The sequence below is a fragment of the Populus euphratica genome, unplaced genomic scaffold (genome assembly GCF_000495115.2).
Source record: "Populus euphratica unplaced genomic scaffold, PopEup_1.0 scaffold20.1, whole genome shotgun sequence".
Classification (NCBI taxonomy): domain Eukaryota; kingdom Viridiplantae; phylum Streptophyta; class Magnoliopsida; order Malpighiales; family Salicaceae; genus Populus; species Populus euphratica.
The window spans coordinates 212,190-284,278 of NW_011499854.1; the positions used below are offsets into that span (position 1 = coordinate 212,190).

Consider the following 72,089-nt stretch of genomic DNA (forward strand, 5'->3'; position numbering starts at 1 on the left):
TGATGGATGGTCAAACAAGAAGGCAGATTTTGGAATATTACTTTTTTAATGAAAATTAATTTGTGAATGATTGTTTAAGAAAAGAAAAACTTGACGATGTTAATATGGAAGATGGTGTTAGAGAAAACTGCATGCGTAGATTTCATACATATGCATTGCTACTAACTTAAGTGCTTGGATGCTTGGTCATATGGCCAGCCTAATCGATGGAAGATTTGGCATGTGGTTGTTCAATCTTAGAGGAGGCAAAATCTAAGAATTTTATGCATCTTGACGATGAACTGTTTAAGGTGATGGAAACAAAGATTCTATGGTTTGGTCAAGAGACTTGGTCATGGGCCAAACAGCCAGCCTAATCGATGGAAGATTTGGCATATGGTTGTTCAATCTTAATGGAGGCAAAATCTAAGAATTTTGTGCATCTTGACGATGAACTATTTAAGGTGATGGAAACAAAGATTTTATGGCTTGGTCAAGAGACTTGGTCATGGGCCAAACTACCTAGGATAAAGGCAAAATTGATGTCTTTGAAAGGAACCTTGGCTATTTGGAAGGATTTGCTTAGCCAAACTGGATAAAGGAAAAATTGATGTCTTTGAAAGGAACCTTGGCAATGGACAGTACGATGTAAAGAAGACAGAACTAAGGACTATATCGCATAAGATTTGGTCAAAAAGGGCAAACCTTGTGGTGGTGGAGATGGCTTGGCCGACTGCTTTGGGTGGGGCTGGTTTGGGGACTATTTTGTACATTTTGTTAATGGACAAATCAGGGTGATGGAAGCAAGATAGTTATGCTAAAATTATAGCTAATAGACAAGCCATACAATGATGAAAGATCGAGAATTCAAGACACCTTGGCAATGGGCATGAATTAGGGTGAAGAATTTCGTAACTAATCATGCAAATATTTAGTTTAGGAACCATACTAAATGGATTTGGTTTAGTGTATTTTCTTGGTAGGGAGGTAGTCCAATAGTGGTATGGTATTGGGAGTCTACACTTTGACAATGTAAAGTTTGGGTTAGAGATTCAATAGCCAAGTTAGTGAGTTCGGTTGAGGAGTTAAAATCATCAATAAAGATGATTTGGTATGTTGTCTTTGAAAAGAGGTAGTATGAGTGGTTGTTATGTGCATTATAATGGCAGATGATTCATGGTGATGAAAGTAGAATGGTATATGTCTTTGTTGGGTAATATGTTAGGAATTCTCGATAGCCAAAACATGTGACAAAGGTTGGATAGCAGAGTTGTTGTGTCAACGAAATTTTATAGCCAATAAGAAAGTGTCTTGGGGTGCAATTGTAGCATATGGAAGACTAGGTTAGATAGATTTGATGTTGAGATGTTTTGTATGTGCTTGGGCAGAATTAGGACTTGTTAAAAGAATTTTGACACAAGATATGTTGATCTCCAAAACTGGGTTGTTTATTTTTATACTTGCAAGTTACATTTGGGATAGCTAAGAGAGTTGGGTGAATTTATGGGTTTATTTAATTCTTCAAGATGGTTCTATATTGTGTTTTTTATGGAGAGAACAAGATCTCTATGATACTGTAAGAAGCGTCTGGATTCATGAAGATAACTTATAGGTGAATGAACTTGGCATGTGGGATTACCAAGAAGATAAGTATTATTGCGTATATGACTTGTGAGAGTTGCATACAAAATTCAAAAGACATGGCAGCTTGTTATAATGTGATGTTGCAGCTTTATCATTTTCTAAACGAGACTAATGCGATTGATCTTGATAGTTTTGGGTGGGACCGAAAGTTTATTTGACTATGTTGGGAAAAAAGCAAGATCTTAAAGAAAAGTATAATCATGGATTAGTTCAGAAATTAGTTGATGATGGACTATTAAGGCTTTCTAGGCATTGAAGATTCAATAGATGTCAACTTTTTTTTATGAAGGAGATTTGTAAAGGGGTTAAATTTATCAGGGGTACACTGACAAAAACAATGTTGGAACGATATAGTGGGGCAGTGTCAAAATCAGCAGCACTAATTAGATTGACAACGTCGATAAAATCAAAAGTAGAGGATAATGATAAGTCTAAATGATGGACAGTTCCAGACTTGACAAAAAGATTTCTAGCATGAATGACAGCATGTATCGGTAATAGCAACATGCATGGGCATTGGCAGATTTGGAAGCAGTATATATCTAGCAATTCGATAATATCGGTTTATTGGCAAAGTAGGGACTTGGATGACAAACAGTTCAAGACATGAAGAGGCATAATAGAAATGGCTACAAAGGTGTTAATAGTGGGAGTTGGTTTATGGGAGGCAAGCCAAGAGAGTTATGGTAGTTTGGGACAATTAGTGATAGATTTTTGTAATTTCTTATATAAGTAAAAATGACCAAAACAGAGAAACATATGTCTTGAATTATGCTGGAACTTTAGGATTGTAACTTCTAATATGTTGTTGTAATATATAGGCTATAAATTTATTGTGTAGCAGGCAATGCAAGTTCTATGGGTCGGCAAAATCATTGTGCATAATGCACACACGGACAAACTTGTGTATATTTTAAGTTAATGAAAGGTTGGATTCCTGTAATAACTTATGTGTTTATATACATTACATCATTTCTACTTGTATGTTCTGCTTATCTCGTAACAGGGAAAAGTGTGGGGAAACCTCTTGGTGAGGGAAAACACTTGGATGTAATAACTTGTGTGTTTGTATACATTACATCATTTCTACTTATATGTTCTGCTTATCTTGTAACAGGGAAAAGTGTGAGGAAACCTCTTGGTGAGGGAAAACACTTGGTTGTTAGATAAATACGAGTGGATTGATAGAGGGAAGGTTAAGTCTGGTTGTTGTATAGGGGCTGAAAAATTTTAATGAGAAAAATCCAACCCTGTAACATATATATATATATAAAGGGTGTTGATGTAGAGACTTTGCACTATGAATTATGATGAAATAATGACAATTTTATCCTTTAAAAAGAATTTTGGTTGCCCTAAGTTTTTAAGATAATTTTATCTTTTCAAAAAAATCAATTGGTTATTAAAGGATTACTAAGGGTTACTTTTATCTTTTTAATTTTCTCAAAATAGTATAATTATTTATTTTCCTTCAAGCTTGAAAAAAAAGTTGAAAAATAATTGTTGGGCAAAAGTGTTTATGTCTTTATATTTATATTTTTTGTAAGGTCGCGAAAGGATCTTTCTACTTTTATATTAGAAGAAAATTAAAAAAAGAAAAGTCTAGAGACAACTTTGTCTTTTTATGTTGGTTTTTTTTATGAATGAAGGAATCATAAGAGATGCTTTGTACTTTTTCTTTTATTAATTAATTTTTAAATCAAAGAACAATTGTTTTGTATTAAAAAAAATAACATTCAAAAAACTTTTATTGGTTTATCCCATTATTTTAAAAAAAAAATTGTTTTGTATTTAACTTTTGAATTTTTTTTACTTTTTTTATGCGCTTTATTTTATAAAAAATAATTATTTTAAAATAATATTTATAGTATGTCTAGCCTTGCTTTTTTTTTCTTTTTTTTTGTTCACTTAATTTCATGTATTCCTATTTTGATTATCTTTTATTGATTTTAATAACAAGTTTTGTTGGCACAATTTGAGAAATGTCTCATTTTATAATATTAAATATCTTAATCTACATCTATTTTATTTTTTGTAGTTTTTCTTTTAGTTGTTATTAATATTTTTATTTATTTATATTGATAATTATTGATTTATTTTATTAAATGCTTAGATAAACTTTTTAATTTACATTTTAAATTTTATATATAAAATAACATATCAAAATAATATGTTTGTCAGAGGTTTTTTAAAAGAAAAATATCAAATATTTAGTGTGCGTGCGTGCAAGGGTGATTTCTTCTACATGTTTGGGAGAAAAAAGCTTATGGTGCTATGAAAAAAAAAATTATTGTGGTCGGCAAAATAAATAAATAAGATTATAATAAAAATATGTATTAAATATGCTGTACAGGAAAAAAATGAGATTGGTTACTGAATAAAAAAGGGAAAAAATATAGAAAACATGGTATAAACAAGTTAAAACTCCGATATTGCTAAGCATTGTGTGAATCACGGCCATGATTTACCTACATGTGTTGCTAGAATCACTGACTTTACATGAACAACCACAACTATCCTTGGGAAAATTTATTAGATTACACTTGAGGTTCTAGATCTGTGGTCCGCTGCCAGGCTTGCTTTGCAGCAGACCCAAGTTCAATCCTCTATATGCATCTGTCTGTCACCCCCACGGTGCCTTACTTATCTATTGGGCTTGCAGAATGTTCAGTTGAACCGTGAGATTAGTCGTGGTACGCGCAAGCTGTACTTGAGGTTCTAGCTCTATGGTCCACTGGCAGGCTTGCTTTGCAGCAGACCCGAGTTCAATCCTATGTATGCACCCGCTTACCACCCCCACGGTGCCTGGTCATCCTATATTATATCATTAGATTATAATGCTAGATGTGCGTTACTTGAAGGCAATGAAGCTACGTATCCTGGTCATCCTATATTTTTCTTCAAAGCTGTCGTGGAAATTTCTTCCCTGGTCGTGATAAAGAACACCGCACCCCCCACCCCCAAAAAAAAATAAAAAAAAATAGATAGATAAATAAATAAATACTCTGATCCTTCATATCTTGAGGAAAAAGATACTTCAAACTTGTCTCGGAAAAAGGAACAAATAGTAAGATATGAATAGTGAAAACTGCAAGTCAAATTTGGAATGTCGTCAAGAACATTAAAAACTACAATACCGAACAACCAAATAATTGAAAAAAATATGATACAGGTAACTTCATCTCAGCAAAGCTCATTCAGCTGCCAAATTTTGAAACTGCCATGGGTTGAATTCCATAGATCGAATGTCAGTCTCTTCAATGCTACCTGAACTATCTATAGCAGCCCGGTGTTCAGAATACTTGCCATTGTACTGGTACACTTCTAAGTCACCCCAAGGTGTAGGGTGAATCTCATCAGTTTGGTCAAACCATCTTGGAGTAAACTGGTGACCCTTGACCTCTCTGTTTCGCTTCTCGGCTCTCTGTCTCTCCTCCAGACTAAAAACAAGGTAAAACACAATAATAGTATTAATTCCCCTTTTCAGCGACCAGAATGAACTCAATAACAAGCATGATCCATGTAACCATGAATTTTCCTGGGGAGGAGCCTTTCCAGATTCAATTTAGCATGCCAAACTGTTGGCATTTTCTAGTGTTTAAGACAAGTGCATGCATGCATAAAAGGGTGAGATGGTACCTGCTCTTCTCATAGGCAGCCTTGGATATATCACCGTGTTCAAGAGCATATCTATCAGGGCGTAAACGGGAATCTGATACTAGCAACTTCTTTGGAGCAGTGTCAAAGCTGTTGATCTTGTGAGCAAAATGTGTATACTGGAATTTATCGTTCTTTGGAGCTTCTGCAACCCTCCATACCTGAACAATGGCAATAATAGAATGATGAGCTATGCGCCCAGTTAACAAATAAGTCTTGCCATCACTCAACCCAGAAATAGTGAAACCCTTTAATTACAATTCAATAACCATATAGCATATTCAAGTGATTTAAATATTTAAATAGAAGTCACAAATCCTTTCAGCTCCCGAAAAAATTACAAATTAATTAATACGCAATTTCTTGGAGAAAACAAATACACAAACTATTGTCCAAGAAAATCCAGGTTATCAACAAGTACAAAAACTTGAACAAGGATCAATGAACATCTTCCTATGTCAAGAGCTTCCCTTGTCATTAAATATGGTACTAAGAGAACACAGGTAGCTGCTAACTTCCAAAAAAAGGTTTTTTGGGCAAAGCAAGCAACATGACAGTTTTCGGCAAAAAATTCCCTTACACTACTATCTTTGGATTTATTTTTTTATGAATAAAATACATGAACTTTTATGTCTTCTATCAATTCTCTTGTTTCATAACAGAAAAATCTGTCTTTTCTTTTGCCCAGAACAAAAAATAAAAAGGCAAAATCAATTGATTCCACAGTATTAAAGTTGTTCAGAAATGGATGAGGTCTTTAGGTAGTCTAAACACATTGCACCTTTCTATTACTTGCAGGAAGTCCAAAAAAGAAGAAAAGGGAAGGATTATGAGAGATGTAAAAGAGTGAGTGGAATAGGACCATGTTCTACCTAAATCAAGCAGATTCAAGACTAAAGAGTACCTATAATAAAATTTGAAATTCAAAATTCTCAAATTATTACAGCAATTAACTACCACTTAACTACAAAACCAACTCCTTAATGAGTGCCCTGAGAGCACCCACTAGCTATTCCCTTTTAATATTAGAATCAAGCGGTATGACATGTACATCCTCAAATCATTTTATAACATGTGACAACAGATGTTTAAAATAGGCATAATGCTAACTTGGCCAAAGGTGGGTAACTTTGCGCCAAAATATACTAGTTAAGGACCCTTGCATTTCTTCATGGCACTATAATTTTGCTTTTTTTTCTCAATTGAGTACTTTTCTATTCCTTAAAACTGGTATAACTCAATTCTTTGTATAAATTACAGCAAACTTTGATAATTAGAGTAGATGGACCTTTTTTGGTGATATTTTTTTTACTTTTCATGATATTTTTTTGTTGTTAATATCACAGAGGCGGAATATCAAATTTGAGAAAAAAAACCATTTTTTAAAACTATAATCATGTAATAATTGTTAGCAAACACTAATTAAACAATTCTGAGAACTCGGTGAGAAATCCAACAAGAAAACATTATTAATCAAAGCATAATTTAATACTGATATGAGGAGTCAAGACTAGCTAAAAATTTGTTTCATTTGTCCCTGTTAAACCCAAATGACATACTATTTGATAAAAAAATTCTTATTCCTAACTATAAAACTTTAAGCCAATAATAGACTACGTCAAATATGTGATTGTATACTCTTAAATAAAAATTAACAAAATTTAACATGGTGTTGTGTTTGAAATGTGCAGGTCTTTTTTTCTTTTATTATGATATGTAGATCTATATTGATTAATTTGTCAAAATGATAATGAGATTTCATACACACTTAAAATGTAAAAAATAAAAGTTGAAGAGGCAGGTAATTCAAGCACTTGAAGTGTTAGCATAGAGCAACTACATGAAAGGTCAATAACTTGAGGAAAAAATCACCTATAAGATATCATAAATTGGTAGGAACCTAACTAATTGAAGAAGATAACTTTCAATGGGGAAAAACAATAGCAATATGCAGACACCTTAAGCGAATTGACACATCCAGTGATTTACTAGAATCTCCATTGGATTCAATTATTAACTTTTATGTGTTGATGATGTCCTATTTTATCCAGATCTTTGTAAGATAAATAGTAAAGTCTCATTCTTTTTTATTTTGATATTAAACTCAATTATTGTTTAATAATAAAGAGAGGGAGGGAGAAATCATTAAAATTTGCAGACAGTCTGTAAAACTTAAAAGATTCAATTTCATAAACAAGAATACATATCAAACCAAAGACAATTTTGGATTTGCCTAAGCAAAGATAAACCATTTCCATAAGAATTAAAAACATTCTGTATATTAAATACTCAACCACCAAGAAACATTAGACAGCTTTAAGCAAACCTAACTACGAGATAACAATAAAGAAAGATATGGTCTAAAGACAATCAACCAGCTACCCATGGTCTTACACCAAATATAAACAAGACATAAGTAAAAAGGTTGTCATACATGGGAACAGCAAGGGTGTACAATAACCAATAGAAATTTCTAATTAGAAAATCAGAAGAAGACAGAAACCACACTAACCTCCTTCATTTCAGTGCCTGCACGTGGCTCTCCTTCCATGTCACAGGGTTGATAACTCATTGATCCATTCCATTTCCCTGTCATCAATATCTGGGGCTCCTCAGCAGCATTGTATACATATCCATCCACCTCATAGCGACCAGCTCTGCAAAAGTCTCTTAAGAGTTAAAAATAATTTATAGAAAGATTGAGATTATTAAAATATGCAAGTGATGATCTCATTAAATGTGAAATTGAACTTTTAGACAAGATTCATCAACCTAAAACTACACTGTACAGTTTAAAGGCCTTTTAGTTTGTTGATACATGATCATGTAATAAAATAATGAATTTCCATGGTAGCATTTACACACAAAATTCAACAAAGGAATACCACAACAAGATGAAGATTTCAACCATACTAAATGGATTTAATAAGAACCATATATAAATGCTGCCTCAAAAAGGCACCTCCGCCCATGGTGGAGGTAAACTAAGTGGGGGACATAGGATTTGCTAGATGGATCAGCAACCTTTTATGAAAAGAGCTTTCCCCAGTCTAGCATGCAAACAAATCATAAATGTTCCAGCAGAAGCATCCAACACTATCTAAAAGGTGAAGTAACCATACCCAAACCAGCCACATGGTTGAAAATACAGTACAGCTTTGTCCCCTGTTGTCATGTTTGTCACGACCATCTCCCCTGGTGAATCAATCCAAGTTCGTCCAAAGATTAAGTTACTCACTTTCGTTGGAGGAGGCACCAAATCAAGAATTACACCATCTCTTTTGAGCATCACACGTGTTCTGCATGCACATTGCACTGTTAGATATACATTTGTATATTTTTCTACAGAAGTAAATTCTTGGTAAAACTAGTTGTAGACAATAATCACACTGAAAGCATCTCAGAAGGACTGTCCCAAATGAGAAGTGGTAAGGAAAACAACACAACCTTACTAGGAAAAAATCTCATGTGGCATTATGATACATGGATAGAGTTCCAAGCCAAGTGATATTTGAGGTTAGAGTTCTACAGAAGTAAATTCTTGGTAAAACTAGTAATAGACAATAATCACACTGAAAGCATCCCAAAAGGACTGTCCCAAATGAAAAAAGGTAAGGAAAAATACACAGCTTTACTAGGAAAACATGGCATTATGATACATGGTTAGAGTTCCATGCCAAGTGATAGCTGACGTTAGAGTCCCCGCCCACTTTCCGTGAAAAGGTGGTTCAAAAGAAAACAAAAGGAATCATCTAGTATAAGTTTCCTTAGGAAAATATTTATAATTAAAAAAAAAATCAAGGAGAAATATTATTTTAAAAAATTCAAGGAGAGAAACCAGAAAAGATGGTTACTGGTTGGTACACTAGTTCGTACTATTGTTATGTAATTTGAATTAAAGCTATTGTTAGGAGGAGGAGGAGGAGGAGGAGGGGCCATTGTTTTCTAGTTTGAAAAAATTGATATTACAGTTTTATAACCAAAAACTAAATATAATAAAGCCATTGTTTTTATTTAAGAAAATTAATGGAGCCGTTCTTTTTTATTTAGAAAGATTAAAAATACATAAGCAAAATTTAATTTTTTTATGAAATACACGAATAAAAAGAGAAGAAAACTGAAATTTATTTCCGGAAGAGGAAACACATCCCTGGACATCATCATCAACCAAATGATTTTCCAGCAATCCAATGATATTAAATGTCGCCCTCATGCCAGCACACAGCAAGAAGAGGACACAAGGGGGGAAGTTCACCAGTTCAGGATACATACCTCCGGTCAAAGGAGGTTAAATACACAGGTAACTGTATTACTTTAAAAAAAATTATTTGTGATAGAGATTTCTGCATGTTGCCCCTTCACCCTTCAGCTTACATTCAAAATCGCAACAAATAAATAAAAATATAGATATCCACTAAACTGATTCCAAAGTTCTAGAATAGCATATCAAAGGAGACTACAAAACCACGGATGTTTTTACCTCCCAAGAGGATAGATCTCGATTGAGTTCCCTAAAAATTTAGTTTTGACCTTGGAAGTGATATCATAAGTAAAATGCTCATTTTCAGCATGTCCGGCGCTTATTGGCGGATGATGACTAACCTGTGAGAAAAGATGTATCACAATGAGTTGAAAATTTGCTACCATATATGTAAATCCAACTTAAAGACCAAAGAAATGAAGGACAGGAAAGCAGTAGAGCTTGAAAACTATCATTCAAAGAAAAGGTTAAAAGATAAATCTCTAACTGCTAACATTTCACATGTATCTCACCTGTTCTGCTATAAAATTAAGGTCTCCATGATTTGTCAATTCATAAGTCTCTCCAAGAATCGGATTAAACGGCTTCCATGTGCGTTGAAAGGCATAGTATACAGATATGAAAAATGACGCTGCAATCACCACATCATCAGCCTCATACCACAAATGCATGGACAGAGTAAGTGAGTGTGAGGGGGAGAGGGAGAGGGAGAGTGGTCATACCACCATACACCAAACGCATGTAGGGATCCTCGCATTCATCTGCAAGATCTAACAGGTGCGAGTACTCCATCAACTGTGACCATACAGTGCCATCAGTCTCTTCATAAAATTACATAGGATGAACGTTCTAAAAAGTAATAGCCTAATAAAGCAAACCTCTGCCATTTTCTGGAGCATTGACATTGGCTCGAAAATAAGTACAGGAAGTGTAACCATAGATGTAACATCAGATCCTACATAATTTTGCATCATCTTCCAATAACTGTCCCGATCCTGGAGAAAAGCGAGAAAACAACAAATGAATATAATCACATGCACATGTCTCTGATTTATTGTATGAGAATACTAAATCATTTTATTCCACCAAATACAAAAGGCATCTTCTTGCTACAGGAGGGCTCATTTAAGCATCAATGAAACTAGAAATTGGGTTTCTAAAAGAATATCATTTCTTACTATGTCAGACATGCACTGCATATAACTTTGCATGAGAAGCCATAGGATATAGCCAATAGAGCTTTGACTACATGCAAGCTAAACTGATCTAATATATTGTAGGCGGACTACAGTTCAAAATTATATTCAATTTTAAAACATCAAAGCCTTGCCCCTGATGGAAGCATGTAGAGTTTCAGTTGGTGCCGCTGATATTTAAGATAATATTTAATATGAACATGCGCCCCTGTAAAGCTATTCAAGAATTGTAAACTATGCTAAACAGGTCTTGAGCTGATGTGTCTTTTATTCTTTCCTTGCCAGCATCATGATGTCCCAAACTAATCTGAAGTCAGAACTCATCCTACAGATGCACAGAATTGCATGAACATATGCACTACAAAGCTGATTAGATGCACTGCTGTCCGGAACATGTTCCGGAAAGACCCAGTATCGTGTTTCAAATCCAACAACCGTATTCATTCGATTGAACCAGCTTCCTGCACTAACTTTAGCTCGTCACCACACACAAAACACAGAAGAACAGCAGTGTACCTCTTGTTTCCATCTTCCTTTACTTGCTTCCTCTTCAGCATCTTCTGTGCCTCCTTCAGGATTGACAACTTCCAGTCCTTCATATGGCACTAAACTGCAGAAAAGAAGAACGACGCAGCTTGTCAACAACCAATCAAAACCACGAAACTGTTAAAATTGTCAAAAATATCCTCCGCCTGGCTTACCAAACATATTGACAAATGCAAAAAAGTGTGATTCCCAGAACCTATTCAATATTAATTCTGCCAGCTTGAGCATGACAGGTGCTTAACACAACTAAAATTAACCCAAGCCCGCTCATCATTTCACGATCAAAATTCGAAACGCATCTCAAAGATATAAATCACGCTGATATGGATCATTCATGAAGCTATATTATAATAAAATCATTGATAAATACTAGTAAAAAAATTGATTTCAATTCGAACAAAACAAATAAGGAAACAAACAGATCATCAACAAATCCTATTTACATCCAAGGCACTAAACTAGAACATAATTACATCGGGCGATGAATCGTTTGTAACCAAATCCAAATCCATGAGCAAAATATATCAAGAACTGGAGAAAAAAGAAGAAGAAGAAGAAGAGAAGAAGAAGAAACCGATCTGGATACCCGTTGACTGATCTGGTCATGGCGGTACCAAAATTGGACAAACTGGAAGCGATCGAAGCGAAGAAGCCACCACCGCTACCGCTACCGCTTTCGCTTTGTTTGGGATCATTAGGAGGAGCCATTTCTTTGGAAACCCTAGGAAACAGATGCCAAGCGACAACTAGAGAAAGAGAGAATTGATGATGCAACGGTGTTCGTTTGAGATTTGTTTTTATAAATTAAGAAATGATAAAGGAGGGGTAATAATAATTATAATAATAATAATGATGCACTACGGCTATTTGAATATTAATTATTATTGATACTGGAAGGGAACAGCGATGAAGAGCACAGATGGAAAAGGATGCTTTGGCTGGCTAGTTGGCGCTTAATTGGTTTCAAGTCTAAAGAGATGAGAGATTTTTCCGTGCTGGAACGGAAAAAATATCTTTCATCATTTATTATAATTGAATCCTCTTGGTAACACACTCGTTTATTCAGCGCGTGGGTTCTCTAACACCAACTGATAACCAAAACCCCAAGAAAGTCCCCTGCTAGTTATCTCGATTAAGCTACAAAACCAACTTTTATCTCAATTAGATCCCTATTAAACCTTATTTAACATGAAAGCAGCTATATCGAATAGATCCTTAATACTTTAAGGTCCAATGGACACAAAAACATATATTAAGGACTTAATCTAGATAAGATTCCTGGTTGGAGGACTTTCTTGAGGTTTTCCCTAAGGTTAGAAAATCCAATTTCCAAATAGGCGGCTTTAACAGTGGACTCAATGAACAGGTTGCGTGCCGGCTTGCGAGCACGGTTCCACGGTCCCTGCACCCTTCACCGTGTTTAAAAACTTTTCCTGAGTACGTGGGCCTCACTTTTCCCTCAGCTTTTGGTGGTGTTGTGGGGTGTGGACACGGAAATGCACATGGTAGGCACGTGGACAGATTTTTTCAAGTCCAGCATTTGTACTCTTGATTGGAAGGGATGATTGCTGCGGGAATATTCATTTAGCGTGACAAGATATGGATTCAAAAATACAGTTGTGTTGTCCATAATCTGTAAATTAACATCTTACGTGTTTTTTAAATTTTTTAATTTTTTTCTTGAAATAAATGCCCTTAATATTTTATATAATTACATCCGCACTATTCTATTTTATTTGTGAAAAAAATCATGATATTTATTATTTTACCCGTTGGAGACCCATGATAAGTGGGTTTAAATCAATAACATATAACGAGACTTGATTTAGGGAGGGATTGGATTGGGCTTCAATAATAAGCCCAAAATGGTTTTATTGGTCTTTTCCCGCGCGCAATAACATTAATGATCCAGCCTATAATTTATGCTTGTCATGCTAGGCTTTAAGTAGGTAAAATGACGATGAGAGAGTGTTTGTTTACAGAGAAGGGACTCTAGATCAAACAGCATGTATAGAATATTTCCATTTTCGTTATGCTTGGATTCTACGTGTCAAGTCCAATTTGTTGTTATGGTAGTCTTATTCCACAAATTCAACACCTATATTTGACCATGACCTGGTTTGCTAAACTTTGAATTGTCTAACCAATGGTAAAAGTTTGCCCCCGGTGTTGGTCATTTAAAATAGACCTGACAGTTTGAAAGATGAACTGAGAATATTAAGATTAGAAAAGATAATTCAATCCAAATAAGATGGATATCAACTCTTCTTGAATTCAAATAAATAATATATTTTGAACCTGATAAATAATAAATAGAGTATAAATATTATAAAACTTGATTTAAAATTCACTCGAACTAAACATAAAATATATATTTATATTCTATGAATCTATTTATAAAATATTTAATTTTTTAGTATAATATGGTATATACATAACTTAAACGGTTTGGAATTGATTAACCATTTAAAGGTTGCCCTCAATAATGGTCCCTTGAAATAGTTACATCTTAAATGTATCTGCTAAATAGGTTTACAAGTACATCTCCCTTTTATTGGTCATTTTTCTTCCAAAGAAAAAAGGTGAGTGATGAGAAACTTGGTATAAGAAAAAAGATACCTAAACAAAAACATTTTTCGTATAAAAATTCTTTTGACAAATTGGTTTCGATTTCCAAAGGTTTGCACATAAACCTTTCTAGAAAAAAAAAATTCTCTTAAAAACAATTCTTGAAAGATGTCAGTTAAAATATATTTTTCTTATTAGAAGGTGAATTGAGCATTGAAATATATGTCCAAGAAAATTTGTCCCTTTTTTATGGATTTTTTTAGTTTTTATTTTATTTTCTTTTAGATTTTTAAATTTAAAAATAGTAATTACATGTATTTTTTAAATAATTTTTCATATTAAAATATATAGTAATAATTTTTTTATTTTTTTAAAAAAATATTAATATCAGTACATTACAATGATCCGAAAACACTAAAAATATATTAATTTAAAATAAATAAAAAATTTAATTTTTTTTTTAAAAATAAAATATAAAAAGAAAAACAAATATATCAAAAGGCTTGGGTTTAATGTGTGTGCATACGTGTCACGAGATATCTAGGTTATAAAGAGATACCTCTGCATGTTAGGATTAAAGGGCTGCGAGATAGGTTCACAAGGAACGTGAACAGGCCTTGATGAAAACCATGGAGAAATACAAACTTCGAAGGCAATATAAATAAATAACTTGTGAATAAAAGAGCAATACAATAATTTAAAGAAATTATGGATGGAGAATAAAGTACAATAATTTATCCTATTCCAATCATATCTTGGTTTATATTCGATCCATAAGCTCCATTTAATATTTAGAATCCACTATCAATCAAAATTTGTGAGTACTCTCTCTCTCTCTCTTTCTCGGATTCAAGAGAAACCTAATACTTTTATTTTATTATTTATAATGAAATAATACCAAACACTCTATTAAAAAAGTAGATTATACAAGTCAAGCTCACGCGTTCACGGTATCTTTCTTTGAACTATGATGTTTATTGTATGAAAACTAAAATCAATTAAAATAAATATCTATTTTTTAACAATTTAAAATAAGAATAAAAAATGTATCTCTTTAATGAAAAACCCCTTTGTTTATAAACAATTCTAAGAGAAAGTTTTGATCAAAAAAAGAATGAATGGGTAATTTTTATATTAATATATTAAAAAATATAAGAATAACAAATTTATAATATATATATATAATAATTTATAATAAAAAAACTAAAAACAAAAATGTTTGATACGCATCTGATATTCAAGGTTGACATACAATTATTTGGAAATAGTTATTAATATTATGATAAAAGATACAAACATTATTTCAAAAATTGGATAATTGAATAATTATTTAAAAATCATTTTAATAAATTTATTTAAAAAAATCTAATTGTAAAATGCAAGAGATAAAAAAATAAATGCTTGAAATTCCAAATTTGCGCGCCTAGGTTTTAGTTTTTTTTTTTAAAAAAAGAAAAGAAAACAACACATTACCCATTATTTATTTATTTATTTAAAGTGAACGAACAATGCATCATTAATTTACAGCCTTTCTCGTTATTGGAGATGGCTATTGATTAAAAAATCAAAACTCAAGTTTATTAGTCACTTACAACCTAAATTTTCTCTCTTCGTAAATCTCTAAAAACCTTATTATTAACAACAAAATATATTTTGATTAATCTAAAAATTATAAATCAATAAAATAAAATAAACTTATTAAATTTTGATTTATTTTTTTATATCATTAAATGTGAAAAACCACCTCCATTGAGTCCTTTTTTAAAGACAAATATACAAAACATCAAAATTAAAGTGATTGGTTGTTTGGTTGTCAAGATTAGGACATCCAAGAGCTTTCTCTCTTCTAAATTCTTACAATAATTTTATTTCTCAAAAGATCTAATGACTTAAACGTGAAAAAATAATATTTGATGTGAAAATGAAAAATCCAAAACAAAAGGAACCATATATAAAAACTAAACATGTAGGGACTAAAGTATAGTTTTATGCATCCCTTGAGCAATATTTATGAGAAAAAAGGTATTAAATTTTTATTAATATCAATTTTAATTCTTGTTATCTTGATTTTATTTTTTTACTACAATTAGAAAATAAGTTATATGAAATTGACCTGTCATTTCTCCAATCCAGGAACAAAGAAAACATAACACGTGGGGGAACAGATTGAAAAGAAAAGTTTGATGAATAAATTGAAACAGATCGAAAATGACTTGTCATTTAAATCTAGTATGATCTGTGACCCACTGGACACAAGAAAAAAATGATTCGAGTGTAGTGAAAATAAAACTTGTGAGGACTAAATTGAAAGAAAAAAAAGTTTGATGATCACATTGGAACATTTAAAAAATACGAGGGGCCTGGAATGGAAATCTGCCTTGCGAACATTGCTATTAATAAAAAATAGCAAAAGAGAATAAAAAATCCAAGAATAACAAAAACACACTAAGGAGCTAGATGGCCAAATAACAAATTTGAAGGACTTAAGGATACAATCTGCCTAGTAAACAATGCCGTAAATAATGATACGTGAAAGTATGAATAGAGAGAGTACAGTAAACAACCAATCCTTTTTTAGTTTATTTGTTAATGTCAATTTTAATAATTAATTAATTTTATTGTTAATGTTAATGTTGGATTTTTTTTCAACTTAATTACGAGTGGATTAGGTAATTGATGGATTTTAAATACTAACTTGTTGCAATGAGGTGGGCAAAAAAATGACATGTTGACACGCAAGGTGCCGTCTCGTTCAAAATATAGGAGGAGCTGGTGAAACCGCTGACTAACCCTGCTCTTTTTTTCTTTTTTTTCAGAAATATTTTTGAAAAAATTTGTAATTTGTAATTTTTAATTAATATTTTTTAAATATTTTGAAATTATTTTGATATAGTGTTATAAAAATAATTTTTTAAAATATAAAAATATTATTTTAATATATTTTCAAATAAAAAAAATACTTTAGAAAACATAAAAAAAGACTCGGCAGCGCCCTCATTTAATGACCGTAATCGCTCCCTCCCTTTTCAATTCACACTCTCTTAAATCCTGCTTGCATTTATTCGCTTGTCATTTAGGCTGATTATCATCTCTTGTTTCTCCTACGACTTTTTCTTCTTCTTCTTTTTTCAATGGAGAAAAAGCAATATCCAGTTCCTCCATCAGAGATCCAAACCAGGGTGAATTCAAGAAGAGGAGGAAACAACTCTACTATACACCCAGCAGAGATAGAAACACCTAATCATCAAGTGTCGCTGGCAATGGCATCGTCATCATCTCCAAGTCCAGTGGTGTATGGAAAAGCTAGGCCTTCCAAGAAATGGTGGCCTTGGTTAATACCTGCTTTTGTGATTGCCAATGTTGTTATGTTTATTATCACTATGTATGTCAACAACTGTCCCAAGAACTATGTCTCTTGTATTGCTCGGTTCTTGGGTAGGTTCTCTTTTCAGCCCTTCAAAGAGAACCCTCTTCTTGGTCCTTCATCCATCTCGTAAGTTCCTTTTTTTTTTGGGCGTGTGTGATCAGACTGCTTGCAGTCTATACGACTCATGGACTGGTAAGTTTAAAAACCGTTGAGATATAATAAAGGGCTGGTTCTGATTGTACTTAATATTGTTCCAGGCTACAGAAGATGGGGGCTCTAGATGTACAGAAAGTGGTTGATGGACATCAGGGTTGGCGGCTCATCACCTGCAATTGGTTACATGGAGGGGTTTTTCATTTGTTGGCGAATATGCTATCTCTTCTGGTTATTGGCATTCGGCTCGAGCAGGAATTTGGGTTTGGTGTGTTCTTCTAACTTGGTTTTTCATCATCATCATCATCATCATCATCATTAACATTTGCATTACTGTGCATAAATAGCTTATATAGCAATTACAAATCTGAAAAATTACTGATTATCACGTTTCAGCACCTGCTAAATTCTTTCAATATGATGTCATGGACATTAAAAAAGATTGTAGTAGAATTAATTTTAAATCACCGTAAACTCTCTCAAGGAAACGATGTTGCTTATACGAGGAAAATGATTAAGAGTAAAAAACTTTCTGTAGTAATATTTGTGCTTTACTATTCCAAAGAGGAAAATTTGTCTTATTGGTGAGGATTATTAAAAACTTAAAATTTCAAATTATCTGAGTGAATAACTATTTTGAACAAGAACAGGATATTGGAAAATAAGTCGAGTTTATAGCAATAAAAGACTGTGGTTACTCTGGGAAGCATCATGATGCACATAGCTAGGCATATGCACAGTTCTCTAGACAATTTTGCTTTTCTTCTTCTTGATTAAAAAATGGATGTAGTATACTAAAAAGAATAGAACCAAAAAGGGTAGAGGGAGAAGTGAAAGGAGAGGGAACTATTACCATATTTTGTTACATATTAAGTATTTTAATGCTAATGTTTATAAATGACGAGGATATAGATATTAAAGCAGTGATTTGAAGAAGTGTGATTTTTGTTATTCTGTTCAATGTCTGAGGCCTAAAACTCGTGGAATGTTCAAATTGCTTTGTTGTTTATACCCGTATCATCTTTTTGAAATGATAGTTTGCTCTGGAGGTGTCTGATTCCCAAATTAGTTTCAAGATATTTTTCATTTTGGACTTTAACCTGGCAAATGTTCTGTTTTCTGCAGTATTGAGCAACATTTGCAGCCTTGTACATGATGTGCACTACCGCTAAGTTTTAACTCCCTTTTTTAAGTTGTTCCTCCCTAATACCATTCTATTTGTCTGCATATGAGTGTCCATATCTGAAACTATGCCTTTTTTCTCCCCCCTCCATTAGTCTTTTTTTCTTGTCGATTTTGTTCATCAATTGGGAAATATGTAAGTGGAAACTTTGATATATAGGTATAAGTCTGTGATGCAGTCTAAGTTAAATGTCATGGACATGGCAATGCATATATGAAACTTTTTGAGTGTATCACGATGTTTTCTGCTAGTTGAGAACCCTCAATAGTATAAAAAACAAGCTGTTCACAACAAACTTTTAGATATTTATTTATTATTACAGGTTAATATTTTTGGCTCATTTCTGTTTAATTGGTGGTTTACAGTAAAGGTTGGTTTGCTATATGTCATCTCTGGATTTGGTGGGAGTTTGTTATCGGCTCTTTTTATCCAATCGAATATCTCTGTTGGTGCTTCTGGTGCACTTTTTGGTTTACTTGGGGGCATGCTCTCTGAACTCATCACAAATTGGACTATATATGCTAATAAGGTACTTTTTGTATCACCAAGTTGAAGCATGATTTGTAAGATGGTAGCAGAATCGTACTGATTTATATTGTTGAGCTCATTATCTTACAATTCTCGGCACAAGCTCAGGTGGCGGCTTTCATTACTCTTTTGGTGATCATCGCTGTCAATCTAGCACTGGGAATTCTACCACATGTTGACAACTTCGCCCATATTGGAGGATTTCTTTCTGGTTTTCTCCTCGGGTTTGTGTTCCTGATCCGCCCACAGTTTGGATGGTTTAGTCAAAGATATGCTCCTCTTGGGTATATTCCAGCCTCTGTAAAATCTAAGTTCAAGACCTATCAGTGTGCATTGTGGATCATATCTCTAATCCTTTTAATTGTTGGGTAAGCATTTCAAAGTCTGCTGTCTGTTTTTAAGCGAATTCGGTTCCTTTGATTAAAGTATTTCTGACCTCGACACCCCAAAACTATAGGAGACGTCAAGCAATTTGTTTGGCAACTTAGTATGCGCATGAGATTGATATCCCATGGTCCACATTACAACATCCTTTGTTGCTATCTTTTCCCCATCCAGCTATTCCCCTTCGCCTAATTCTCAGTGTTCATTAGTAATGCATACAGTTACATATAGCATGCTTTACCTTACGCTAATCTAACTGTAATTTGCAGTCTTACCATTGGCATGGTTCTGCTTCTCCGGGGAGTTGATGCAAATGAACACTGTTCATGGTGTCATTATTTGTCTTGCGTCCCTACTGGAAAATGGAGTTGCAAAACCGAGCCTGCATACTGTTTGGTAACAAAACTAATCCCCCCTTCCCAACACACACCCGCTCTCCTGCATGTTATATGTATATATATACACATCAGAAAGTTTTGTCCATTTACAGGTGGACCATTTCCTTTCACAAATCTGGATCACTTTGTCAAATGGATTCAATGGCCTAATTTATTTGTTTATTTACCGAATGCTGGATGGGTTTTAAAAATCTGAATGGAAACATTGATGTTACGTTTTTTGGCCATTGCATCCTTTTGGATCAGGTGCTAATGATTATGCAAGTTGCGGACATGTTGACAATGCTTTGTTGAAAAGCAAGAGTCACAATGTGCAGACAGAGTGTAGGGTTTAAATGCATGTTCGCCATGCATAGGATTAGCCATTGAAAATAGTTTGTGATTTGCATTTTAATTTGTGTTTTGTGAAATATACCATAAGCTTAAGCCTGATGCTGCAAATATCTCAATATTGCAGTCCACCCAAATAGGCAACCAGCTGAACTTAACGTGCTCGAGCAATGGAAAATCCAGCGTGTACATATTGCCTGGCGCAACGAGTTCTCAGATTCAGGGGTTATGCACTGGGCTCTGCCGTTGAATTATGCAAGTTGTGTGGATGGAAGAGGACACTAGCCAGATACATGTACAAATCATATAATTGGTCCCAGCTTTTCGAAAGCAATTCCGTTCATATTTTTAGACAGTTACTATCCCCTCCCCGTCCCATGTTCCCAACACTCTTTTGTATTGAATCATTGTGTAAATTTCACTGTTACCTTTGTAACTATCAGTTGATGTTTTTTAAGACTATAACCAGCTACGAGGCTTTTATTTCGTGAGAATATTATAATAATTTTATTTTATAGTGAATATCTTACGCGGCTTTGGTGGCCAGGCAGGAGCGGATACAGTTTCAGGGAATCATGTGTCCGAGCATATAGGGGTGCAGCTTGTATTTGATTGTTGAGAATTATCAGGCCCAGGCCCAACAAGAGGTTTTGAACGCAGCGTTTCAGCAACTCTGAAAGAGTAGACACAAGGCTCAGCTTATCTAAAGAAAAAGAAAAAATAGAAAAAATCTGTAACCGAGGAGGGAGGCTTCTTCTTCTTCTTCTCTTACAAAAAATGATTTCGGTTCGAGCCGTTACCTCTTGCTCTATATTTCGCTCATCACCTCCCGTTTCTTCCTTCCGCTGCCGTCTCAATAACCATTTGAGGACCACCACCTCCTCCTCGCACCATGACCGCTACTCCAAATCAGGCATTAGCTTCCCTATGTTCCGGTTCGACCTTCCAATTCTTGGTCATGGCGATGTACGAAGCTACTCCCTTCAAAGTTTCGTTGATACGGTGTTGGAAGAGCTGGCTTCTTATCGCAAACGCAAACGCCAAGGCATTTGCTCTGCTATCAAGTTCCGTCTCATCTTGACCTTCCTAATCTATTATTAAGAAGAAATATCTGTAATTATTATTATATGATTTTGATGTGTGTAATTGAAAAGGAAAATGATAATGACTGGGCAGATTAACGACGGGTGGAGAGGCTTTAGATGATAAACTGGTGAACCAAGCGGTGGAGAAAGGATTATTAGTGGAGTTCAAGAAGGATTCAGAGAGAGTATTGCTGGCAGTGGTGCAGAGACGTGATGGAAAGAAGAATTGGATGGTGTACGATCAGGTTCAAGTAGAAACACAACTAAGGTTTTGTTTTTGTTAGACGCTTGAGATTAAATGACTGATTATTGTGCTTTCTCTGTGTAGTTTAGAATGGTGTTACTTCCTCGATTAAACCCCAACAGATTACTTATATTGTTCCCGGTGTTGATAATTTTGACCAAACCCAAATCTCAAGCTTTATTCAGAAAGCTCAGCAAAACTTGGTTAGTTCATGTCGTTATGGGCCGCTGTTTTAAATAAGTGTGTGTGTACATAAAACTAGCATGTTTTAATATGGTGCAGGACTCCTCGTTGCTTGAGTTTGCTTGGATTGAGCTTCTTGAAAAGAATAAGTCAGTTACACCAGAAGAATTAGCCGAGGTACTCTACCTTGGAATTTCCAATTTTTGTTACAGCTTCATGTCTCACTTCTCCACTAATGATGTTCCTGCCCTAATTTGCAGATGATTTTTGGCAGCGTGGAGCCTCTTGAAAGTTATTGTGCCCATCTTTTGCTATCAAAGGATGATCTATATTTCACTGTGCTGGAGACAAAAGGTTCTCGCTCTATTTATGGGCCTCGACCTCCTACGCAGGTGGATGCCTTTTATTTTTATATTTAATTAAATTTATTCCATAAAGGCATAAAATTCTTGCTAGCCTTGATTTATGGATTTGGTATGTTATGTTTCATTTGATGTTACTGTGGTTTGAGAAAAGCCAGCAGCTATGAATGATTTAAAACTGCTACCATCTGAGCAGTTGCATTATCTGATTTTTTTTGTGGTAGCGGACAATTTATAATGAATCCTGGTAAAACCATATCTTGTTTCAATTGCTTCCATGGTAGGAAATCCATAACAACTATAACATAAGAAATCAAGGAGCTATATCTTATTACCTTTTTCTTTAGTGTATGTATAATTAATTTGATCATATATTACTAAGGCACTTGTCCCCACAGGATTGTGATGATTTACTCCTGGTCTGAAGCTTTTTCTATTTTGCCCACCTCAAAACGATTTTAAACTTGCAGAGGCATTTGTCTGGAATTGGACTAGGTTTCTTACTATGCTGGCTTGATATGCCGTTAAGGATGAGATCAGGCTTTTCTATGTTTGTCTTGTTCAACTGAAACCTGGTTAATTTTTGTCTTCTTCTTTGTTAACTCCTGCCTCTTGCTGGTGGTCTTAATATTGGTAGTAAATAAGTTGTTTAAACTTTAAAGTGGATCTATTACTAATGCATGTTCTTTAGCAGATCACTTTTTGCAAATTCAATGTTTTTAGTTTTCTTCTATTTTATGGTAAGCAATATTCCATTTATTTGAAAAGCTAGGTAGAAGAACTTATGCGTAGGAAGCTTGCAAAGGAAGCTGCTGAGAAAGAACTTCAGGATTTTGTGCAACTACTGAAATCTGCCAAGGCAATGCCTTCAAATGCAAAACCCCCCAAAACTTCATGGGTGGTTGAAGAGAAAATCCGATGCAAAATTGAGTCTCTTGAAGCATATGCAATTGATGCATGCAAAAGCAATGACCAAAAGAGAATTGCAGGGATGGTAATCTTTCTTAACTTCACCAAGTTTGCTAGGCTGAACCAGATGAAACCTCCTACAAAATACTTCAGGAAGCATTAGTTTCATGAAAAGAGTAAAAGAAAACATGAAATCTTTTCATTGCTGCTTGTTTTTTTCTTAAGTATTCAACATCTGCTATTCTGCACATGATTTTCTTTTCCCTTTTATTTGGTGGGTCAGATCCTCACAGCAATGGGAATGGGGAAAACAGCATCCTCTGCATTAAACCTCCTCATAGATATTGGATACTTTCCTGTCCATGTCAATCTTGATATGTTGAAGCTCAACATTCATACTGATCATCCGGATGAGATCATATCAGCTGCTGAAGATCTTCTATCAGAGCCAGTTGACCCCGACAAGGCAGGCTTGCTTCCCTTTTAGTTTTAATGTTGCGTATGCCAAGTTTCAAACAAGGGATACAAGCATTTTCCTGGCTAATTTCAAGAAAACAATATATGAGTTGTTCTCTTATACTATTTTTTTTGGTCTGATACTCTTCTTGCTCATTTTGTGTTCTTTGTGTTTAGATTAATAGAAAAGATCTCACTCACTTGAAAGTCTATGCCATTGATGTTGACGAGGCTGATGAGGTAACTTCCACTGCATGTTTATGGATTGCATCTTTTTTTAGACTTCTAAATTGCCCTTGATCTTTTCCTACTGTATGGATATTTAATCTTGAATCGTGTTGGTTTTCCTATAGCTTGATGATGCATTGAGTGCAATGAGGTTACAGGATGGGCGAATTAAAGTTTGGATACATGTTGCAGATCCAGCACGGTATGTACAGCCAGGGAGTAAATTAGACAGGTATTGTTTGGGATTTTGTTCCATAGATGAAGAACTACCTTTTGTTTATATTAGTCATGTTCAAAATGTTGAGGCATTTCCTAATGTGTAGAGAGGCAATGAGAAGAGGGACTTCTGTTTTCTTGCCCACCGCTACTTATCCCATGTTTCCAGAGAAACTTGCGATGGAAGGAATGAGTTTGAAACAGGGAGAGGTTTGCAATGCTGTTACTGTATCTGTTATTCTGCATTCTGATGGCTGGTAAGTGGTAAAATAGATTTCTTGGATATGCTTTCTGTGAGATTTAATTTGCAATGCTCTAGTTTGTACAAGTATAAATGGAACTTCAGGAATGCTGTGCACATTAGGATCTCATAAATAATATAGGTACTTTAGATATCTTGGGACTTATCTCTTATGCTAGCTCTGAAATGGCTTTTGATTTTACTCAACTAAGGTTTTACCTACAAATTTACAATAGAGAACTTTTAAGTAAGTGTGTTGTAGGAAGCCATCAGAGACATTATCCTGTGCTTTGTTGGCTATTTGGAAGTCACTGGAGTGTAAACCCACATCTATCGAAGTTCTCTAGATTATTGACCTGGCCTCTGGGCCTGTAAAAAATTGGTAATATTTGCTTGCCAATTTCATTCCATATTTTGAACTTTGGTGTTGATAGGAGAATATTCTCTCAGGTACCACTGTCTATTGTTCATCAACATATTGATCAACAGTACTTTTATTTTAGATTGGTTGTAAAAATGCTCATGAACTGAAGTGTCAAGACTTGTAAAAGATTTTATTTTATTAATGAAGACCATTTTATGCCCTATGCTGGATAGCATTGCAGAATACTCTGTGGATAACTCAATCATTAAACCAACCTATATGCTGACATACGAGAGTGCATCTGAGTTGCTTCATATGAACCTGGATGAGGAAGCTGAATTAAAACTTCTTTCTGAGGCTGCATCTCTTCGGTTACAGTGGCGTTGTGAACAGGTTGGTTTGAATATACAATCAAATTACGTTCTAAATATGTACAAAACTGTTAAGATTGGATTTGATCAATTTTTTCCCTCTTCCTGTCTGTACCTTTTATTTTTAGAATCTTTCTTGGATAATTTTCATTTTACATTGAAAGTTATTCTCACTGATTATGCTAAGAGGACTAGCTGCTTTGCAATATGTATTCATGGCTTTAGGCTTTCCACAAATTGATAGCTGTGAAGATATTAATGATATCTGATGGATACATTGATGATTAGGGATAACAATAAAAACAAATGCATATTTTACATGCGCTTGTTTCTTAGAAACTGGTATACCTATCCTTTTCACTTTTATAGTTTCTCTGCATGGAGGGTTGTGCTTACTCAATAAGGTTGCGAACTCCTTTCTTTTTAAGAATGGTAATCTACTATCAAATCACTGATTATGCTTACAGTTACACAGTAATGTGCTTGAATTCATGATTAGGTTTTGAAGCCTGTCACTTTAGTGCGGAAGGTTAAGGTTGTCAAGGCCAATATATTTAAGACTTTCTTGAGATAATCTATGACCTTGTAGCAAGATTCTTGGGCTCTTATTTCTGTGACATTTAAGTGCTCATGCATTTTTCAGGGTGCAGTTGACACAGCCACATTAGAAACTCGCATCAAGGTCCCTAATCCAGAAGATCCAGAGCCTTCAATTAACCTCTATGTTGAAAACCAGGCTGACCCTGCAATGCGACTTGTCTCTGAGATGATGTTACTTTGTGGGGAAGTTATAGCCACTTATGGCTCTTGCAACAATATTCCTTTACCCTATAGGGGGCAGCCCCAATCAAATATCGATGTATCTGCATTCGCACATCTTCCTGAAGGACCTGTCAGGAGCGCAGCTATTGTTCGAATAATGCGCGGTGCTGAAATCGATTTCAGGAAACCTGTACGCCATGGAGTCTTGGGACTTCCTGGTTATGTTCAGTTTACTTCTCCCATCCGTAGATACTTGGATCTTCTTGCTCATTATCAGGTGAGTTTCTTAAATTCATGTCCATGCATTAACTTGTTTTAGTTTATTTGAACATCCCTTTTACTTTCTCATATAAGTCTATATGTATTTTTTAATGATATTTACGTTGTCGCCGGAACATGGGCCATACAAGCTATATAAACTAATAAACATTTGTGGATGCATGTAGGTCAAAGCAGTTCTTAGAGGCGACTCCCCTCCTCTCTCTGCTGGTCAGCTGGAGGGTATGGCATCACTAATTAACATGCAAACTAGGGTAGTAAGGAGACTCTGCAGCAGCAGTCTTCAATATTGGATGATAGAATTCTTGAAAAGGCAACCAAAGGAGAAAAAATATCGTGCATTGATCCTCAGGTTCATTAAAGATCGGGTTGCAGTTCTGCTATTAGTTGAGGTAAGGATAGTTTATTACAGTAACAAGTAAAGCCTATTCCCCAATCCACTTTAACCACTTTCCGTTCTTCTCCCCCAATCCCTCATCCTCCAACCTAAAAAGGAGAAAAAGGAACAGAAAAAAAAGGGAAGATCCAAACGCCCTAAACTCTCTGGATTCTCAGGTTGTCTTAATGCAATGGTGGTTGATCATGTTTATTAGTTGAACATTAGTGCATTCATTAAGTATTCACTCTTTATTCCTCGTCTTTCCATATAATATGAAACTCTGAGCTGTTGCCATTTCCATTCCTTGCACATTGTTGTGGGCTTCTCTCCTGTAATATTTGATAGAAGTAACAAGTGGAACATTTAATGCTGTAGGTGGGGCTTCAAGCAACTGCCTGGGTGTCTCTGGGAACACAGATAGGAGATGAAGTGCAAGTTAGGGTAGAAGAAGCTCATCCACGTGATGATATTATTTCCCTTAAGGAGGTTGTAGTATAAGTGACATGAGGTGGCTGTTTTGAAAGAATTTTTATCACTAGAACCACCAATCCCAAATGATCCCAAGGCATCTTGTTCTTGACTATATCCTCTCTGATGATATTGTTATGCGACAGGATGGTCATTTATTCTAAATTGTTCATGCAACCTCTGAAGTCCTCGGAGTGCAGATTTTCGAACAGATCAATTGCACTGTCAAAGGAGGATCCATAAAGACATCACCATTGCAGAAATTACTGTGTGCAATAACTTTCAGTTGCCATATATCTGTTCGGTTATGCTCATGGAAGTATATAATCTGACAAGCAGAAATTGCCTCGAACTTGTTGCGTCTATAAAGTTCTGGAGATTTTGAACAACCGGTTTGACATGCATAATTGGCGCATCACTTGGGGTCAGCCTGCTCATATCTTTGTTAAGTTTTCTGAACAGAAAGAAGATTGTAGTGGTGAGTTTTAAATTTCGAGTTACTATTCATGATAGTCTTGGTAAATATCCTTAATGTAGCAAGATTTTGAGCCAATCCCCATATCTACCATTTGTGTTGAACCCGATTGTTTCGTCTCCAAACACGACTTGTAGTCGAACAAGTTATATGCTGAAAACTTGCATGGTGACTGTTGGTGAAATATTGGATTTGCATGGACAGGGGTAACTGTTAAATTAGATTGTAGTCCATCCCTAATAAACATTGGTTTGGCGATTTCCCTATTATTGTAATTTTGGGAAAGCAAAAAACTACTCGTGATTATAATTGATAAAAACCGAGAGAATTATTAGGAATATGAGTTCTTTCTTTTTTATTTCTTTTTTTTATGCCAAGTTCACGCTACAAGCGAGGGGATGCTTTATAAGTTGAAAATGTGTGATACTTGCTCTGCAACCCTAGATCACACGTATTTGTTTAATAACTTATTTGTTTACTAAAAAATAATATTTTTTAGAAAATAAATTTAAAATAAATAAATTATTTTCTATGTTTGGCAATATAATAAAAAAAAAATTAAAAAATAGTTTTCAGTATTTAGTTATGTCATGAAAAATGAAAAAAAATTAAAAAAGTTATGTCATGAAAAATAAGTTAAAAAATTATTTATTAATATTTTTTTAAGTTTATTAAAATAATAAAGAATAAATATTATAAATTAAATAGTTGAATGAGAATGAAATTGAAAAAAATATAATTTCATAAATTATCTCAAATAAAATAAATAATAATCAAAATAAACTTAATAAAATTAAAAAAATAAAAGATGAAGAAATTAAAATAATAATAATCAACATTTCATAAATTATTTCAAATAAAATAAGTAACAATCAAAAGAATAAGGATCAAATTTGATAGATAAAAAACTTCAATAAAAAAACAATAAGGAAAAAGCAAATAGCAATTATAAAAATAAGGAACATAGTTAATATAAAAATTAAATTTTAAGAATTGAAATTAAAAAATAAATGTTCAAAACAAAATATATATCACAATCAAAAGTTTAATGATCAAATTTAATATAATCAGCAAATAATGACATTTCTAAATTTTTCATAACTTTCGGAAAGTATTTTCCGTCCAAATTTTTCAGAAAAACACTTTCGTGAAAACCAAGCCAAATTTTTCTTTGACTGGAAAGTGTTTTTGGTTAACCAACTTTTCTAACAAATAAATACAAGAAAGTTTGAAAAGTGATTTTCCGAAAACCATTTTCTAGAAAACAAACACAGCCAAAAAGAAAAACACTTTTCTGAAAACTAAGCCAAATTTTTTTGACTGAAAAGTGTTTTTCATTGACCAAAAAGTGTTTTTTGTTGACCAGAAAGTGTTTTTCCTTAACCAATTTTTCTAATAGCAAACAAACACTAGATAGTTTGGAAAGTGATTTCCTGAAAACTATTTTCTGAGAAACAAAAATGGCCTAAAAATATTTAGACAGACACTCTTATTTAGATTAGAAGGAAAGCTAGTAAGGGTGAATAAAAAATATAAAAAAATGATTAAATCGAGAAAACTAAAAAAAATAACTGAAAAAATTGAATCATGAAAAAAAACCAATTAGAATTTTAAAAAAAAACTGACCGGTTTGGTTTGGTTTCGGTTTTATAAGCCTAAAACTGAAAAAACCAAATTGAACTCAAATAAAAAAAAACTGAGCAAAACTAGAAAAAAATTGAGCAAAACCGATTTGAATAAGTTTTTTTCAAAATAATCAAACAGAACTGAAATTGATTGGTTTGAATTAGTTTCAGTTTTAAAAAAAAATTGGTTATTTTTTTATAATAAAAATTAAACCGAACTAAAAATAATAACACCTATTAAAAATAAGTGGTTGATTTAGGCAAAAACCATATTTACATTGACAAAACACTAAAAATGTGTTAAATCATGGGAGTTATACTCGCAAGACATTATTTATTGATATGGTGTTTTGTGTATTTTTTTTCTTTAGTTAATTTTTTAATTTTACCTTTGATATTAATTTATTTTGAGAATCTTGTATTTCATTTTTTTAATTTCTTTTTAGTTATGTTATACACTAGCTTCATAAATTTATTTTTTTCCTTTTGATTTTAACTTTAATATTAGATTTATTGAAAGTGATATTTTATATTTTTTTTATTAATTTATAATGATCTCATGATTCACATTGCAAGTCAAACAAGTTAACTTAGGTAGACTTGGGTTATTTTTTTAGGTTGTTTTTATAATTGATTTTTTATAATTTCATTCTTTAATATTGAGTTAATTGAAAATTGAGTTTTCTTTTATAATTGATTTTTTTAATTTTATTCTTTAATATTGAGTTAATTGAAAATTGAGTTTTATAAAAAAATAAATTTTTATGAAGTTATCCTAAAATCATAACCTAGACCGCGAGTCAAACAAGTAGACCTAGTTTATTTTTTAGTCATATTTTAATAAAATATTTTTTAATTAAGTTTTATAATTTTTTTATTTATTTTGTATAGGGTTACCCGATTTTATGACCCGAGTTGTAGATTTAGAAGGTTAATCAAGTTCGCATTGTTCTTATTTTTATTTTTTAAAATGAATATTTTTTTAATTTCACCCTTCTAAAACAGTAGTGTTTGAGATTGTATTAAATTTTATTTTTTAAAGTATTTATTTGTTTGAAAATATATTAAAATAATATTTTTTATATTAGTATATTAAAACAACTTTAAAATATTAAAAAAAAAATTGAAGGAAAAAAAAAGGCAAAATTCTTTAAAAACATGGTTGACCAGAGAAACACACTGCTTTCTGCAGAAACGGCTACCACGAGAGGTGGTCAGAACTGTTTTTAATGCTCAAGCATCGTTCTGATCATTACATATAATTCATGGTGGTTTCGGGAATGAGTTTGATATATAAGGAAATTGCGAACAATACTGGATGATATCCTTGTGATTTTGATTAAAACGAACATCAGCTATTAGTCTTTTATGGGTTTGGGGCATGGTGGGGTTTGTCTTCATCTGCATGTGGTCTGTCTTCTCCCTGTCACAATAGCAATATTTAATGCTTGCCGTGATCTTAACGGCCACCAGACGCATTACTCTGCTTACCAGCTTGTATGGCTACCTCCTTAGGCAGGACTGTGAATGGTGTTGTGGGAGCGGCTTCTCAAGCAGCCAGGACCCTACCAGATAAGGAATTCAAGCAAGGGAGAAGGACGCCAGTTGTGTCTGGGCTTTCTGTTTCTCAGTAATAGACTTATAGCAGGCAATGAAAGGCCATGAGCCCACCTTCACTCTTTTGCGTTGCTTGCTCACTTCTTGCAATGCTCCAACAGCCACATAAATCTATGAATAATACAGCATTTTAGGCTTTCTTTTTAGAAGACCTTTACCACCTTTCGAATTTTATGAATGAAACCCAGTTTTTAGGATTATCTGCTTTTTTTATTCTTCTATTTCTTAACCTTTAGCCCTTTCAGGAAAGAAAAAAAAACCATTGACGTTCTTGGAAGCAAAACTTTGTTTTCGTTCTACATTTCTACCTAATAAATCTCTATAATGTGCGTTTACATAATTCAAATATTCTGTATCTACAACCTCTCGGATTCAACAAACTAGTAAGTGTCTGGATTTTAGAATGGTGTGAGCCAAGGGCGGAAAAGAAAATAAAATTAAGAATAGTTAAAATATTAGTTGTTTTATTATTTGGATTAAAAATATAAATATTGGTAAAGAAGAGGCTGGAAAACAATTTTCTTTGCAGGGCTGGGATCCTGCCAGCCTCCCCTGGTGTGAGCTGACGGAGTTTCCAGATCCTGACGGATCAAAAGATGTTTTCGGTGCAAACAAGTTGAGTGAGGAAATGGCCACCGAAACTGGACAGAAAATCAAGTGGAAGCGGAGAAGGCGGCGATCACATGGCTTAGGTCACGTTTGTTTCTGTGACTGGTCTTGTCCCTTACAATAATTAAGGCGGCCGCACCCACATGCTTATGTTCGTAATTTGTGCCTGCCCCTTGCACCCGCCTTGATCCTGCTTTCCATAAAACTTCTCTCTCGTGTGCTATGCCATGTTCGTGTGGGCGTAGTTTTTCAAGCTTTACCCAAGCTCATCTCCGAGATGAGTCGAACACTACCTATGTTTTAGCAGATTTTACGACAAATTGCTGCGCTATTTAACCTCTTCTTTCTTTTTCTTTTTTTTTTTCATTAATACAGCTATTCGATCCTGTTTGTATATAAATCAATTATAAAATATTTTAAAATTAATAATTATATAAATTTTTAATTATTTTAAAAAAACTCAAATTTATAATTATTAAAAAACAAATTTAAAATCCGGCTAATTAAATTACTCGTCTAGATTACATGCTTTTTACTCTTAGTTTTTAATTCTTGAACTTCTAAGATAAATAAATTCTACATGTCGTAAAATAGATAAAAACCTCGTATGTTTTCAGAGATTGGATGATATGTCACTTTAATTCTGACCTTTTAAATTTTAATAGATGGATAGAATGCAAGGGACGAGAGAGGACATTTTATCTTTGTGAAATGTGCATTCGTTTTGGTAGAATATAAAAGAAAACAAATTTGTTTAAACTTGAAATATAAAAGAAGTAAATTTGGTTAAAGTAAGAGAAAATCAACTAATAAAATCTTAATTCTTCTAAGAATATTAAATTTAATGTGATTCTGATGATAAATATAATTTATTTTGTGCAAGAGCTCAAAGTTTTTTTATTTGATAATAAAATATATTCTCTAACTAGTTTATATGTTAATCGAGATTAAATTAGAAATATAAAGATTATATTGGATTAATTAGAAAAATCCTCAACAAAACAATATTATCATTTTGGAGGTGGGACAGAATTATAAAAACTCAAGATGAGATAAAAATTACTTCTAATCTAGACCCAATGCTATATTATAAATTATTTTCCCTTTTTTTCTCAAGGGAATATGTCAGGGGAAAAACTCTACCCTAGCTTTGGGAAAACATATAAGATCCTTAAATAAATATATAAAATATAATAAAATATATGCATTTAAAAGAGACCCGTTCAAAAAATCATATTATTTATGATAAAAAATAATAGATTTTATTTTGTGTAGTGGGGTATTTGTTTTTTTATTTAAATATAATTATTAAACTTGACCAGATTTAATAAGTTGATTCAAGAAATCTATGATCTAGAAAATAAGGGTCAAGTTTCGATCTAAATTGAAAAAAATATTAACGTAATCAAACTCGATTAATTCATGACTCAATTGATTTAACTAAACCTAATCCAAACCCACCCAGTCAACATCAAGAAATATTTTAATAAAAATAATGAAATATTGTTGTTTTGATAATGATAATGATAATAGTAACAATAATAAATTAATTAAGATTGTCTTAATAACTTGTGAGTTGACTCAATACTTCAATGACTTAAGCTTTTTTTCTAGATTATACCATGTATCAGGTTTAGCAACTATACATTTAAATTTAAATTCATGAGAGATTTTTATAATTTGGTCAAAATAAAATAAAAATTTTAAATTTATTGAAAATTAGAATAATGAAAGTTTGCTAGTCCAGGAATGATGAAGGAAACATTGTAAAAGTCTCACAGATTTGGAGGAAATCTTTGTTAGGTCCCAACTAATTTTTCATCTTAAAACTTAATATTTAAAGTAACATAAGAATAATTTTTTAATCAGTTTTAATTAACAAAATTATAGGTAGTCAAGTGAAAATATGTGTTTTTTGTTTTTTTAATGAAAAATCATCAAATAAATGTCCAAAGATAGAATGAAATATATATAAAAGAGATAAAAATATATTTAATTAAAGAGATAAAAACAAAAATATAAAATAAATTTATCTCTATGATAGTTTTAAGGTGAATTTTTATATTTTTAAAATTTAAAGTACATAAAGACACATCCCTTTTATCTTTAATGTTTTTAAATCTTCTGTCTCAAGATACTATTGAACACTATGAAAACTATAAAACCTTTTATATTTTTTAATATAATATGTTTTATCTCATGACCGGATGGGTTTTAACGGGGGAGAGAAATTGCTGGAGTTTCAAGTGGTTACTTTGCAATTTTGGTAATTGAAATTAAGAAGGGAATGTATTATAATCCATTGATACATTGAGGATTAATTGAAACGAAAAAATAGATCAGGGATCATTTTGAAATTTACACAATGAAGAACAAATTATCTTTAACTTCACTTCTATAGCCTTGTTGATTGCTCTAGCAATAATAATAATAATAATAATTAATTAAAAAGTCAAATTAGGACATAAAGCGATTTTAATCCATCCAGAAGCTCCAAGTCAACAAGATAAGTCAATCATCAATTAAGAACAGTGCATGTTGAAAAAAAAATAAAAAAAGTCACGTTACTATATTCCATTGACTATTAACAAAATTATATAATAATAATTATTATTATTATTAAGAGAAAAGGAAAAGGAACTCGCAATTAAAGACATGCTATCTGATCCAAGCCACCGATCTTTCCTCATTTCTTCAGTTAAAAATACAAGCCAGCTGCTAACATGGTGATGCCCTAACTGAACTCTTCCCGTGAAGTGATACGTACGGAAAATTGTTTTTTGAAGTTCGTCCTCTGAACTGGAACAAATTCATTTATAATTACCTTAAAAAAACAAGATAATGGAGTACTTACAAAAATACATGTTATAATATTATCGATAGTCCATTCGAACATGTTATGTTGCGAGGCACACCATTTTTTTTTAAATATAAAAAAAATAATATTAAGAGTATGGGAGATTCCTTAAGAGTTTTATTAAACAATTTAATAATAAGAAAAAAAAAAACAATCCCCCTAAACCCACAAATCAAGTCATAAATTTTACTGATATTAATAATGTTTTTAAACTTATATAAATATGTATGTATAACAATCTCAAGAACAAAGTCCAGTATAAAATTAACATCATAAAAAAGTAAAAGAAACAAATTATAAAATTTATCTAAAATATAAAATTAAAAACAAAAATAAATTTTAAAAAATAAAAAATAAAAAGTTCAATATATCAAATCTGCGAATAAGTTTGTAAACTTTCTAAAGTTTAATAATATATTTTTTAAATTATTTTTTTTTTAACTATGTGATTAAAAATTAAACAATAACAAAATTAATTTCTATTTAAATAAAAGGTATTCTATCAAACCTGCTAGTCAAGACAACTCGAATTACCTCACTAAACTCGCAAATTAGATTATTAACTTTATAAAGTTTAATAACTTGTTTTTTAATTATTTTTTATTTAATTAAATATTTTAAAAAATAAACGATATTATACTATGATAGTGACATATTTATTTGATACCGACACAATTCTATGATATTTTTTTATACCTCAATAACTATATATAAAAAAATTACCGACACAATTCTATGATATTTTTTTGATACCTCAATAACTATATATAAAAAAATTAAAGTAAAATAATTACATTTCTTAATATTTAGTCCCAAATTTTTACATTGGATTCATAAAATGTATGATAATCAATATTTAATTCAAAGTAATCTAAAAAAAATCTTTAGGAAAAAATAAAAAAAAGGTATAAATTAAATGAATTTACGTTGCAAAACTTGTTGTAAACGGAACGGTGTACCGAGTGCTCGGTATACCTGCTGTTGCAAAACTTGTTGTAAAGCATTTCAAAAAAAGAAGAAGAGAAACAACACGTTTTCAAATATATTATAAGAAACCCATAGAAAATATAATAAAACATAATTTTATTTGGAGAAAGATTTTAAATTGAAATTCTAACAAAAATATCATAAAAGTTATTTATTTATTTATACTATTTGAAACGAAATGAGAAATGAACTTATCCGTATCTCTCACTTAATATTATCTTATGTTATAAATATCAATGACAAATACCCCTGGAGGGGGCTCCAAAGAAACCTCCTCGTATAAAAAACCAAAGCGGATTGAGTATAAAAGTACATTTGTTATTACAAAACCTAAGCCAATGGTATTTGTTTAAGGAAGTTACAAAAGTGATTTGCCTTCCTCGAGTTATGGAATACTAGCTGCCAAGAAAATCTAGCGATACCATCAACGCAAAAAGTACATGCGGTGGCGCGCAGAACGGCACAAAAGCATGGTTGCATTGTCCTAAATCATGCCCTAAAACATTATATTAACCACAAAAACAATAATAATCATGGAACTCCATGTGATTGTGGATCCCTAAAGTACGTTTTTACCGTACACATGCACAAGTCAAACGCGAGAGACGATATTAAAAGGTATTTAATTGTGTGTTACCTTTATTTTTAAAGTTTTTTTTATTTGAAAATATATTAAAAATATTTTTAGAATATAAAATCGAACAAATCTTAAACCGTGTTTAGATTATTTGATTGTTCCCTTGCGTACATGCTGTTCTTGTTAGTTTAATCTCTAAAAAATGGCAAATTGGAGTTGAATCTCAACCATACATTCTTCTCTAGACTGGAAGGTACAGAGATAGTTGTTGATGGTTGACATAATTTTTCAACATGTTCAAACCATGTTCTTTCACCGTTATAAAATAATATAGTTTGCATTCTCTACTCTTTAACTTTAATGTCGCCTTTTACCTAAAATAATATTAGACTTAATGTGATGTTGAATTTATCTTATGGTTAAGCTAGGGTTTTATTTATTTATTCAAATCCTATTTAAGATTTGATATTAGATTTTAATAGAGATTGGATAAAACATTTAGATACAATATGTTAGTGAAAGGGAGTGTGGAGATGGAATAATAATGGTGGTTAACGGTGCAAATGGAAAAAACTTTTTATTATATATGTTTTTTTTAGTGTTTATATTAATATATTTAATTTTAATAAAGGTTTTATTTATCTTTAATAGTCATTAAATATTTGATTAATGAATTAGTTAAATTATTGGGATAAAAATATTTTGCAAAGAAAATTATAAAGTTATTATAATTATAAGATTCCTATTGCATCAAAGCATTATTTCTAAATATTCATAGTTAATACTTTATTAAAACTAGATATTAATTAGAGTTGTTGAAATTGATATGTATCATATTTTTTTTTTTTTATGAAAAAAACAGTTGTTCTAATAAACTGAATTATAAAAAGTACCTATAACTAATATGTAGATGTTTATTAGATGACATGCATGCTGAACTGATCTATATGAGAATTTTATTTGGAGAGATCACTTATGTTTATAAAAAAACTTATATGATAATTATGTAAATAATTTTTAGACTTGAGATCATTAAATTATCTCGTATAAAGAATATTATGCATTGAAACAAGAGTAACAAATGATAAAATATTAGGTATTACATAGATTATATGAAAAACATTTGAGTAATCAAGAGATGAATAATCATCCTAGTTGAATTAAGAGACATGTTTTATTTGTTTTCAAATAGTATTGATTATAAATCCATGCATAAAGTGCAATGATATTTGAAAAGAGTTTCAAATCATACTCAAATAATTAATAACTATAAAATTTAAAACAAACATGATTTGATAGAGGAGATACACTCCATATTATAATATCTAAATCAGAATATTAATAATAAAAGAATAATAATTACACTGAGAAATTGGTTACAAAAAAATTAAATATATATATCACCTGAAAAATTTTATTATTTGATATATATCAAAAGATATTTTTATATTGATATCTGTCTAGGTTTTTCTATAAATAAAAAATTATGTTTTTTTTTTTACAAGAAAAAAATAGTATTGAAATTATGAAAGTTACAAAATATTTAAAAAATATAAAATAAATGAGCTAAAACTCAAAGATAGAATGATCTTTTTCTCTAAAAAAATTGAAGATATTTTTTATAAGTAGTTGGTATGGATTACTAGTAAATATCAAATATTTAAATAATTTATGGTTTATAATGATAAAATTTTAAAGTAATTATTTAAAAGTAAAAAAATATTTAATATTCATGTTAATATTTTTATTATTATTCTTCATAAAAATGAGGATGGAAAATTTAAATTTACTGGAAAGAAAGGGAAAAAATAGATAAACAAATGTATACACGAACCTTTTCCTTTGGTACAAAGTGAGAGCAATTTCACGAGGTTGACAACCACATTTAAAATTGTTAATGAATATTGATTATAAAATCTTGGGTCACATCCGTGGAACAGTTAAATTACAGAAGATTAGAGAAAGTCACGTGGCAGTGTACGGATTTTGCTGGCAAGCTCACAGTTTTATGGCCGGTGCTGGTGAAGAACGTTTGAATTCACTCGCTGACATGTTTGATTCGCTTGATCTGGTTGGTCTATGAGTAAGACATTAAAATTACAAGTGACCTGACGTGTCAAAAAGCTCATGCACACACCTGACCCGAGTTCAATTGCCACACTATCTATCCATAACAATTATTCTAGTGGTGTTGTTTCATCTAATTATACAGAAAAAAATGTTTAGCTAGTTAAATAATTTATTTTTGTACCAATAACTAAATGTATCACAATATTTAGAATATTGCTTGTTAATATATATAGCTACATTTCCATTCAATTAACTATTATGACAGCATAAATCTAAGACTAATCTTATAATTACATTTTAAATCCAATGATAGGTATAAATGGCTAATTGATGATAATTAATGATTAAACATAAGATGGAATTAAAAAACAAATTAAGAACTCCTATCAAAATGAAAGGGGAGAAGGAGAAGCCAAAGACAAATTGGCACATGGTGTCACGAATTATAGAAGGAGAAACCAAAAACAATACTTATAATTAATTAGATTCACATGCAGAACCTCCTCCTCAATGCAACTTGATTCGGTGGCGAATGTGGGCACATGTCGTTGATGTGACACTGGCGGTGCCTTCCTCTCCAATTTATTTATATTTAAATTCAAATTATTTACTCTCGTTCTCCGGAATCTGGATTGAATGAAGCGTCGGCTGCCGGGATCAGAGGGGACTCTTTATTATGGCCAAGGTAAAACCCATTTGGCACAGAAACACAGAGGATGCTATGATCATTTACACGTGTAAATAAAATGCAAATAAAATTTGTAGATTGTAGTCTTTTTTTTTGCCTAAAAATATTAATATCAAGGCCTTAGTACATTTTAATGAACAGTGAAATACAAGCGTTTGTTTACTTTGGTTCTCAGGATTTTCTAGGATTTTTTTATTTTAAATTTAGTTTTTATTTTTTAAAAGTTTTATCTTTTAGTATTAGGTTTATTGATATTAAATTTCATAATTTATTTTAAAATTTTTTAAAAATTATTTTGATTTTATAACTTAGATCATAAGTTGATTCAATTATTTTTTAATTTTTTTTAATTTTATTTTTTAACATTAAAATAAATTGTAATTGAGTTTTATAATTATTTTTTGATTTTTTCTATAAGGTTATCATGTTTTTCGGGAAATGAATTTTGCACGTTAGTCAAGTTAGCTTTTTTATATATATATTTTAATTTGATTCTCAAAATTTTTCTTTATACAATGAAATCTTTTTTAGCTCAAATTAGTATTTAATTGTATTTAAAAAAAAAACTAATTAAAAGTCAGAGAATTAAAGTGAAAAATACGGTAAAATAGGTGGTAGTTTTCTAATTTATTTGAAAAGTATATTTGAATCCCTTATCTTTTTTAGTTGTTAAGTGAACAATTTCTCTAATTTAAAAAAAAAATTAGTATCAAACTTTATTTTTGTAGGTTTTTAATTTTTTAGATCGGGAGAAAAAAGGAAAAAAGTTATTTTTGTGATAATTTCAACTAAAAAATGATAGGTATTTTGTTCAAGAAAGAGAAATTAATTTTTAAAATAAAAATATTTATTTTTTATAACTATGACAGCCTTACATGACATATTTTTGTCTTTTTAATTTATTTAATAAATTTTATCCATGTTGATTTTTAATTTTAATAAATAAAATTAATAAGATAAAATTAATAAATATACAGAATGTAACAACCAAATCAACATTGAAAATCGTAGGTCCTGCATGTTCTCAAACTGGACTAATTTATTTTCATTGAATTTATCCATCCCTTTTCTCAATAATAGCATGATTAATCTGAGAACTCCTCTCATCTATATATAATGGATGGATGAAAACCCAAAATCATGGTGAATGAGAAGCGTGGCTTGGCAACATCCTTTCCCTCCGATCATACTTAGTTATTGCGGCATTTAAATCAGATTGTGCCCAATTCTCAGACCAGTCAACAAAGTCACCTAACCCACCATTTTCATAGCTTAATTTGCCTGCTAGCAACAGCACATCTTGTTGTATATTTTGGAGTAAGAGATAGGAGCACATATTGTATAAATCTCGACGACTTTTAATGGATAAATTAGAGATCAAGTAGTCGGGATTTGGTGCAGAGGGGAGGTGTCTGTGCTTCGGCTATGTGGAGACCCAACTGAAGAGTAAGACCGGTGGTCTGTGCACACTTCACTCCTGACATTGACGAAATAATACCACTATTTAAGAATACCCTTCCCCTTTTATTTTATAAATTTAGATATTTGATTGTTCTTCAATTTTATAAGTGCTTGCTTGTGTTATCATTTCATTAAATTAAAAATAATTAAAATAAATAATAAATTGATATTTTTATGCTAAAAACCATCACCATCAGATTTATTTTTTTATCAAATAAAATCCTTTAGCATTAAATTTAGCTATTTAGCAGTCATTCCGGATGAATAGTAGTTAAATTATCATACTAATATGAAAGTTTCCCCTCGGAGTCGAGAGCTGTGAATAAGAACTAGAGTTATGTATAGGTAAAGTTTGGTATTACTGTAATGGTTGTTTTAAAAGTATTTTTAATTTAAAAATATATTAAAAAATATTTTTTAAAAAATATGTTTTAATATTAACGCACTAAAATAATTTAAAAATATTAACAAAATAATTTAAAATAAAATAAAATCAAAATATTTAAGAAGTACCGTTGTGCTGAAAAACAAACCGCCACTAGCATGTAACGTGGCAGCGAGAGAGGGTGAGTACGCGCGCGGCTTGAGATGGGACGGGACCCATTTACGGTTATAGGGCCGTCGTCACCATGCAATGGGGCGGGGCTAGCTTATATACGGACGATTGTCCCCACTTTTTACGCGTTTTTTTTTTATTTAATTTCTTACGTGTAAAATTTTCTTGGAATGCATCGGCGTTGTGAACGCGGCCTCCAGCCTTCCGCATTTTTCTTTGATCAACAAATTCAATCTCCACTTGCTACGTGTCCTGAAGGAAGGTGAAAGTTTTTATTAGTAATTAAATCAGAGCCATTGGTTAGGCACTGCTTGAAACACAAGCAAAGTCTGTCCAGGTGGGGTTTCTCCCTGAACTGGTTAGCATATACGGAGATGCATGATTTGTCCACATGTATTATACGGAACTTCTGAAGGCTAAACATGATTATTAACTGGATTTCAAGATATAATACTATTTAAAAATTAAATTTTATGTGGGATTCATTTTTGGTGCATGGAAGTTGATTGGATGATATATATCATAAAAAACCTCCAATATATTAAATGTTTATTGAAGAGGGTGCACCTGTATCGTTATGATCAAGGGATAAGAAATTGAAGTTAAATGATAATAATAATAAAAAAAAATTTATTATATAAAACTAGTTTGATAAATAACAAATTATTATATAAATGAAAAATTACATTATAAAAAAATTATTATATAAATGAAAAATTACATTAAGCCTTTTCTAATTTGATTGTTTTTTTCTTTGATTTCGTACTTTACATCCTATAATTTATAAATTATTTAACATTTACATCCACACCAAAAAAAGTACGACAAAAAAGTTGAATTATTTACAAATTATCACTCATCCTCTCTTTAACAAACATAAACCCTAGCCGCCCTTCTTACTCTAACCTTTTAGCAAACGCCTTGCGTAATTTTCCATCTAAAAGGATAAAAAAAGGACTATCAAACACCTTGTGGAATTGGTGGCAGGGAAAACCCCTATGGATTGAGTTTTTCAGGAGATGAACTACAATACCACGAAGGGTGATCGACTTTCCGGTGATTGAAGACCAGGCCAATCAGACTCGGGTTATTAAGAGCTGAGTACAAATGATAAAGCATCTGCCTTGCAAGCAATCACTTCTCTCTCGAATTTCATGGCCCGATATAGTATGCTAAGCTTTACCCTTGAAGAGAAACCTGTGGGTTATGCTGGAATCTTGAGGCACTTTAGCACTGTCGATCAGCGATCGAGAACAAACGGAGGCAGAGTTGGACTCAAGCATTCTCATACGGCATGTTGCTAGAGAAATATGCTACAACTTAGAAGATTCTACCGCTGATAGCAGCATTCTTTCATAACATCATATCAGCAAATTCTTGTCTGAGTATATGCTTTCTGGTCACGAATCCTTCAATGTTACTAGTAGGGATGGGTCAGTATGCACCCATCATTTTTTAATGTTTTTGAATTTGGACCGAAATTCAAAACCCCTTCATTGGGTTTGCTCAGCTTGCTGTGATCTCAGATAACATTTGGACCGAAATTCAAAACCCCTTCATTGCTATTATAATGATTAACCCTCGGTTTCTTGACTTGAAACCATGTTTTTTTTTTTTTTTACTAGGTATTTTTATATTTTTTTAAAGGAACGACCCATTCAGGATTCATAACTATCCTTCTTAATAAATATACTTGTAAGCATACAACGGTGTCTTAATCACTAAACTAACATTTCTTTAATATTTGAAACCATGTTTTTTTTTAAATTATTATCATTGAAGTGAAACCAAGTTGAATTCAATAATAATAATTTCAAAAAAAAATAATTTGGTTAATTAATTAAATTATAAAATTGTATAAGACTCGATATGTAATTATCCTTTATATAAACAAACTAAAATAATATAGATTTTAATAGTTGATTATTGTGTTCCTCTCACAAATCATTATCATTATAGATGTCAATGAACAATACTAATTTTTCACCTTTTCATTTTAGTCACTGTACTTTGTTCATTTTCAATTTCATCTTATGCTGGTGATACTTTATGTGTGTTTTTTTATTTTATTTTTTTCACAGTTTTGCAAATTGAAGGTGTTTGGTGATTTTTTAAATTTAATTAAAGGTGATTTAATGGAATCATATTTAAAGCTATGATATAAAAATAATTAAAAGAAGGAGGAACAAATTAAAAATGAAAAAACATGCTATTAATAAAAAAGATATTTTAGCAAAGAACATTCACCAACAAAGAAATAGATTTTCTAATAAAATAAATACTTTTTTAAAATAAAATAAAAATTTAAAAATTACTTATTTTTGCCCCCCAATTCCTTTATATTGGAGATGGTTCAAGTTGCCCCGGCTCTGACCAAACAAAATTAACATGAAGTGATCACGTGGAGTGCACATGGATTCCTATTGGTGGGGGCAATTGATTCTTAAAAATAAAGGGAAAAAAATTAATGAGGAAGACTTTAAGGGCACAACATCAAAGGGAAAAAAAAATTTAATGAGGAAGACTTTAAGGGCACAACATGGATCCAGGGAGAGAGAGAGAGTAGGGGACGAGACCGTAACAAGAAAAGCAAAGAATCATTAATTACACAGTGCTGTAGTCCTAGCTGCACCGCAGTAAATTCTAGAGTCGATTGCCCTACCTCACCCCACCCACACACCATCCATAAATACCCCCACCGTCTTCCCGCTTTCTCTCGTATCATACACCCAGAAAAAGACTACCTTTCTCTCAATGGCTCATCATCTGTCAGGTTTGCTCTGCATTGTCTTCCTGATCTCGGTCTTCGTGTTGGCTCATGCGAGGATCCCTGGAGTTTTCACCGGTGGGCCTTGGGAGAGTGCTCATGCTACTTTCTATGGCGGGAGTGACGCCTCCGGAACTATGGGTAACCCTCCCTCTCTTTTTTATTTCTTCCTCTTGCCCTTCTAAAAGTTTGCCTCTTTGAAAAACATTAAAAAAATAGTAGCGGGTCATATATACTAAAGCAATGTCATAGTCAAGCTTGTAATAGACCAAGCATGCGAAATGTTGTTCGATTGATTTTGTTTGTTTGATAGATCTTGTGTGTTTATTTGTGTTCAGGAGGTGCATGTGGGTATGGCAATCTGTATAGCCAAGGATATGGAGTGAACACAGCAGCATTAAGCACAGCGTTATTCAACAATGGGTTGAGCTGTGGGGCTTGCTTCGAGATTAAGTGCGCAGATGATCCAAGATGGTGCAACCCAGGAAACCCGTCCATCTTTGTAACCGCCACTAATTTCTGCCCTCCTAACTTTGCTCAAGCCAGCGATAATGGTGGTTGGTGTAACCCACCTCGTCCTCACTTTGACCTTGCTATGCCCATGTTCCTTAAGATCGCGCAATACCGCGCTGGTATTGTCCCTGTCGCTCATCGGCGGTGAGTAATCTACGTCTCTGTCCTTTATTTCTTTTCTTAATGGTTTGCGTGGCCCAGATTCTGATCTTTTCTTGATGTGTCATTTTCCTGTTTTTACTGTGAAGCGGCAGAAGTTAATTTTGCTTTTGGATTATTATTATTATTTGATTTAATGGTCTGTTTGGAAGATACGGATCTATATGAAATCTTGAAATGCCGCTTCTTCATTTTTGCTTTTCCCAAGTTATTTTTCTAGACAAATCGTTCTGCTATCTGTATTTGTTTTTCCTAGAGAGGTTTAGGCCCTTCACTAAAGCATCTTTCTGGGGAAGCAAATGCCTTGTATTGCTGAGATTAACAGAGTGCTTGATATGTTATTATGACAGAGTAGTAGCAGCAGTCCTTGAAAAAAGAAAGATTCAATAGCGTATTGTGGCACAACCCCCAACTTTAGCTAAGAATCGTTCTTCCTGCATCTCGTTTTACCCTAACAAACCAACGGAATCCCGCATCGGCGGTCTGCCGTTGCCCGTTCTGTAGGTTTTTAAAAGACTTTGATAGCCTTCCCCTCATAAATGGCATTATTTTCCCGGAAAGTCAGGGTAGAAGCGACAATACACCTTCTCATCGCCATTACCACTACTAATAGGATAAAATAACTCTATGCCGTATTTGTATTTGTCTTTTCTTCATCGTATTCTGGCGGGGGTAAATTATATTTGGATTTGTTTTTGTTTACAGGGTACCGTGCAGGAAGCAAGGAGGCATCAGATTCACTATCAACGGTTTCCGTTACTTCAACCTGGTTTTGGTGACCAACGTGGCGGGTGCAGGGGATATCGTAAATGTGTGGATCAAGGGCTCCAAGACTGATTGGATGAGCATGAGCCGTAACTGGGGACAGAACTGGCAATCCAACGCCGTACTTGTGGGTCAGTCGCTTTCTTTCAGGGTTAGAGGCAGCGATGGCCGCACCTCTACTTCTAAGAACGTGGCATCACCTAATTGGCAGTTTGGTCAGACCTTCACGGGCAAAAACTTCCGCGTCTGAGCTCCCGCTTCATCCTCTTTTCTTTTCTTTTCCTTTCTTACCTGTTAGTATTTACCTACTAGTACTGCAATGTGAGTTTCCCCGCCTTCAGTTTTCCATAATTTTCTCAGGAAAACTTGGAAGTGATTGGGGTTCACGGGGATGAAAATTGGGGCAGAACAGTGACTTCAAAGTGTCTTTTTGAGTGGGAGAAGTGTCTTTTGCTTAGCGGACTGGTTAGATTGAAAGTTTTAAGGACCAGTCGAGCTGCTGGTCAAAGTAAAATGGCAGGAAAGGCTGAAGCGGCTGCAGTAAGGAACTTGTAGCCCGCAGCTCCTGTTGATGTATGTTTTCATATCTATAATACCACTACCAGCTATATAATTGTGATCTGGTCGATATTGTCAGCTCAACTTTATGATCCCATGTGTAAATATTGCTTGCACCAAAATGATGCTGTCTGAAAATAGTAATGGCCACCTACTTGATAGATAGCCAAAGGATGAATGAGCCTCTCTGAGACGCCCAGCAGCTAAATATAACCATCTTGCTACTTCTGGGAAATGATGGGCTACTATTCTATGATCAGATAATGCAACATTACGTTACATAATAATCACAGTAAAAAAGACGGAAAAAAGTTGATCATGATGGGAGGAGAAATTTGATCCCAGCTGGGAGAAAATTAGGGCGTTGAATTGCAACAACCAGCCTCAAATTGGCAATAAGATTATTCCTGCTAGTAGACCGTCCCCACTTGTCGGTGGATATGCTCACAACTCCCCATGTGCCTTTCCACCGACACTGATCAGCAACAGTTCTTTTCTGCCAATCTCATCGTTCCTTTTCCTCGCTAGCACAGAACCCGTTCACGTATCTAATTATGCAATACCTCCGTTATTTCTCTTCTCATGCGTCTGCCTGTACCAAATGGCTTATCGCATCTATTTTTCTGCTGGAATAAGCTAACAAGCCAGGCCAATCCGATCCACATGGTAGGAAACATGCCTCGTGAAGGAAAGTCATGGGAACCGGATTAGTGTACAAATTTATAACCAAGCAATTAGGTTTGTTAGGACAAGATGGCTCACATTTTCACATGCATTGTTCTCCCAGGAGTTATGTCCTCAGAGCAGACAAATCACCTGCTATATACTGATCGTTTCCATGCTGTGGGAATCTGGGCACCCTTGGCGGTCTTGTACGAGATGACAATAGGCCTATCCGATTATGTTAAGATACCCGCTAAGCCCAAAAGAGGCAAACCATGTCTGGCATGTAATCAAAGAAAGGCATTTATGCCTTATCAACAATATCTTTCGTAGCATGAAAAATCAACTTTCGGCAGGAAAACAACAGGTAAAGTGGGACCGATTGCGACCACATACTTGTTATCGATCAATTAGCTTGTCAAGAAAAATCCTTAAACGCCAAATTAACCTCGTGATATGTAGATCATAACTCAAGTACATGGAGTGTGACTTGAAATAGCCTCTTGCAGCTGGAATCATGATAAGGAGATTGGAATATATGCCAAGTTAAATCATTCTTACGCTGAATTTCGGAATCCAACCGTACATGTCAATTTGTATGCAAATTCATGCTAATGCTTCTAAGAATTCAAGGTTTGTGATCCATGATGATTTTAGTTGACACACGGAATGATCATAATCTCGTGCATCTAAGTGTAGTCAAAATAAAAACTAGGCTGCGAAGAATGTCTTGATTACCGAGTATTTAATAAAAAAGTTATCCAAGGTAAAAAAATTTATTCTAATAGTAGAGGAATTATTGGATGAATTGTGGTTGTCTAATTATTTTTCTAAATTGAATCTAATATTAGTGTGCTATCAAATCAAAATAAAGCCAAGAAATATTTAAAAAACAACTTTTAAAATTCATGAAAGATATTACAGATTTATGGTCATGCCATTTGATTTAACCAATGCTCCATCTACCTTCTAAGCTCTAATGAATGATGTATTTAAATCCTATCTTAAAAAAATTGTTCTAATTTTATTTGATGATATAATAGCCTATAATAAGAGTGAGAAGGAGCATATGGGTCATTTAAAATCTATTCTAGATCTATTAACTAAACATAAACTCTATGCTAAAAGATCTAAATTTAAGTTTTTTAGTAAGAAGTTGAAATATCTAAGCTATATGGTATTAAAGAAAAGGATAAATGTCGATCTAAGAAAGATAAAGGTTATGGTTCAATGACCTAGACCCAACAACATAAAATCTTTAAGGGGCTGTTTAGGCTTAATCAGGGATTATAAAAGGTTCACATAAGATTATAGGTCCATAACAAGCCAGGTTATCAAAAAAAAAAAAAATCAATTATAAAACCCCTATGTTAGCATTACTTTTTTTAAAAAAAAAAACTTTACAATTGAATATGACGCATTATATGAGGGACTTAGAGTAAAAAAGGAGTTTTTGGTTATTATGATGGCATATCTGAAATAGATACCTTATTTACTAGGTCAAATCTTTAAAATTAAAACTAATTAGCATGGTTTGAAATATATGCTCAAGAATAAAATTGGTAACCCAACCCAACAAAAATAAATATCTAAAGTAAATAAATATGATATCATAACAAAATATAGAGTTGGGAAGGAAAATGTGGTAGTAGATGCTTTGTGTAGAAAATCTAAAGGGGATAAACATGAAAAACTATTAGCTATCACTTCTCTAATAATAATTGGGATAGTTGAACTAAAAAAAAGTAACATAATGACCTTTGAATATAAGATATATTCCAACAGATAAAAATAAAGATAACTAATTCCCTGAGATATCAAATAACAAAAAGAGATGTTTTACAAAGAATATATATATATATATATATATATATATACATTTATATATATATTCTTTTTAGAGAATATCCTTTAAAGAGGGTTATCATGCAATACATACATGATAGTCCTGCGACTAGTCCTTAGGGGTAAAAAAAAAAAAACATTGAGACGTTTTAGGTAGGGATGGAGTTTGAAGTAAAAGATTACATTAAAAGATATGAGGTTTTCCAAAAAACAAAAGTGGAAAACACTAAACCTTTTAATTTTCTATAACCCTTACCTTTACCAAAAAAAGCCATGAAAATTCATATCCATGGACTTCATTTAAAGACTATCATTATATAACCGCTATTCTCATCTTGGTAGTAGTGGATAAATTATCTAAACATGCTCACTTTATGGCTATGACGCTTATTTATACTATTTTACATATGGCTTCGATTTTCTCTCAACATGTCCTGTAACTTTATGACTTGCCTAAGATTATTGTTATTAACAAGGACTTTACTTTCACGAACAAATTTTGACAAGAGCTTTTCAATGTTCAAGGGGTTCAATTACAACTATCTCTGCCTACCACTTTTATATCACTATCCAAATTAAAATAACTGATAAAATCCTTGAAAGGTACCTTCGTTATTTTGCTAGTGATAAACCTAGGAGATAGTTAGCCAAGAAAAGCATTTAGATTCTAAACTACGCTTATTTGGAATGGAAGTGACACCACAAATAAAACCAATAAAAGTATTAGATTGTAGAGAATATAACACCAGAGAAATGACTTAGAAGATGACGTTAATTTGATGGGAGGGATAAAATCCAAAAGATAAAGGTTATGTGGAAGAGAAATGATTTAAAGATACTCACCTTTAATTTGAAGTTAAGTTTTTGTTTTTAGGGGAATAAGTTGTAATAATTTTTGAACCACTAGGGAAGAAGATGAAATCAAAGGCTCTCTCTTTTATATAGTGGAATGTTGAAGAATACTAGGGATAAAGGACTACATGCACGAACGAGATGTTTGCTAGAAAAGCATTGGACATGTGAACATCCAGGATTCACTAAGCCATATGGAATTGACATATGAGCTAAGGAATTCAAAAGCAAAAAAATGTTGGTGTTTCAAAGTGAAAAAATGTTGGTGTATCAAGGGAAGACCTAACCTTTAGCCGATAATATTCTAAATCTTTTAAAACTCAAATTCAAATCCTATTTAGATTTTAATTATCTAGCTTAGTATAAAATAAATAAAGAGAGGTATTAAAAGGTTAGATAATTGTTTTAGAACAAATCCTTTAAATCTTTGAAAGTCTGTGTCACCTCAAATCTGTTTATAATTTTTTTTGTTCCATTTGGTCCTAATTATTTTTTCATTAAATCTTCCTAGCTCATTAAAAAGTTATTTAATTTTACCCTTAATTCCTTAAATCTATAAACCAATTATTTTAATTTTCATTTTAAGGGTTTGTTTAGAAAATGTAGTTGCGGTTACTTTTCAAATAACTTTTCGTGCCAAAATGCATGCTAATGATTTTTTTTTTTTAAAATCATTTATAATATTAGCACATCAAAATAATTTGAAAATACTAAAAACATATTAATTTGAAGTAAATAAAAAAATAAAAAAAATTTAAATTTTTTTAAAAATACTTTTAAAACACAGAAATAAACAAGTCTTTAATTCTATAAGTTAGTTTGACTTTTTACAACGGGTAAGTTGACTAGCTTATAAAAATCTATAAGAAATTGTTATATTCCATGTAACTATCCTCACATAGCACTATTGTTATAGCCTAGTCCAATATGATGTATATTGTCCGTTTTGGACCTCATAGTCCACCCATTTTCAAGGCTTCCACCTAGGTCCCCCTTACGATTTTGTTTCTGGCAGCCCACATGTCCCATAACGCGTATAACATGTTGTCAACCAGTATTACTAATAAGACCAGCAAACAACTACTCACTCGTTAATGTGGGATATTACAATCCAGCCCTTTTAAAGAGCCTAACGACCCCGTCGACACTATCTAACAGCTAGTGAGGTTGGCTCTGATATCAAATGTAATAGCCTAGCCCAACATGTTGTACATTGTCCGCTTTGGACCTCCTAGTCTGTCCATTTCCAGGGCTTCCACCCAGGTCCCCATCACGGTTTTGTTTCTGGTGCCCACATGCCTTAAAACGCATACAACATGTTAGCAACCAACACTATTAATAAGGTCAATAACCAACTCCTCAACCACCGATATGGGATATTACAACTATTATTTGGAACAATTTTTTTTGTCCTTTAAATGTTTTTTTGGTTTTTTATTTAGTCTTTTAACATTGTGTTTATTGGAAATCCATCTTTGTAATTTATGCCTTCTTAATTTCTATAAGATCATCATAGTCTGAACAAAATATCTCATCATTTGGTTGGTTTTTTATTTTGTAGAATTCTATTTGCTTTTATGATTTGTATAATATTAAATGTTAACGGACTAAAATTGAATAAGAAGAATAAAGAAAACTTTGTTATATATATAAAAAATAATGTCCCTTTATGTTTTTTATAAAATTTACCTAGAGGTTTTGTCAAGGTTTTTTTTAGTCTTTTTAGTTTGGGAATAAAATTTTTTGACTCAAGACTTCATTTAATTCCTATTTTGGTTCATAGTTTAAAAGAGGAAAGATAGAGTCATTAAAAAACAAAGAAAAAAAAAGTTACCAGTTAGCCAAGATTTTGGACATGAAAAAAGTCGTTCTTGGTATCAACGAGTTCCTTTCAATAAGATGAATTAAATCTAGGTGTTCTATGGCCTTTATCTTTCTTAAAAAAAAACATATAAATTTTCAAAAGGTTTTTTGAGATTGGGTTAATTTTGCGTTTTAGGACTGTTTTTTTTTAAGGTTAAGACTACAAATATTTATGTTAAAGCATCTAGAGTGTATTCTAGGTTTTTTAAGGTGAAAATTTGGTTGAAAAACAGGCTTCCAGGATTTAAAAAGTTGACCTTGATTTCCTAACCATCACTATAGTGGTCAAAATCTGGGTTTCTAATGAAAAGTTATATAGTATTGTGAATGATGCATCGTTCATATCTTAGAGAAAAAAAAAAGAGATGCAAAATATGTCATCCACCCACATGCAAAAAAATAACAACCCATGTGCATGCACCTAAACTTAGATTTCTTGCCAACCCTAAAGCCATCTAGCCTTTTTTTTCCTCTTTTATTTGATGAATTAAATCTAGGTGTTCTATGGCCTTTATCTTTCTTAAAAAAAAACATATAAATTTTCAAAAGGTTTTTTGAGATTGGGTTAATTTTGCGTTTTAGGACTGTTTTTTTTTAAGGTTAAGACTACAAATATTTATGTTAAAGCATCTAGAGTGTATTCTAGGTTTTTTAAGGTGAAAATTTGGTTGAAAAATAGGCTTCCGGGATTTAAAAAGTTGACCTTGATTTCCTAACCATCACTATAGTGGTCAGAATCTGGGTTTCTAATGAAAAGTTATATGCTATTGTGAATGATGCATCGTTCATATCTTAGAGAAAAAAAAAAAAGATGCAAAATATGTCATCCACCCACACGTAAAAAAATAACAACCCATGTGCGTGCACCTAAGCTTAAATTTCTTGCCAACCCTAAAGTCATCTAGCCTTTTTTTTCCTCTTTTATTTCTTTTAAATTTATATTCAAACCCTTTTTTTTAATTTTTTTTTTATTTTGCATTAATTTTAATCTTTAATTAAGATTCCCTTATTTATTTTTTAGATTATTAACCATTCAATTAAAAATAAAATAGATCCTAAAAGACAAGGTTATTAAAATTAGAAAAGGTTATGACCTAGGATATGAGTTGAGCAACTTAACTCATTTTGACTAGAATCTATCCAAAAATATCATCATCCCAGTATATTTTTTTATAAAGAAAACATTAGATTGACTTCTTATAATTTTCTTAACAGCAAATTAGGTTTTGGATTGATCAATCGAGTCAACCGAATTATAATTTAAGATGCTAGTCTATCAAGAGCATCATCTTGTTAATATTTATAAAAAAAATTAAATATCAGTGTTTATAATTTTTTTAGATGAAACTTGTTTTGAAAAAGTTGATTGGTTCATGGTTGGACTCACTACAACGATAAGATTGTATTAATTTATCTCTCACACAATGTAATTTTAAACTTATTCTAAGAAAGAAGTCAAATCACCTCTAGTTTCACCCACATGATTTAATAAGATAAAATAAAAATAACTAGAGAAACACCTTTTTTATGTTTATTTTAAAGCATCAATTTGTTTTTTATATTAGTGGTGGTTGCTTTTGATTTTTTTTAAATGAATAACATAGAACAATAGCTTTTTTTGGATGTATTAGATATTAATAAGAGGAAGGGTTATGGTAATAAATTATTTGATTTCATTTAAATTGAAATTATTGCTCTTCATATATATAAAATTTTGTGTCTTCTTACAAAATAAATATAAAATCATATATTTTAATCTATATTTATCTCTTGTATTCTTTCAGCTTGATATTTAGTTAAAAAGTAGTATTTTGATATTATTGATATTTATTGGTGCATAAAAGCCATAATCAATTTTATCAAACATACGTTTCAAATTTATAATTCATTATCAGAATTTTTCTTGCTCCTATAAATGGTCCTGATTATGTTTATGGTTTTTTTATCCAATCAATAAACGCAAGGACTAGGTAACTATTAACAAAATATAAACGCACAGACTAGGTAACTATTAACAAAATATAGTCGAAGGTCTAGTTTTCCATTGTAGCAATTCATAATAACTTACTTTGTTGGAATATGATTATTTTAATTATTATGTAGTTAATATGAAAAAAAACTCATGAATATTCAATTAAAATAAAATTTATGTTTATTTAAAGGATTTAATATACTTTTTATATATAATTTTATTATATTTATCAATTATTTTTATTCAATCATCTAACAACTACTAAGACTTTGTTTTCATTTTTTTTTAATTTCCTTATATTACCATGATGGATTTGATTTAGAGAAAAATATTTTCAATTTACAAAGCATCTCAACTTTGAGTTGATTTTTTTTTATGTGTATCTATTTTACTTATCTTAAAAGAGAGTTTTTAGGAACTTAAAATTATACTTATCTTATTATTAAATAAAAGAGAGTTTTTAATAACTTAAAATTATAAGTCACAGTTCATCCCGGAACTTATATAATAGAATTGATAAGTTAACTAAACTCATTAAATTTGATGGAGTCTATAACCATAGTTGCTAGTTAAGCCAAGTTAAAAAAAAAATTAAAGTATATTTTTTAATTTTATTATTTAACATTGAATAAATTAAAAATTAAATTTTATGATTTATTTTTTATAAATTTAATATAATTTTAAACAAACATTGCAATATTAGGTTGATACTTTATTTGGGAGCATCTATTTTTTATTAGATAATTAAATAAAAAATAGTTAAAAAATAAAATTATTAAAGTCTATGCAGTTCATGACCGGATAGTAGATTTGACAAATTAAAACTAATTAACCCGAATTAATTTAATATATTATATTTTTAATATTTAAAAAGAGAAGAAAAAAAATTTAAAACGTGCTAGTCACATATTTTATTCAGTTTAAAACCTGAACCATACAAGAAATGAGGTCAAGAGTAATTGACCGGATGGGGTCTTATAACATTTTTTATGTGATTTAAACAATTATTATTTTTTTTGTATGTTTAAATTTGTTGTGGTCCAAGGAGATACGGAACAGTAATCTAGTTTGTTCTAAATAGCGGAGATGGCTAAGACTGTCATTTGAATTCATTGGGCCGTGGGCCAGGAAATCTGAGATTCTTTTTACGCCTTGGGTGCGTGCATTTCAAAGAATTATGTAATTTCTTATTTTGATAAATGGGCTTTAAGTAGTGGGCCTAGTTTAAGACTGGAACAAAAAGTAATGAAAAGGAAAAACGCCGTCTGTGGGGATCGAACCCACGACCACATGGTTAAAAGCCATGCGCTCTACCTCTGAGCTAAGACGGCTTCTGTGGACTTCACATTTATATGTTATTTAGTCCCAGGTATAATCAGGCTCCCTGTATATCTTATTATTCTACTCCCATTAAGAAATACCTATTTTATCCGTGATTTATCATGGGCTGGATGAATGTTTTGATAAAAAAAAATATAGAGGTTTTTTAAACGTAGTGTTTTACAAAAAAATATATATATAAAAATTATAAAATCTATGCATGCAATTAATTAAAAAAATTGAACATAGTTATGCTAAAAATATATATACAAAAAATATTAAGGTGTTTATTCTATTTATTTTGATGCGGATTAAATAGGTGTCTATTCTATTTATTTTGATGCGGATTAAATAATTTTTTTAATACAAATAAATAAATATATAGATGTTATTATAATTTTTTTGACATAACTATGTCTCAAAAGGCTTATATTTACGTATAATAAAATAAAATGAAGATTATATGTATTAATAAAAATGTGTAAGATTTCAAATTAATTTTTAATATAATAAAAAAACAAGAAATGTTTTCAATTGCTATATTGGAATATCATTTTCTTTTAGTTTTTGTATAATAATTTGTTATACAAAAAGTAAATAAAATGATTTGTAGAAAATAAATTACAAAAAAAATAAAGATAAAAAAAAACATAAATGGTGCCCTTTTTTCACAACATAAAAAAGACATTCATGCAACATTAACGTTTCCAAATAAGTAAGAAAAAACTAAAATTTAGGTAGTTGAGGCTAGACTGTGTTGTTAGAATGGTGACCCATGAACCAAGTAAAAAAATATCATAAAACAAGTATTCTATACTTATATTTAATTGATTAATTAATTAATTTAATTCATAATAAAAAATTTAAATTTAACAAAGATCTAAAAAAAACCCAAAGTAACTCTTTTTTTTTTTCAAAAGCAAGAAAATGATTAAGGATGAAAAGGAAAAAAAAAATGAGCTCAAGAAAGGGAAAAAACCAAAAAAAGTTTGGATAAACTTTCTAAATTCAGGTTAATTTCTCAAACCCACAATTTATTAAGCGCTATGCTGAGTCTTAACCAAGAAGCTCAACATTTAACCAATTAAATATTTAAGTTTTGAATAAATTAATTTAATCTAATTAAACAAAAAAATCCTTTTAAAAAAGATAGATTTAACAAAGACAAAAAAAATAATAATTGAGGTAACTTGTATTATTCCCAAAATAACTGAAAATCTTTTAGAAAGCAAATAATTAAAATTGAAAAAAATAAAATTAAAAAAAATAAAATTAAAAAAACCTAGATTAATATATCAAATTTGTAACCTTTTAAGCTTTAGACTTAGGCTTAATTAAAAAATTAAACATCCGATAAATTTAATATTAAATAATAAAATCAATAAAAATATTAAATTAAAAAAAATCTCAAGATAAGAAATGGGAAAACTAAAAGAGAATGAAATTAAATAAAAAAATAACAAATAAAAGAAATGATCATATTTGACAAATAAAAAACTTTCATGGGGGAAGAAATCAAAAATAAATTTTAATTTATTTTTTATGATATTTTTTTACTTGGTTTAATCTAATTAAACAAAAAAATTCTTTTAAAAAAGATAGATTTAACAAAGACAAAAAAAAAAAATCATTGAGGCAACCTGTATTATTCCCAAAATAACTGAAAAATATTTTAGAAAGTAAATAATTAAAATATTAAAAAATAAAATTAAAAAAATTAAAATTAAAAAAACCTAGATTAATATATCAAATTTACAACCTTTTAAGCTTCAGACTTAGACTTAATTAAGAAATTAAATATCTGATAAATTTAATATTAAATAAAAAAATCAAACTAAAAAATCAATAAAAAAATCAAATTAAAAAAAATCTCAAGATAAGAAATGGGGAAAACTAAAAGAGGATGAAATTAAATAAAAAAAATAACAAATAAAAAAATAATCATATTTCACAAATAAAAAGCTTTCATGGGGAAGAAATCAAAAATAAATTTTAATTTTATAAATTATTTTCAATAAAATAAATATTAATTAAAATTTTTTAATTAAATTTAAAAAAAATATTAATTAAAAGATTGCTTTAATTTATTTTTTTTAGGCCAGTATGCTTTTCTAGAGCGGAGAGAAAAGGAAAGAGAAAAAATGAAAGGCGGTTGATGGCAAACTAGAGGGGATGAAGCTACACGTGCTATCTAGGCAGGTAGGAAACGCTGAGCCTGAGAGGATTTTATCGTCGCTTTGAAAGCCACCGTTCGGCTAAACAAAGCCTCTGCACACGCCTCGACAACTTCACTATAGCTCCCACACACACCACCCTAATAATTATTTAAATAATATTATATATTGGTAATTTAAATAATATTAAATAATTATTTAAATAATATTATATATTGGGTAAAAAAACATATCACCCCTTTTGTCAATTCAATTATTACCGAGAAGCCAGAAGGAAAATACAATAATTCCCCCGCAAACCAGTTTCTTTTTTTAGATTCTAGAGGTGATTTCGATAATTTATTTTGCATCTAAACTTAAAAAGACAAAAATACTTTCAAGTGATAGATATATATATTATTTTGCTTTTAAGGATAAAAAATTTATTATAGTGGAAAAAAATATATAGACGAATTTGCCCCCAATTAATTCTGCAATGTCTAGCTACCCCCAGAAAAAGACAAAAATAACCCGCGAAGCTCGCCTTGTCAATTTGGTTAAGAAAGACAAGGATGTTCTAATCCAGTGATTTGAATATATTCCAGCCAATGAATTCCGGCTTCCGAGCTGAAGGGTAGGATGACCGGGTTAACAGCTATCAACGACTCTCAAGAACAGCGACGCATGATTTTCGCATCGTAAAGTTTAAACTTCATAAAAGGAATCACATTGTAAATGAGATGATCTAGAGGAGAAATTGAAATTCTTACTGATCTTCACAGATTACAGGGGAGACATTAACATAAACCATTATCCATGAATTACAATAAAATGAATAACATGATGCTATCTATTATTTTGAACATCGTTTTTTATGCTCACTAGAGTGTAAAAAGGAGCAAAACGTGTATGTATGAATACTAATTCCCAGCTGTATAAATGTTGATAGCAAACAGATCTCTCATATTTTCAATTGAATTTATCTACTACCTCAAAACTCTGTTTGAGCTCAAGATGAAGTTCTCTTCACCCGCAATAGTGGAGTGCAGCCTTCCTGCAGCCCAACCATTGTTCATAACACGAGCAGCAACACGAGCTGGATCACCAGTCACTCTACTTCCCTCGACCTGGTTTTCATATTCTGGAAGACCTCCTGCCTTTCTCTCTTGTCTTCTCTTCCTCTCATCATCTCTTTCCTTCCTCAGCCAGCTCTCCACTGTTCTCTGCAAATCCAATTTTCTTTTCAGCATCACACAATGCGAGAGGATTTATATTCTGGAAATTGAAAAACTATCAACAAGTTGAAAAGTGGATTACAGAATTAGTCATAGCTACCAACCATTAGTGACAAATTACTAATCTCTTTTATTTTGGCCATTGGCATTGCGAATTGCAACTTCCCATGAGCAACATACAACTGTAAAAGAAGAAACCAATTAGACATCGAGAAGAGCAAGCATTATATGTGATGCCTGTTGAACTACTGAAGAAATCAAGACATACAATATGCGTTGGCCACTCCTCCAAACCATCAAATATATGTGTTGCATAGATAATTGTAGCGCCTCGCTCTTCACATTCCTTTCTTAGAAACTTCAGAAGGTCAGCCCTTGCTAGCACATCGAGGTCAACCGTTATCTCATCAAGAAGAAGAACCTAGACAAAGGAGGTAAAGTCGGCTTATATTAAGACATGAATGGGAAAAACGAGGAAGAAAAGATATCCTCAACAAACAATAACTCGTCCAAATGAGGAGTTAAAAGAATTGTAATGGAAACTCATGATATAAGCGAGAGATATGAAGCAAGAAAAAGGGATACCTTGAATGGCCTCAAGAGACCCATGCAAATTTGCACTCGCCTTCTCTGGCCATCAGAAACCTTGTGCATCCTCCATGACAGATCAACGTCCAATACCTATCCAATCAAGATAACAAGTTGTAACGTCCCACTGCTGTCAATGGCACACCTAAAGAAATAGTTTCTCAGAAATGCATCTCGAATAATTGAAACTCACCTTGATTAGCTCAGCTCTTCTTTGAGGATCAATGCCTGCCACCCCAAATATCATCTTCTCCGCAGAAATATCCATTTGTATCGGAACCTCAAAACCAGCAAAAGCAACTTCTCGCCTCCACTGCAAAAGAAAGACTTTCTATCAACAATTATCAACAAATAAAACTTTGAATATGAAAATCTCGAAATCCGGATAATTAGGTAAAAAAGAATTTCCTATCGAAATGTCCCAGACACACCATGGTATAGTCAATGCCAAGCATATCATGCTCAATATTAGCCAAAGTAAAACAAACTATTCCATTTGATTATGATAGACGAGATCCAGTCAAACATTGTTCTCATAATTAATTTAAGCTGGGCCCCTTTTTACAGTTTAGGCTTGGCTCCCATTTCGCAGGCTGGAATCCTTTATCATGTCGAAAGAGATAGGATATGAAAGGAATATCCATTGCAATGCAACAAAGAATTTGTTTTTTTGTTCTTCCAAGGATTAGATTGGCATCTACAATAACACATTACTGGAGGGGGTAATGTTCCTCAACGCCTTATTGAAGACAAGAAATAAAACACCACTATCCAAATTTTAAATTTAACAGCAACAGTCAATAATAAGAAAAGCGAAGTCATGAATGACTTGTAATTTCTAACCTCTCCTCCAAGATAAGAAAGATGACCAGAAGAAGTTAAAGCAGTGTCGTGAAAAGCAGACCTTCCTAAGACACGAACCATTTGGGGTTCCACCATGTGTTTTCCTCCTAATATCTTCAGAATTGTAGTTTTCCCTATACAACACAACAAAACGAACCCATTACTATTCTGGTGTTTTGCATACTATTACTATTGTCTTATGAAAACAAACAAAGATCTAACCAGCGCCGTTGGATCCAACAAGAAGGCATCGATCACCCGAATTGAGGGTGAGAGAGAACTCATCGATCAACGGTTTAGACCCAGGTGGTGGATGACCGTCGATTCCTGGGTACGTGAATCTCAGGCCGTTGATATCTATTATCGGTTCTTGATGCTCCATAACGCCCATCACAACAATCTGAGAGAGCGGTCTCTGTTTTTAAGCTCTCAAGTCTCCATTTCTTCTTCTTCTTCACCTAACTCGATGGGAAAATTTTGGGGATATCGATACTACAACGTGGCAAATTTTAATAGTACTACGTGGTCAGTTAACAACCGTTTAAGAGTAGCATGTGGGGGCGGGTCTTGTGGAACGAACGATCAAGAGGGATGGATACACGAAGGCAATTTAGGTATTGTGCTCTCACTATCCCATAACTTGGAACCTAACCTAATTAAACTAGACTTCATAGTTTCATATAACATACATTTAATCCATAAATTCTTTGGTTCGCTTCTAACTTTAGTGTTTTTCCAATTTTTTTTAAAAAAAAAGTGAAAAGAGAAGCAGATAAGATGGGAAAGGGAGAAAAAAAGCGTGTTTGGGTTTAAGAAAACCTCCTAAGTTGAATATGGCCAACTCTAGTAAAGAGATTATTAGTTATTTTCTATGCTTCAGGGAATAATTGATTAGTTTTTATAAGCTATGATGATTTAGTTGTAACTAAGCTTTCTAACTTGTAAAAGAAATCTAGGTTGTAATTAACTATTCAGTGTTGATATTAAATTTCATCGAGCGAGTTTATTTAACTTCTTATGACTAGACTCTTTCTTTAGCTTTTATTTAAAATTAACATGTATGAAATTTTTTTTTAATATTACTTAATCAATTTAAAAAATTTAAAAATAATTTACATAGATAATAATAATTTTTGAAAATAGTATTTTTTTTAATATAAAACAACAACATATTAAATCAATTTAAAATTTACAGTTTAATTTGACAAACTCACAACCCAATTCATCGTTTTCATTAAGTTTAATAATATTTTTAAAAAAATATTTTTATTTAATGATATGATAATAAAAATAAATACTAATGAAATTAAGTAACAATTAAATACTATGATATTTTTATGACACTAAGATAATTTTATAAAAAAATAAAAAGAATTATAACAATTAATTTAAAATTAATTAAATATTAAATAGTGAAATTAAAGAGAAAAAATAAAAATATATTCAATTAAAATAACAAAATCAAAAAAATAAAATTAAAAAAAAACTATGTGGTATTTTTAATTAAATCTCGAGTTAGTAAGTTAGTTTTAAAATCTTTTAAATTAATTTATTTTTAATTTAAAATTTAAAATTAATTCATATAAAAATTACCTAAATGAACATATTTAAATACAACCCAACAAAGTTAAAGCATGTTGGATTTAAGGAAAAAACCACTAGCCCTACAGGGTTGTTTCCTGATCAATCAACAGTGTTTTCTTTCTAACTATGTTACATTTACTATTTGCTCGCCTGTGTTAATTTTAAAAAACGTCATAGTTTTTTGGCTTCCACCACCAGGTGTCAGCAAGAAAGGCTTCGGCTAGAAGAAAAGGAAAGAAGCCTAGTATCTAATAATATTACAGCAATGCCATCATCAAATTGTGCTGTCTGCAGCAAGTTTTGGAGTTTGTGAGGGTGGCACGTGTCATGAAAGAGTAGCGAAGATTAGCGCGACTGCAAGATCGATGGCTAACAGTTGGCGATCCTCGGAGAAAGTTTTTGATCATTTCACCCTCGTCATCCTAATGGTGAATTATATTATTTAAGGAAGATGTACTTCATTCCTAGGCGACAACCAATTATGCTGGCCCCACCATCTCACCGCAAAAACTATTCGGCTTTTCAGAAATCAGAACAGAAGAGATGAGGCAGGATCTCCCTCAATTTTACAATTACGTCGATACGTCAAATCACCTTTTCTGCTTTTTCTCGGCTTTTGGCCCACCAAATAATTCTTCGAGATAGAAATTTCAGCTTCGAGTTTTCCTGGTCTGAAGCTTGATGGGGGATCTCTCTCGGACTTCGGTGTGTATCGAGCAGTGAACATCTTCGTTGATGATGATGATGTGGCTTCCTTGCTATCTTTTGCTCTTTATATATATATATATATATACATATATATATATATATATATAGTTTTTTCCTTCCTATTTCAAGAACTACTCCATCGAAGTCCTCCAGATTATGATTCCAATAACTTGCATTTGATAAATACTTGGCAATGGTTACAGCTCCAAAAATTACTCTACTCGAGGTGGAAGATCTTCCTTTACTTTGGCTTAATTACATGCCATCCTTTACCATGGCGCATTTTGATTAAGGGGTAAATTTAATTGCATTTTAAATGATACTTTTTTAAATAAAATAAAATATAAATAATATGAAAAATAAATAGATTTTTGTGTATTTTTTAACCAATTAAAGATTGACATATAGAATAAGATATTTTGTTATAAATATAAGATTTTATAAATAAAAAACTAACTAATAAAATAATATCATGTAATATTAAGAAAAAAAACTTGACTACCTCTAAAAATCTATATAAATAGATAGCCTCACATTAGATATGGAGAATACTAAAACTTAAAATAAGAATCAAGCTATTTCATATTTCTTGATACATGATGTTGAAATTATTTTTCCATTAGAACATCAAATTTTATCTTTAAGGATAATAGTTCAAGAAAAACTCTTCAATGAAGCTAATATTTATCCACGTGCTGAAGAACTTAGAGCCTTGAATGAAAAGTTTCTCGAGTCACAACAATGTTTAGAATGCTATTAAATTTAACTTTATAAGACTTTCAATAAAAAGATGCAACTATATTCATTTTTAGTAGAAAATTCTATCTTGACGGTCATATTCATTTTTATTTTTAGTAGAAAATTCTATCTTGACGGTACACCAAATAATCATGTCAAAACATATAAGTTATAAATTTTTCTTTTAATGGGATGAGTATTATATGATTTGACAAGTCTATACTAATGGAGCTTATAAAATCATCAATGATAATGGATTGATGATTAAGCCTGTCAATGAAAAATTCTTAAAAAGATACCATGCATGCTTCAGATCTAATGTAACTCCTTGCCCATACGATTTAAAACTATGAATGACATAAATAAAAAACTTTAAACTATATTGTGACTTGATTATTTATCCATAAAAGATACATAGACATCTTATAAATTATTTCAAGTATAATTATTTTGACCTAAATGATTGTTCACGTGGTGGAAAAGGAGTAATTTGACAACATAATAATAATATAAAAGCATAGGTAATAGGACGCAAGCAAGAGCAACATCTAGACTTTATTGATAAATAAAGGAGAATTTTATTATACTGAATGTGTATTATCAATGTAAAGTTATAAGCTACTATTACTAAAACTAAAAGCATTTTTTTAAAAAAAAAAACAAGAAAAAAAATCCTAAAATATAGAGAAACTAATGGAATCCTATGGTTTCCAATCATATCATTTTTAATTTTTTTTGTTTGGTCACTATTAGCCCTTTTAATTCTTGAAGAATAGCTTAATCGACTTTACTTATCACATAAAGAATCAATATCATGTTGATTTTCACATCAATACTAGGGGTTATGGCTTTTCTCTTAGAAAGTTCCTCCTTATATGCCTTGAGAGATGATTCTAAATCGTATTTCTTGCGTTGTAATTCATTCAATTATTCTTCTGTTTTTATTATCTTAGCATGTGGGGTGGCAAGGAATTTAGTGGTTTCCTCTTCAAAAACCTTAACTATTTCAAGATACCCTTTAAACTTTTCAATTTTTAGAACTTGTTTTTTTTATGTCATCCTAAAGATAATAAAGATTTGATGTAGTTGAGTTTTTTAACATCTTTAATGACCTCATTCATTATTTTTCTGATAGGAAAGTAATCAATTTTTATATCTTTGATTAAATAGAAGATCTTTTCAGCTTGATTAACTAAGTTAAGGATGTAATGGATCATTATATGAATAATATTATTTATGATACTTTCTTAACATTTAATGATATATTCAGATTTTATCTCGCCTATTATATCATTAGCACAATACTTAGCTTTTTTTGAATGTGCAAAGGTAGCAAGAGCTTTAGAATATATCTATGTTAGTCCTTATATTATTGAGGACTAGTAGAGATAGTACTATAGATCAATGATTAGACTTCACTTGTGACAAACTTGATACATGTTAAATTCATTCCTTATGACTTGTTTTCCAAGCTATAAAGAACAATATAGAAAAAAAATATTAATATATGATAAACAATATGAATTGAGGAAGAAAAAAAGTGTTTAACCAATTCATCAACATTATCTAGCATGATTAATGTACTAGGAATTCTATAAAAAAGTTATAACCATAAAGATTGAATATCTTTATAATACATTTTAGATTTTTTTCTAATGATGATCACTGTCTTCATTCTCTCTATTTCTGGTATTAAAAATTGCTTCAATACCACTAGTTTCCTCCTCCTCCTACATACATATATCATTATGAACAAATATTAATGTTAAAAATTGATGAAAAATTTAGGAAAAAAAGTTTTTATCTTTATTTATCAATTATGAAGAAAAAGATTACATATTCCTCTTTTTTTCCCCTTAAGGTGACCATAATAGGTTTTGTTTTTGAGAAAATCTTTTTAAAAACATATTCTTTTCGTATTAGAAACTAAAAGTGTTGTATTATTTATATGGGTACCTTTTTTTAGCATTATCATTCTTTTCTAAATTAACATCCATCACTTGCTTATCTCTTTATATATATATATATAAGTCTTGTTTTCTTTATTATGATAGACTTAACCTTTCTTTTCTTTTCTTTTTTCTTTTATTGATGTTAGAGTAGGATTTGTTAAACTTTTAATGATACATTGAATTACTTTCGAGCCCACTAGTTTATGTAATGTTTAGTCACTCAAAAAATTTCAGCATTTAGGACAATGAAAGTTTGCATTTAAAATGGTTATTAAATTTGATGAAGCAACACTATAGTTAGAACATATCTTCTATAGTTAGAATTTTAGTTTTTTTTTTTGAAATTATGGAAAAATATTGACAAAATCCAAACTGACTACTGAACTTATTAAGATGATATGGTTTAATAATGAAAGTATCATCACAAAAAATCAAATAGCCTAATTAAATACACAAAGTACATTTTTTTAATGGCTAATATTCACAATTATCGTGTAAGGTAGTAACTTTAGTAGTAGAAAATAATAAAGGATGTATAATTCTTTTGGGATTTCAAAAATAAACATTAGCTTAGGATTTTTTAAAATTATTTTCTAACCCTTCACTGGTATATTTGATCATCCCATTTGAGTTGATATGGCTAGTAATTTTTTGATACGTTCAAAAATTTAAATTTTATGCAAGCTATTTGTTGATAAAATGATATGGAAAGATAGTGAAACTTTATATACTTCTTGGTCAATGAAAAATTAGATATTTAAAATATTTTATTATAAATATAAAATTTTATAAATAAAAAATAAACTAATATTATGTTACATTAAAAAGAAATATGAGTGCTTCCACAAATTTATATAAATAAAGAGCTTTACACTAAGTACGGGGAATAATAATTTTTTAGAGACAGATACAAACTTTTATTCAAAACAAGCTCTTTAAATAAGAAAATTTTCTTAAAAATTCTTAAACCCCCTTCATTTACATTTCAAATGCAGAAGAAATGAAGCTCTGTTTCACCAAGTTTAAACATATCATGAGAGTTCTTTAACAATACTTTAAAGAAATATTAAATGTACTTGTTAAAGTATTAAATCATCAAATCCTGTTATGCAATATATGCTTAAGTTTGTATTCTTACAAAGCATAAATCTTGGTTTAAATTCACTAATAAATCAAATCATTACAAATTAAATTGAAGAGAAGAATTACAGGATTGTTTTTATAAGAATATTTTAAATAAAAATTTTACTCATTTATATATATTAAAAAAATTAATTTTTTTTAAAATATTATCGGTTCGAATCTCATAAATCTCAGGACAACTAAAGATTTACATGGTTATTAATTTCAGTACTCATAGAATTAATGAAGATATACTTACACATATATTTATATTAATTAAAAAAATTAAATATTTATACATATAGGTGTTTAATTCTCGTTCTCATATACTAAAACTTGTGTCTATAATTATATATCTGTATATTGGAATCCAACCTCTTTTATCGAGTTCCAGGGAGAGATGTCTTTGCCCGTTTTATTTTTTTTTGTTAGGAAGGCAATTAGTCCACCAAGTTTATGTAGGTTAGGAAGGTGATTAGTACTTAAAAGTGCATTTTTATCATGGTTTTATATCATCATGTTTGAATTTGTCGCAATTTAGTCCTACCTAACTGCATAATCTATGGAAAAAGAGTCCAACTCGCCTCATCCAACCTGCTAATGTTTTGTAACTTTTCAGGTCAGGTTGGGTTTTCATATCTTTCGCAAACCCATCTTTTCAATTTTTCCAACATTACTCTCCTAGTTTCTAAAATATGAAATAGAATGAAAATAAATTCTATTTTTTTTAATAATTGAGAATTTGAAATAAATAAATCAATATAATAAATGAAAATGAAAAATCAAAATTGATGAAAGGGGTGGTATTTGAAAGAAATCAAAACTTACTAATCATTCTTTTAAAACTTTTTGTTTTTTAATCCCATCTCTTAATATCTTTATTGTTTAAGTTTAGCTATGGAAAAGAGTTTTTTTTCTTTATTTTATTTTAAAAGGTCAATGCGAAGTGTTACATTTATTTTTAATATTTTTTATTTTTTATAAATATTTTAAAAGTTCTTATTTCGGAATTTAGCTCATCAAATTATAGTAGAGTAACTTAATTGATCAAACGTCATAGCATAGATATGAGGCATGTACTTAACCTTCCCTTCTTTTTTTGCATATTGTATTGTTAGGATTTGATGCTTCTTATAATATTTCAATGGCAAGGACTGTAAATCTTAAATCATTTATATATATAAGAATAAGCTCGAAATTGAGAGTTGTCAAGAAAAAATTCTAGTATTGCATTTGATATCTAAGGAAGATAAAAAAAAAATTTAAGGTTATTTAATCGAATTTTATATATTTGATGTCCATATACTTTTTTTTTTTAAAAAAAAATCGTTTTCATAATTATGGTTATTTAATCGAATTTTATATATTTGACGTATTCTTCCATATACTTTTTTTTTTAAAAAAAAATCGTTTTCATATGTCATTTTGTTAATTTTTTTAAATGTGTTCTTACAATCTTCAAAAGAAAAAATAATTTTCAAAAAATTAAAAAAACTTTAAGATCCATGAAAAGAAAACTTAAAAACATTTAAAAACTATAACAAAATAAAAAATCTACGAAAAAAGAAAACTAACTTTGAAATATATATATATAAAATCATATCCGTAATGCTTCATAAATATAAATTTGTCTGTGGCGGTGAAATAATATATAAGGGTTGCTTCCATTTTTTTATATGTTATTGGTTTTTAATTTTCTTGGTTTTTCATTTTGTTTTCAATTTTATATATAGGGATTTCAAGTTATTTTATTATTCTTTGAAAATTACTATTGTTATTTTTTCATATCCTTTTGTTCTGGTCTGAGGGGTACTTTGGTCCCAGATATGGTAAAAAAACACAAGTGATAAAATATAAATACAAAGGGCATATAAGAGTAAAAAAAAATAATCTTAAAAATGCTCCAAATAAATAAAGATAGATGATACATTATCCTGAAATATTATGTGATATATAAAGCTGTTTTCAATGGAAAAGAAATCTAGTCCAACCTCATTTCACTAGAACGAATTTCCCCTAACTTCATCATGTTTGGATCATGGATAGAGTTATCATCTTCGTCTCATAAATTATCTCAAATATGTTTGATCTAAACGCTTTTAATTTTGATTAACTAATAAACTAATTTAATTCTATTGAGATTATTATACTTGAAATTTAATGTCATGTCTAGCATATGCATACTTGAAATTTTCTTTTTCTATGCATGAACATTTCAAATATAAAAAGCACAATATTTTATAAGAGTAGGATGAAATAATATGATACTTGTATAGGGAATATTTGTTTTTAAAGATTGTTTTAAAAATGCAAATGATTAGAGCTTTTTTTTAAGTTTTTCATTTATCTTTTGCACTATATTATAAACATAACTAAGTATGTTTGAGTTCTATACATATTAAAAACTTTTTTAGTAAAATCATATGTTTTGTTTGTGAGGGCAAGATAGTTATTATATTGTGTATGTAATAAGTAAAAAAGTTAAATTTTCCTTAATTAATTTTATAATGTTTGATAGTCCATTTTTTTAAAAATTAACCCATTCTATTTTTCATTAATTTTTTTGTTAAAGGGAAGAATAATAATTATGTTGTGTGGTGAATAGTAAATTGTGTATTGGCACATAATGAACTCCACATGGAATTTTTTTTGTAATTATAATTATATGAATTTGGTTGATTGGTTGGTTTCTAAGGGCAAATTTTTCCTACATAGACGTGGTGTATTTAAAATGTTTCGATCCCAACATATCAGAATATTTGATAATTCCTACATGTTGAATGCATTTTATACATGTATTTGGTTAACTAGAACCTATAAATATTTTAAACTTCATCTTAGTCTCATTTAGAAACTGTCATTAAATGTTATTCATTTTGCAATATGTAAATGAAAATGAATTCTTGAATAGATTTATTCATTACATTATAAAAAAATATTTTTTTATTTACAATTTTCTTAATCTATCCTATAATTATGAGTATTTTTTTTAAAAAAATCTTATTACTGTCTACAAGAAAAAAAATTAATAAATATTTTTACTTTTTATGTCTTATAGCTATTCAAAACATGTTAGAGAATATAGTTGTGATTGCTTTTTAAATATTTTTTATTTTAAAATATATTAAAATAATTTTTTTTAAAATTTATTATTGATATTAATATATTAAAATAGTTTAAAAATAATAATAAAATATTAATTTTTTAAAATATTTTAAATGTTTAAAAAATATTTTTATAATGTAAAAGTGGTAACAATTGTACTTGCTAAATAAATCAATGCCTATTAACTATTTATTTTTCGAGGACAAGGCATTAATGCCTACAGAACTTTATAGTATAGGTGGTAGGAAGATTCTTTTATATACGTGGAAAGTAAAACTTGAAACTTGATTTCATAAATTTTTAACGAACTTGTTGCTTTCTATCATTTTTATTAAACCAATTTATGTGATGAGTTAATCTAAAAGAATTTTAAAAATTTGATCTAGATTTTAATTTGAAAAAAAAATAAAATCTGACTTGAAAAAGCCAGAAAAACTGTTTTTCAAAATAAAAACTAATATTATTTTAATAAATAAATATTAATTTAAATTAATATAACAAACTAATAACTTGCTCAGGAAGGAAAATTATTGTTCTCTCCTTGTAAAATATTGTTCCACAAAATAATAATAATAATTTTTTTAATTTATTATTTAACATTAAATTTATTAAAAATAAAATTTTATAATTTATTTTTATTTATTTTATATGAGATTGTTTTAACCCGAATCATAAAATTTATGAATTGATTTAATTGGTTTAAATTTTTAATTTTTTTTGTAATTAACTTTGTATTCAACTTTATATTTCACCATTTAAATGAATTAAACACTAAATTTTATAATTTATTATAGGTTTTTTATAAAATTATATGAGTTTTATGAAGAAGAAAGTTTTAAACTACATCAGCCGAGAGTTAAATATAAGATTGGACGGAGGGGGAAAAAAGGGTAGGGAGAGGGGGTAGTAGCATGAAACGAACCTGGGGTTTATTTGTACTGTTAAGCACTAACCACAGGGATTATAAACGGGCGAGGAGAAAATGGCCCACTAGCAAGTAGAGCCAGAGATAGATGGAAAGAGAGACAATAAAAACAAAGCAAAGGGAGAAAAACCGACGTAACGTATCACTGACAAATTTGCTGCGCGTACCAGATCGTCCTGTCTCTTTCACCTCTCGTCTCCTTGTGCCGCGAAACCCGGACTACAGTCTCCCCCACCTCAGTGGGCCCTCCTTTCCTCCCAAGTCGAAGTAGGGTTTTGAAGAATCTTAATTACTTAAAATAGCGTATATTTAACGTATTTCCTATGAGAAGATATTTCCCCACGTAGATCTAAATTAGTCTGATAAATATGTTTAATTCCCACACAATCACGTGCTCAGGAAATCCATTTTATCTAAATATCAAATAATAAATAAAAATATCTATGGAAGAGACACTGTGTATCCAAACAATTTCATATGCACAAGATCAGAAGACATTGTTGTGCTGCAGAGGGGGTTGTGGTTAAGAGAAAACAGCGCTGATGTCCATTTGCTTCGTGGACAAGTTTCCCTTTAATTTATCATTAACGAGGAAGAACATTTACAGCGGCGTGGCAAGAAAATCTCTAACACAAAAAGAAATTAACGTGAAGAGAGATGTGTTCTCATGGGTTCCCTAATTTTACGCATCCACTCCCACCATTGCTTGGTAATTTTGTGAGATATTAATTACTTATTTGCGATATATGAACATTAATTATGCGGACAGCAGAGACAATCGGAGGTTGCCAAGCTTTGACTGTTAATGGAGTGTTAATGCAAAATTAACTTCGGACTAATTTTAATTTCCTTGTCGTTTTCTCTTGTCATGAATTTCAATGCCATCTAATTAATAAATCAGTCGTGTTTCAATGCTAACATTGGCAGAAAGTATGTCGTTTCGACAAATAAGTTTATAACTAACTACCCTATTCAAGGAATTAAGATTTAACACTGCAATAACCTGAAAAAATTAAACAAATAAAACTTCTCCCAAGTCCTAATGCAATACCAGCCCTTCTTTCTTTTTTTATTTTTTATAACTTGAAGTATTTAGATTAATTTATATGCACCATAATTAATTTTTAAATTTATTAAACACTTTAAAAATCTAATAAATAAGTAAAATATCACAAGAATAACAGTCATACGTAAAAAAATCCAACTGATACAAAAAGGGAGACAAATCCCTTCCTCTAGGGCACGAACTCCTTACACCAGCTCCTCTTTCTTGAAAGCTGCCATCCTACATCCCACCCCCTTGCTTTAATTTTTTTATTTGGTTGTTATTTTTTTTTGTTTTAAATTATTTTTTTAATTGTTTTGATGCGTAAAATAAATTAAAAGAATAAATATTATTTTAATAAACGGTATATGCTGCTAAGAAAACTAAATCAGGTGACTATGAATGTGCTAGGCCCATCTTTATAGAATATAGAGTAGCAGAGAGCAGAGGCTAGTTTCTCATATTGTTTCTGTGAACTGTGTACCGTAAGGGGAATTCAGAATTTTCTTGGGAGTCATTAACGCTCGGTGTAACCATTAATTTGATGATAATCAAACGGCCAACGTGACGTCTATCGGCGGGGCGAGGGGTTTGATGGAATAATAAATAATGGCGTGTTCGATAATTACTTTGCTTTCGTAAAATATTTTCTGCAGTCACTTCCATACCAGTTTATTGCATCGAAGAGGGAAGACGACAAACTGCTTCCATTATTTACAGGATTCCTCCTGCGACGCTGAATTTGACTTCGATAACGAATCTTTTCTCCCTGTAATTAGGAATTGTTGTGGTTCCTAATTATCATAATGTACTGAATAACAATGCTTATGACTTTTTTTTCTGAAATTAAAGTCATCGATATTGTAACTATGCCATGGAAAATTGCTTAGAAGCACAGAGATTTTGCATTGCATGCAGGATAATAAACACGAAACGAGCGTTCCCAGCTACGTCAGCAGCAGCGATAATAATAATAATAATAAACTTGATATTACGGAAGTTTTGCTATTGTGCGCTGAAACGGTGGTGTCAATACAAGCTACAAGCGGACTCCTCGTTGACTTAGGTTTTGATTAATAGTATTAAGTCAAGCAATAGATTAATTAGGATTATTATTATTATCATGGGCTCATGTTTAGAGTAATTGTGTTGAGAGCATCAGGGACCACGAACGTGCCTGATAGTGTCACGCTTCCCAATAACATAAAACCGCCGTAGCCCTCAAACACTCTGACTGCAGGTGGCATATGCATCCTTTATAAAAATCGAGAGAAAAGTTGACTTGTTAAAGTCAGATATCCATGGCTGTGATTTTGCCCTTCAATACCCTTAAATAACAGGTTTGTTGTATCTGCTATGTTTTTTTTTTTTTAATTAAAAAAATGGATTCACGTCATGTGTGTTTAAACAGGAGAGCGCATGATTACAGGAGGAGGAGTGATAATCAGCACACAAAACTAGCAAGCAGCAAGATGACGGAATGTGGCGCATTTTAAGCGCTGAAATCGAGCGTACACCGTTGCCTCTTTTTTTTTTTTGTCTACATCTCTTCCTCTGTAAAACCCATTAATTGAACGCGCCTCTCACTTCCCACTCTCTAGACACTGCTACCCACTCTCTCTTTCTCTCTTAGCCCTGTCTTTCTCTGCAAACACTGTGCTGTCAGTTGCTGTTGTGGAGATATATAATGGTGGTGGCTGTGATGGAGGAGGTGCACCGGAGTAGCTGACCCTAGGACATTCCTTATTATTAAAAAAAAAAAAAGGAAAATCTTGTTTTTGCCCTTTGTCATTCGCGTGCCCCCTTTTTAAGCCTGGTGTCAGTCGTCAGATCTCTCTCTTTCTACATGTTTAAGTTTGTTAGTGTTTTTCTCGAAAAATTAATTTTATTTGCAGTCTCAAGTCTAATCTCTCATTTCTGTCTTTGCTCTCTCGTATTCTGTTCCGTTCCTGCTCGTTCCTCTCTCTCTAGCTAGGCAGGCATCTTTCTCCCTCTCCTCCAGGGTTTGTTTTAGCCTTTCTCCATCCCCATTTTATATAAATTAACAGTATTTCATTCGAGATGCGTCGAAAAAGAAGTTCGGTTTCAACCACCTGAAGAAAAATGTACGTGGCCATGTTCCTCTTTAATATAGTTTTTCTTTTCCTGCTATCCCTTGCTTCTTCCTTCCAAATAAGAGTTTTGGTTGCTGGATTGTTTTTTCTGTATATATATATATCTCTGGATCTAATGACTGCAGCTTCTGCTTTCTCGTTTATTATGAGGGTAGTATAAAAAACCCAAGCAACGGTAAAGATTTTCACACAAAAATTGTTTTGTCAGCCCGGTAATAAAGTATAGTTGCTTCTTGTGTTTTGTTTTGTGTTTTTTTTTTGAGATTGTGTTGTTTCGATGAAGAGTGCTATTGTTAATATTTTATGACATTGTTGAAGTAGCTTAAACGATTATCTTTTTTCAGATGCCTCTGATTTGTGGCTAATATATAAGTTATTTTCTTAGATTTTTCAGAAATATTGATATTTTAAGCACAACCATTAGATTTGGAGGATGA

General features: G+C 31.2%; 6 protein-coding genes and 1 non-coding gene across 9 annotated transcripts in view; 4 read left to right on the forward strand and 3 right to left on the reverse strand.

Annotated features, from left to right (window-relative positions):
- Positions 1–4,616: 4,616 nt before the first annotated feature.
- Positions 4,617–12,283, reverse strand: LOC105122450 (oxysterol-binding protein-related protein 3B-like). The gene is made up of 10 exons (XM_011021553.1): positions 11,870–12,283; positions 11,254–11,347; positions 10,420–10,536; positions 10,264–10,336; positions 10,054–10,172; positions 9,761–9,882; positions 8,403–8,579; positions 7,793–7,937; positions 5,263–5,441; positions 4,617–5,063 (listed from the first exon to the last, which is right to left on the reverse strand). The coding sequence occupies exons 1-10, from the start codon at positions 11,989–11,991 to the stop codon at positions 4,817–4,819; spliced, it is 1,395 nt and encodes a 464-aa protein (XP_011019855.1). The 5' UTR covers positions 11,992–12,283; the 3' UTR covers positions 4,617–4,816.
- Positions 12,284–16,889: 4,606 nt separating this feature from the next.
- On the forward strand, positions 16,890–20,740 carry LOC105122452 (rhomboid-like protease 2). The gene is made up of 6 exons (XM_011021555.1): positions 16,890–17,344; positions 17,476–17,639; positions 18,920–19,083; positions 19,191–19,450; positions 19,736–19,862; positions 20,322–20,740. The coding sequence occupies exons 1-6, from the start codon at positions 16,983–16,985 to the stop codon at positions 20,442–20,444; spliced, it is 1,200 nt and encodes a 399-aa protein (XP_011019857.1). The 5' UTR covers positions 16,890–16,982; the 3' UTR covers positions 20,445–20,740.
- A 102-nt stretch (positions 20,741–20,842) lies between these two features.
- EMB2730 (Ribonuclease II/R family protein) lies at positions 20,843–27,554 on the forward strand. Its single transcript, XM_011021554.1, has 14 exons — positions 20,843–21,258; positions 21,371–21,524; positions 21,613–21,726; positions 21,806–21,883; positions 21,967–22,098; positions 22,841–23,062; positions 23,261–23,443; positions 23,611–23,673; positions 23,787–23,893; positions 23,985–24,134; positions 24,716–24,875; positions 25,497–25,892; positions 26,062–26,286; positions 26,649–27,554. Exons 1-14 carry the CDS (start codon positions 20,972–20,974, stop codon positions 26,769–26,771), a joined length of 2,394 nt encoding a protein of 797 aa, XP_011019856.1. The 5' UTR covers positions 20,843–20,971; the 3' UTR covers positions 26,772–27,554.
- Positions 27,555–42,810: 15,256 nt separating this feature from the next.
- EXPA9 (expansin A9) lies at positions 42,811–45,109 on the forward strand. The gene is made up of 3 exons (XM_011021556.1): positions 42,811–43,171; positions 43,369–43,687; positions 44,408–45,109. Exons 1-3 carry the CDS (start codon positions 43,018–43,020, stop codon positions 44,715–44,717), a joined length of 783 nt encoding a protein of 260 aa, XP_011019858.1. The 5' UTR covers positions 42,811–43,017; the 3' UTR covers positions 44,718–45,109.
- Positions 45,110–53,479: 8,370 nt separating this feature from the next.
- On the reverse strand, positions 53,480–53,551 carry TRNAK-UUU (transfer RNA lysine (anticodon UUU)). The gene has a single exon. It is a non-coding gene; the product is annotated as a tRNA-Lys (tRNA).
- A 2,891-nt stretch (positions 53,552–56,442) lies between these two features.
- Positions 56,443–58,820, reverse strand: ABCI20 (non-intrinsic ABC protein 9). The gene is made up of 7 exons (XM_011021557.1): positions 58,582–58,820; positions 58,360–58,493; positions 57,710–57,829; positions 57,514–57,609; positions 57,197–57,349; positions 57,033–57,110; positions 56,443–56,916 (listed from the first exon to the last, which is right to left on the reverse strand). The coding sequence occupies exons 1-7, from the start codon at positions 58,748–58,750 to the stop codon at positions 56,680–56,682; spliced, it is 987 nt and encodes a 328-aa protein (XP_011019859.1). The 5' UTR covers positions 58,751–58,820; the 3' UTR covers positions 56,443–56,679.
- Positions 58,821–68,389: 9,569 nt separating this feature from the next.
- AS1 (myb-like HTH transcriptional regulator family protein) overlaps positions 68,390–72,089 on the forward strand; it is a 6,133-nt gene continuing 2,433 nt past the window's right edge. Inside the window, exon 1 of one of the 3 annotated variants that reach the window (XM_011021561.1) lies at positions 68,390–68,400. The gene's annotated coding sequence lies outside the window, so the exon portion shown is untranslated. Of the gene's footprint in view, positions 68,401–70,943; positions 71,644–72,089 lie in introns of those variants that run through there. The other 2 variants (XM_011021559.1, XM_011021558.1) reach the window with 2 other exon arrangements.

Bases quoted from the DNA above. Each gene is read 5' to 3' on its own strand.
- ABCI20 (XM_011021557.1), bottom strand. From the start codon at position 58,750: ATGGGCGTTATGGAGCATCAAGAACCGATAATAGATATCAACGGCCTG. The intron at 57,830-58,359 runs GTTAGAAATTAC...TTTCTTTTGCAG, and splicing joins TTTCTTATCTTGGAGGAGAG to TGGAGGCGAGAAGTTGCTTT. The intron at 56,917-57,032 runs GTTGGTAGCTAT...TTGGATTTGCAG, and splicing joins TTAGTAATTTGTCACTAATG to AGAACAGTGGAGAGCTGGCT.
- LOC105122450 (XM_011021553.1), bottom strand. From the start codon at position 11,991: ATGGCTCCTCCTAATGATCCCAAACAAAGCGAAAGCGGTAGCGGTAGC. The intron at 10,537-11,253 runs GTACACTGCTGT...GCTTTTCTCCAG, and splicing joins AAGGAAGATGGAAACAAGAG to GATCGGGACAGTTATTGGAA. The intron at 7,938-8,402 runs GTATGGTTACTT...AGACTTTTGCAG, and splicing joins CAACCATGTGGCTGGTTTGG to AGCTGGTCGCTATGAGGTGG.
- EMB2730 (XM_011021554.1), top strand. From the start codon at position 20,972: ATGATTTCGGTTCGAGCCGTTACCTCTTGCTCTATATTTCGCTCATCA. The intron at 23,063-23,260 runs GTAATCTTTCTT...TTGGTGGGTCAG, and splicing joins AAAAGAGAATTGCAGGGATG to ATCCTCACAGCAATGGGAAT. The intron at 26,287-26,648 runs GTAAGGATAGTT...TTAATGCTGTAG, and splicing joins CAGTTCTGCTATTAGTTGAG to GTGGGGCTTCAAGCAACTGC.
- EXPA9 (XM_011021556.1), top strand. From the start codon at position 43,018: ATGGCTCATCATCTGTCAGGTTTGCTCTGCATTGTCTTCCTGATCTCG. The intron at 43,172-43,368 runs GTAACCCTCCCT...ATTTGTGTTCAG, and splicing joins TGACGCCTCCGGAACTATGG to GAGGTGCATGTGGGTATGGC. The intron at 43,688-44,407 runs GTGAGTAATCTA...TTTTGTTTACAG, and splicing joins GTCCCTGTCGCTCATCGGCG to GGTACCGTGCAGGAAGCAAG.
- LOC105122452 (XM_011021555.1), top strand. From the start codon at position 16,983: ATGGAGAAAAAGCAATATCCAGTTCCTCCATCAGAGATCCAAACCAGG. The intron at 17,640-18,919 runs GTGTGTTCTTCT...GGTGGTTTACAG, and splicing joins CGAGCAGGAATTTGGGTTTG to TAAAGGTTGGTTTGCTATAT. The intron at 19,863-20,321 runs GTAACAAAACTA...TCAATATTGCAG, and splicing joins CCGAGCCTGCATACTGTTTG to TCCACCCAAATAGGCAACCA.